Genomic DNA, 72089 nt, shown 5'->3' with positions numbered 1-72089 from the left:
AAGAGTTCGGGTATCCCTTTAATGGATTTAATTTGGTTAGAGTTAACCTCGATCCCTCGTTGTGATACGAGGAACCCTAGAAATGTTCCTGAGGCTACACCAAACGCACACTTCTCCAGGTTTATTTTCATTCCATACCATCTGAGTATGTCGAAAGTTTCTTTCAAGTGATCGATGTGATCTTCTCCTCTTTTAGACTTGACCAACATGTAGTCTATATATACTTTCATTGTCTTGCCGAATTGATCCTTGAACATTCTCGTCACCAACCTTTGATAGGTCGCCCCCCACGTTATTTAGTCCAAAAGGCATGACCCTATAGCAGTACGTTCCTTGGTGGGTGATAAACGTAGTATTTTCCTAATCTTTCTCTTCCATGGGGATCTGATTATAGCCCGAGTAAGCGTCAAGAGATAGCTCATGTTCGGTTGTTGCATCAATGAGTTGGTCGATGTGAGGCAGCGGGAATGAATCCTTTAGGCGTGCTTTGTTCAAGTCTGTGAAGTCTACACACACCCATCATTTCCAATTCTTCGTTTTAACCATTACCACGTTGGCGACCAATTTGGGGTACTTTGATTCCCTCATGGAACCATTTTCTAACAGTTTTCCACTTTCTCATGCACTGCATCATTGATTGCAGAGTTGAATTTATGCCTGACCTGCCTCACTGGGGAGTGGTAGGGGTCAACGTTTAATTTGTGCGTGGCGATATCCTTTGGGATGCCCAACATATCTGCATGATTGAAAGCAAACAAATCCGCATTAACTTTTAAGAATTGATTGAATTTACCTGGGTCCATCAATATAAACCTTTTTGATGTGGTCGTTTGAGTCTAATTGAACATGGTCGAGTTCTTCTACAGTTGACCCTGCGGCTTAGACTATGTCGGGATCTTTGATGCCTTCCCCAACCTCGTCATGCCCCGACCTCGACCCTACTGATTGCTATGCCACTTTTTCTTTGTCCTTACTTTGTTGGGTAGCCGTTCTATCTAAATAAATGCGGTAGCATTCTCGGGATGTATGCTGATATCCTCGTATGCTGAATATCCCCCATGGAGTTGGGAATTTGATGACTTCATATAAGATGGAGGGGACGACCTTCATGGGATGTATCCATTGTCATCCCATTATGGCATTGTACGCGGTGTATTGGTCCATGATGTGGAATGTTGTTTCCAGAGTTATGCCGCCGGCCAAAATGGGGACAGTAATTCCCCCGGATGTGTCGTTCAACTACATTGTTAAAACCAGTTAGCGTGATGAAGTGCAACACTATCTTATCCTCGAGTTTCATTTGGGTAAGTACTCGGGGATGAATAATGCACGTGCCACTTTCGTCATCAATCATAATTCGTTTAACATCAATATCAAAATTGGTAGAGTAATAACGAGAGCGTCATGAGAGGAAAGACCAAACCATCTGCATCCGACTTGTCAAATATGATACTATATTCAATTTTGTCATACCGTTCGCGGGTGATGGATCACTTGAGTTTGTATATAGCAGTGAACTTCACGTTGTTGATAAAGGCATCGTCTTCGATGATCATGTTAATGGTACGAGCTGGTGAGCGTGGTTTGGGTGGCCCTTGATATTCGCTCCCTATGGCGAAATGTTTTCTTTCCTTATCGTTTAGCATCCCTTTAAGATGTCCTTGTCATAGCATATTCACGACCTCCTGCCTTAGGGCGATGCAATCTTCCATTTTTGTGCCCTCGTTCCTGGTGGAACTCACAGAGGGCGTCATACTTTTTGGTATTAGGGTTTGATCTCATCTTTGGCGACCATTCACTTTTGGTCCGAGCTTCTCCAGGACGTAGACTATCTCTGTATGTGACACGCAAAAATTATGAGCAAATAATAGGGGGCATACCTATATCGTTTCGATGAGTTACCATCCTTGGTCTGGATGGACCTTCTTCGTAGCAAGGAGAGGGGGCGACGACCGTTCTGATATATGGTTGGTGTTGTTCCCTATTGTCACGCCATGACCTGAGAGCGAGACTGACACCCGGTGCCTCAACTAACCTGGTGTACCAAATTGCGATTAGGGGACTCTGAACATATAATGTCATAATTTGGTCATGGGGCCACCTTGCAAGATAATTTGCGAAGAAAAATATAAAACTGAATGGAAACTAGCACTGACTAAACATCAATATAAAGTTGGGCCGACAAGGCCGTCATAACTACTACAACTGACAAATCACCAAAATATACATACCAGGCCTACAAGCCCAACATAGTGCACTAACTGACAGGATATCTCTACAAGCCTCTACTGATAGATATATTGTGATCGGAACAGGGCCCCGACCTACCAATAACATATATACATACATACAGAAGATGTACACAAAAACCTAGACCCGATAACTCCGAAGGACGTGGAGCCTACCGATCAGGCTGAACTCTGGAAATACCTACTGAGGAGGTCTACCCGTCTGTCTATCTGAACCTGCACGCATGAAATGCAGCGTCCCCAGAAAAGGGACGTCAGTACAAAATAATGTACCGAGTATATAAGGCAATAGCATAACTGAAAGTTAAAACTGAACTGATAATATAAGAATTGAAAGTAATTGGGAGTCAAAGATGATCTAGAGATATACTTACTTGTTGATACTGACTCAAATCCTTCAATATAGTAAGTAAAATAATTATCCGGCCTTATAAGGCTCGGTATATATAACTGCTCTGCCATAGTAGGCTCGCTCATAGGCTCTTGGCCATACTAGGCTATGTATCTCGGCCATGCTGGGCTCGCTCATAGGCGCTCGGCCACAGTAGGCTCGGTATATAACTTTCCATATGATCAGAGATTTCCCAATGGGGGCCTGCCCATCGATTATAGCTCAACGGTAATGAAAATACTGTAATACTGTATATATAGACTTGCGGCTCTCTTGACTGGAAGAAGACAATACTAAATTGAATATAGAGTATCGATAAGGAATAATATTGTAACTTATGAGACTAGAATAATGTGAAGAAATTCATGAATACGAACTTTTCTTTATGTCTCATTACTAACACATGTAGCTACGAGATCATACCAAAATGAAGGAAGGCTTAGCCTTAACATACCTTATCACACTCTTTCCAATCACCAAGTTTAACTCGCCCCTTCTCACCTTAATCTACAACAACAACAATAACACTATCATTAAGTTATGAAACATATAACTATCGCATAATGAACGACATGCTTATTTTGTATTAAAACGGACAATATCTACCCTATAATCCTTACTTCCTCCAAATTCAAGATAACACCAACAACACCAAAAACAACAATAACAACATATATACATTATTTTCCAACCTTATGTACACCACACAATACTACAAAATAGCCCAACACACCCCAATCTCTTCATACACAAAATGACCACCGTAGTAGTGTCAACAACCCCGAAAATATTATGACGAACGACCAGCCCAACATCCTACATTTATGTGGTGTTTCTCCACACCCTTTCTCCTCCAAAACTCCACAAAATAGTAGTAAATCACGCAGCCCAACAGCATCACCAAACAATCCACAAAACAATCCATAAAACAGTCTGCGACAAGTGAATAACTCGAACTCACGTCTTTCGATCACCGTCCCGTGAGTTCTTACAAATATAGAACAACTTACCATGCATCTACAACTGTAAAGAATGGATGAAAGAGATCATTAAACTTACCTTATTTGTGGGATAACTCATCTCCTATCTTGGTTTTTCAAACTCTAGACTTTACCTCCAATTAGAACTTGAAAGGGAGAGAAAATCAATTGGGGTTTGTAGAAAATTTTTGGGAAGATTTTTGCAGAGATTAAGTCTGGTTATTTTGCCCTATTATCATCCTAATATATGAAGGGTATAGGCCTTTAAAAAGGCCTCTTTGAGCGACCCGAACTGGCCCAGTTTTGGATTCTCGTTTAAGCAAGTAGATGACAGTCTGTGCAGTCTTGCAAAACTGCCCATATCTCTCTACTCCGATATCGTATTGACAAATAGTTTAATGCGTTGGAACATAGACTCATAGATATTTAATTTTATGGGTGGAACACCCTATAACTCTAAGTATATTAGGAGAAAATCGTAGTTACATTTGACCCAAAGTTTCAGTAAAACTTATGAACATAACTTGTGATGACTTTCATCGACTTTTGTTCCACCACTCGCTTGACTTCAAAACATAACACACGACTATCATACAAATAACATAACTCGCAATATAACCTCCTTATCATGTAAAACACCCTGGTCTCATCCCAAAAGTACATGCTATAATATTCCCAATTTGTCGGCTTTCGACGAAGCATTATTTTCTTCAATTCCTTTAGCTTCTAAACCTTCCAACCCTCTTTGTACTTATTGTTCATGATATTCAATATTTGTATCTTCCGAGGTAACATGATTAACTTTCTTTATATATTTTCAAAGATGATATCATTTTTTGGTCCTACATTAGTTTGCTCACGACGCAGTTTTATGTACAAAAAAATATAGGGTGTAACACCTATTAGGTCGTGGGATCGGGCGATCTCTTCTGGCGTTGTCTTTTTGATCCTTTCTTGACTCTGTTTGTACTGAGGTTAGCCGGTGGGTTGGCCCGTTGAGGTCTTCCTCATCTGCACGGATTTCGACACAATAAGCATTGTGGATTTCATCCCAAGTGGTTGGGGGATACTTCATCAACCGACTTAACATTTTTCTCGTTGCTCTTGAACCATCCCTGCTCAAAACGTTTTGAAAGCCTACGATTGACATCCATTCATACACGTTTGGTAAAGTCATCCTTACTCGGTTGAACCGGGCGAGGAAGTCCCTCAATCCCTCTCTTAGAGATTGTTTGACGATAAATATGTCGTTCACTCTTGCCTCGACCTTTTTGGCTCAGACGTGGGTTGTTACAAACTTGTCGGCCATTTCTTCAAAGGTTTCAATAGAGTGTGCTGGTAGTTGCGAATACCAGGTTAATGCTCCTCCAGTGAGGGTTTCGCCAAACTTTTTCAGCAAAATAGAAGACATGTGTTCCTTGGCGAGGTCGTTGCCTTTTACGATAGTGACGTAATGAGTCACATGATCTTCGGGGTTGGTTGTGCCGTCATATATCCTGAGGTATGGCGACATTTTAAAGGTTTTTGATATAACATGTGGGTTTGCGCCATCACTATACGGTCGTTCGACGAACCGATCAACATCCCTCTTCGGCAACAGCTTGGGGGCGCCCGATATTTTATCGACTATTTTCTGGTGTTCTTTCATTCGATATCGGAGTGCCTTGTTCTCATTCTCCATTTCCTCCATCCTTTTCAAAATGGCTGTGAGGGCGTTGTCACCTGCACCATTAATGACATTGTGAGTAATACATGTCGTTGGAAGAGGAGGGAGTTAGTTGCACTGCTCGTCTGCTAGTTGTATAGTGCAAGTCCTTGCGTTCTCTATAGTCGTGTCCCGAGCGAGCTTGTTGAGGACGCTGGTTAACGTGTCAATTAGCCACGCTTCGAGGAGCTTTTTTTATAATTGGGGGCGTCTCCTCCCCCACTGATGTAAAAGCTCACTTACCAAGAGATTTTGTGATGCTGTAGTGAGGGGGCGGGGACCCATCTTGCCTAGGGGAGGCACTGGGCTTTGCGTATTCGTCTACCATTTCACAACTTTTGTTGATGACATTCATGAGGTTTGTTGGGAGGTCACTTATTATTCTCGTCTTTTCTTCTCGGTTACGTGCCATGTTGGGATTTGTGCACACAAAGAAAGGAGATCTTGTTTTTTTTACGTTAGTGATCCGTGTTAGTTGTAGATCTAGAAGAAACTAAAAGCTTGACTAAATCCCCATAGACGGCGCCAAATTGTTTGACAAAAAAATATGACTCATAGTTCAAATAATTATATTTATGTGATAATGGGTTAAACCTAGTTAATAATAATATTTCTAGATGTGACTTTCGAAAGCGTGATTAGCATCGAATAGATCTGGTAGGAAAGCGATAACAACATGCAATAACTGTTCCAAAAAATATGAGCAATAATGTAGCATCTAATATCAATGAATAACAATAAATGGCATTCGAGTAAATCAGATGAGTGATTCACCTAATAAATGATGAACTAGACGGTTGTTCCACCTGATAATGATGAGTGACGGACAAATCCTTAAATGTTAGAATTATTCTCGAATCTGATGGAAAAGTATGGAATAATATAGACAAGAATCTTGATGAAAAGGTCGTGTTTATATCTTAGTAAGAGAGAGAGAGAGAATCTTTTGTCAAAGGTTGTTCTTACAAAATGAATATCACATGCCTCATATCGTTGCCCTTTCCCCTATTTATATGAGACATTTTTCTAGTAAACTCTAATAGTACAAGTGCAAAGAATATTCACTAGAATATTCTCTTACATATCGTATTTTGAAAACCAACCGTTACAACTTCACCATCGATGCTCGACTTCGACCATTATCAACACCTCTATCATGGCTCTCGTTGACTCTTCGGCTATATCTCTTGGCTGCTTCCTGCTCCACCTCGACTAACGACGACTCGAGGACTCTTTCTTTAGTGTTATCTTATCTTAAATATTCTATTGCATATTTTGACCCATACCACTCCAAGACTCTTTACTCCAAGGGTAACTTTGGAAAAAAATTTAATTCTTTCTTGATATCTAAAAGAATTAAATATTGTGGACTATAAAAAAAAGGTCAAAAAATAATTAAAATGGACATGTCGAAGTAATAACTTGTTCCATTTCTGGTTTCCTAAAGTGTCTTCTTTTCACATTTTCCCTTTTAGTTTGGGATTAGAACTAATATTAAAAACTTCATATGGAGAAAAGCCAAACTTCAAACAAAGTTCAAGGGCAAAAAAGTTAACCATGGCAAACAGTTCCTAGTAAATTTCCTCAAAATCACCTCCTTTATAGTATAACTTTTTTCCAATTCAAGGTGCATGCGATAAATTTTATTCTTTATCAAAGTATCATTTATTTCCAACTATTATGTTGATATTATTTCTAATAATAATAATAATAATATGTGTTGAGGTAGTTAGTACCCTTTCATCCTGAATCAAAGGTCTCGTTGGAGTCGCTTTTGTATGGAACGTTTTAATATCAAAGTGAGATTTTCCAACACGAATGTAAATTAGTCGGAATCCAAAACTGTATCAAACAACCGAAAGAATCTAAAAGAAAAGAAGGTATCTATTTATTTAGTGCCTTAAAAGTGAGATTTCCCAGTACAAATGTGGCTTACTCGGGCTCCAAATTAGCCTGATAATTAACAGAAGAGAAACCAAAAGGAAAAAAAAAATTGTCTATTTGTATAGTGCCCTTAAAGTAAGACTTCCTTAGACCTTTAGTTTTTCACTAGAAGCTCAACCTAGAGTTGATCGACAAGTTAGCCTCGAGATCTTACAGATGCTGTTGAGAATCGTCATTAATCAATCATGTATCAGGCACACCATCCCTTGAAGTAAGTAAATGGCGCAAAGAATCTGAATTAATCGAGGTCCAAAGCATATTGTATAATAGGGGTGTTCGTCAGTAAGTACAATATGGTATTTAGACATTTCAGTTCGGTATTATTCGGATTTTTAAAATGTTATACCCATACCGTACCTAATTATATCCAATATGGTTTGGTTTTTCTGCTTTCGGTTTCGGTTTGTTCGGTACGGTAACTTCGGTTTGTTCGTTTTCAATATTAACTAGTGCATACCCATAAAATAGTAATATTTTAATTAAAATACTCACAAATATAAAAATAAAAACGTTCTAAGCCCGCATGACTATTGACAAGATTTTATCCAAAACCAGCAAATATCAACTCATAGAGAGAAAAAAAGTACATAAAGGAATAAATTTTATCATTAAAAATATCTTGTTACTTGTTTAGAGCTAATTACTGAAGTTAGAGAATGCAACACAGATTAATCCAAGATATGCAATTCAATACACGAGAAGGAAGAACCACCCAAAAATCGTAAAAGTATTACGTTAAAGTGCTTGGCATCCTAGAGAATAGACAAAATCTGCAACCTACCTTGTTCCTTCATTTTTCTAAAGAAGTATATGTGCTCTACTGCGAGCCTCAACATGCATACCAAAGAAAATTATTATGTTATAATCAATAATATGTGTATTTTGTAACTTATTCTATATTTCGATACGGTATCGTTATTATTTTTCTAAATACCAAATATCATACCTAATATCCATTTTAAAAAAAATGTATACCAAATACCATATCAAATACCAAAATTTTTAATTTCGGTACGATAATTCGATATTTACCCAATTATGCACGTGAGTATTGTATAATGCAATTATTGTAAATATCTCACTTACTATATGTATGACAAATAAAACGGTCTAATAAAAATCATAATACCCAAAGTACCCACCGATCAAATCTTGTAATACCAAACATATCCCAAAAGGGTTTTTTCTTCTTCTCCCTTTTCACAAACGCCTCTCTTTCCCTTCCCCACTCCTCTTCCTCAGTAGAGAGAGGAACAAAACCACTCTCTCTCTCTCTAAAAAATTCACTTTCTCTCTCCCCAAATCTAATCTTTATATCTCTCTATCTTCATTAAGATAGATAGATACACATACATCTGTATCTATCACTATTTGTCGATTCTTTTTCTTTCAGATTTGCTAGTTTTTGTTTTTGTGTGTTCGAATTAATCGGACGGTGGAGAATTGAGGTATGCAGGCTGATCAGACGGTGATAAGTTTGAGACCAGGTGGTGGTGGTGGTAACAGAAGCAGAGTGCTTGTGGGCTCTCGCTTTGAAACCTCATCTACTACTAATTCTGATCTTCCTCGACCACATGTTGGTTATTTCAAGGTTGAATCTTTTTTCTATTTTTCAGATCTATGGATCTTTTTGCTTTGTGGGTTTGCTTTTTCTTGGTTTTATTTAGCTGTTTTTATTTGTTTTTTGATGCGTTGATTTGCCTTTTATTGTTATTTTGTTAGGAAAATATTGTCTTTTTCAATGAAGCTTGTGATTTTGCTTTGTGGGTCTGTTTTTCTATGGTTTCTTTAGCTTTTTGATTTGCTTATTGAATGTGATTTACCTTTTATTGTTGTTTGGCTATTTCCCATGTAAAATATCAAATCTTTTCCTATTTAGCTTGTGATTTTAAGAGAAATTATTGAGTGTTGGAATGAAATGAGCTTGAATATTGTGGAATAAATACTGTAGATTCATATATCCGAGCCCAACTAGTTCAGGATTGAAGCATAGTTGATTGATTGAAAATAGTTTTTTTTTCACTATGGATGTGCTTTTTCTTAGTATTTTATATTAACTTTTTTGTTTGTTTGTTCAATGTGGTTACTTACCTTTTTTTGCTATTTTGTTATTTCCCTAGTGAAACAACAACAACCCACTATAATCCCACTAGTATGTTAGTGTGTACGTAGACCTTACCCCTACCCTGGTTAGAGATGCTGTTTCCGATTGATCCCCGACTTACTCTCTCCAAGAACTCTTCACCTTGCTCTTGGGTGACTCGAACTCACAACCTCTTGGTTGGAAATGGAGGATGCTCACAACTAGAGCAGCTCTTGGGTGATTCGAACTCACAACCTCTTGGTTGGATGTGGAGGGTGCTCACCACTAGATCAACCCACTCTTGTCTATTTTCCTGGTAAAAAATGTAATCTTTTCCTATGTAGCTTGTGATTTTGCTTCAACCTCTAATTATTGAGCGTTGGAATGAAATGGGCCTAAACAGCCTCTCAAAACCCTCATTAGGTAGAGGTAAGGTATGCGTACACTTTACCCTCCCAGACCTTGCTTGTGGGATTTCACTGGCCTTGTTGTTGTTGGTATGAAATGGGCCTGAATAGGGTGGACAAAGTATGGAGGATTCATATAGCCATCCCCAATTAGTTCAGGATTGAAGCATAGTTGAGCAATTTGTTGATTGATATTAGGATGTCTTTTTTACTTTTGGGTATGTTTTTTCTTGATATTTTCTTCCTTTTTTATTTTCTTACTGAATGTGTTTTATTGCTGTTATGTTATTTCCCATGCGAATTTTTTTTTATCTTTTCCTACGTAGCCTGTGATTCTGCATTAGATAGAGAACCCTTAATTTGTTTGAGTAGACAAATTATTGAGTGTTGGAATGAAATGTGCCTGAACATTGTGGAATAGAAACTTGGGGGATGTGTGTGTGTCATATAGTTGACCCCAGCTAGCTCAGGATTGAGGCATATTTGATTGATTGATTGGGAATGAGAATTATGTATGCATAGCTTTGTTTGCACAATACAGTCTTTCTTGACAATATTGGTGATATCTGTTGTTTGCTTCCTGTTGAATGCTTTCCCTTAGGTTTGAACTTGAATACATGATGTGACGTATTTCTATATCTCTGATGCATTATCCAATTATATCTGTAAAACTAGTTTCTTTTTTTAATGAAAAAACTGAATCATTCTATGTCTTTACGTTATATAAAATTTGTGTGGCATTTTATGCAAGAATCTATGTGTTTGTCGAGTCTATAAGTAAATTTGCGCATGTTAGTATTGGTACACATGTTGGTGAATTGGATGGTTTTTTAATGAAGTCTGCGTTTTGTGTCGATTAAAGTCTATAAGCAAAAATGAGAATACTTTGAGTGAGAAAGATGACCTTATAGTTATAGCTACAATAGAAGTGTGTGTGTGCGTAATCTTCAATTTTACATTCTTTTTAACGTCCTGATTCTTGGCAGCTCACTTTAGTTGTGTATCTGCTGTAAATGTGGACGGAAAGTCATTAGTAGGCTTTAGGTGGGCACTTAAGAGTTATCAGGCTGCTCATAAAGAACCCTACTAACACTGGAAATTTTATTAGCTATTAGCTTTTGCATTGTTAGATGGGAGTATATTGTGATGGTAGAAAGTTAGAAACATTAAGAGAACTGAGTGTTGGAATGAAATGGGCCTGAATAGAGTGGAGTAAATAAAAGGGATTCATATATCTGATTCCAACTAGTTTAGGATTGAAGCATAGTTGATTTATTGATTGAATGAAATTAGGAATTATGTTTGCTTTGTATTGGTACACTAGTTGGTGAATTGGGTGGTTTTCTGATAAAAACAGTGGTTTGTGCTGATCAAAGTCTAAGCAAAACACAGATGCTTTTAATGGTAGACATGCTGGTTGTCTGGGTTGTCTTCTGATAAAGATATCTGGACTGAATTGAAGACTTAGATTTCCTGGACTCGTGTTAGCCTAGTGCTTGATGCAGACTATCTTGTCACTGGTGCGCAGTGGGTCCCCCCCCCATTTTGTTTTCCTTCTTTTGGTACAGGAATACATGTAGTATGAACGTGAAAGGTAAGTACATAGTTATAGGTGCGATGGCAGAGTTTTGCGTGCATAATATTTCAATTATACATTCTTGTTAACGTCCGAATTCTTAGCAGCTAACTTTAGTTGTGTATCTGCTGTAAATATGGACGGAGTATCATTAGTAGGCTTTAGGTGGGCACTTAAGAATTATCAGGCCGCCCATAAAGAACCTTACTAACATTGAAAGTCTTATTAGCTATTGGCCATGTAAAAGCTAGTCATACTGTTCATAGGTGCTATTTCACCATTGAGGTTCATCACTTTATAGCATGCTCTTCTTTGGAATGTGAATTCATACAGTGGTAGAAAGTTTGAAACATTAAGTGAACTGAAGACTAAGCAAAGTGGGCCCTTTTGTCTGTTGAATAGTGTTGGTAGTTCAAAATGCTTTATTTTTTTTTTTGCTTGAAATTCATTTTAAGACATTCCTATTCTCAGGGTTCTGTTTGTCCTAACTCATCTTTATCATTGTAGACTGGAGATCGTTTTGAGAGCCATGAACGCGTTCGGTATACTCGAGATCAGCTCCTGCAACTGAGGGAGGTAATATCTATATTTGAAAAATGTTTAATGATGGTGTTTATTGGTCATTAGTTTTCTGTAAATAGATATGAAAAAAACAAACTGGCTTTTTCTACTAATATATGTATCGATTTTGATGCAATGACTGTTATCAAGAATTGAGTCTTTTTCCATCTTTTAGATCCTCTCCCGTTTCCAGCTTCCCAAAAAGAAAAGAAATAAAGGAAGATATCATGGTGGATATATCATGATTTATATGCTTGTCCTTGATTGTGGTAATAATTGTCTTCTAGGTGGTTACCCAACAGTTACCTGAGGTTATTCAACAAATCAAACAAGAAGTTGAAGCCGAACTGTTTGGTGAAGATGCCTCTCGAGGTCGTGTGGATAGCAATGTGAGTTTCTGCTGGACTTGATATTAGACTCAATATAAAAAAAGTTCTATTTTCCCTCTTTTGATTATTATGCAGGAATTTCTTCCTTCCTCACCGCAAAAAAAGGGGGAAAAGGAATATTTGGTGCTTTTAGTGATTTTGCAAGCTAAAGAACAGCTCCGATTCATTATATTTCTCTAGCACTTGTGTATTTTCTATTTCACTTTCTTGCGGTGTTCACTTTCTGTTGCCTGATTGTCCAATGTAATTTATCACTCCGTAGGTGCAGGTTCAGTCTCAGGGTCGTTATTCCGAACCAGACAATCGTGACTGGCGTAATAGGTCAACACAATCTGCCCCCATAGAAGAAAGGTCATGGGAAGCACTTCGAGAAAACAGGGAATTTGGTGGCCGATTTGACTCTAGACAGCAAGAAGCAAGCCAGTATAATCGGCAAGAGCAGCTCAGCTCACAGTTTGGAAGAGCTCAAATATCTGCCAATCAAGGGGTAATTCATTTCCTCACGATAGGTTTTCTGAAATTGCGCATATTGGAGAATGCTATTACTGGTTTAAAGAACTTCTGTTTATGTATTCCTGCTTTCGCTGCCAAAGGCAAGTTCAGTTTTCCGTGCTTCCTAAAAGCCTTCGGCAGTGAAAGAAAAGACATCCTAATGAAGAATAATATATTCCCTCCGTCCCAATTTATGTGTCACTCTTTCCTTTGTAGTCAATCGCAAAAAGAATGTCATATTTCCTTATTTTGAAACAATTTATCTTTAGAATTCCTACTTTACCCATAATGAATCGACACAAATATCTATGGTTCATTTTAGACCGCAAGTTTCAAAAGACTTCCTTTTTTATTAAACTCCGTACCGAGTCAAACACCGCCACTTAAATTGGGACAGAGAGAGTACTTGATTATCACATCCCTTGCTCATGTTTGGCTGGGAACTTCCTTATTGAACATGGACTGCTTTGCACTTTGTTACATGTAATAAATAGGTGTACTAGTACATAGTTGTATTTTCTCATTGACATAATTGGAACATCAATTAGAATTAACTAAGAGATACTGTATCTCTTTTTCCCTTACATAATGTCTTTCTCTCTGCTCTTTTGGTTGTTAAGCTTATTCCTTGCAATGGTTTCTTCTATGGTCTTTTCAAACTTCAAAACAACACGACTTCGCCTGATGGTGAACTATCTATTTACATCTGATCTCTGAAATCCTTCATTTGGTTTTGCACCAGGGAGGTCCTGCTCCTACACTGATCAAAGCGGATGTGCCATGGTCAGTCCGAAGGGGCACACTTTCTGACAAAGATCGTGTATTGAAAACAGTCAAGGGGTAATCTTTCTTGAAGCTCTTACTAATGCTCCATGTTGTAATTTGTCTCTATTTTTCTGCCTCATCTTTTTGAGAATGGTAACAATTTTCATATAACAGGGCACTAAGGTTGTGCCAAAGCCAAATTTACAGGAGAGGAAGTGGAAAGAAAGGAAGAAAAAAACATATATCCTATACAACTTACAAGGATTCTAAAATCTCTAGGATAGATTCAGTATTGACTGTAAATTCCTCTTTACACCAAAAATAAAATAACAAAAGGGCATTCATCTTGATCTTCTGAATTGGGCTGCCTGTACCCTCAAAACATCTTAGATTTCTTTCTGTCCAGATAGTCCACCAAATGCATGGTTGTATCATCTTCCATCTGCTTTTCTGTCTGGGAAGACCACCTCCTGTGTTCCAGCATTTAAGCAAATCCAAGGAGCTTTTTGGCATTGCCCAGGAGAGACCCCTCATACACAAAAAAATATTCCAGATTTGTGAGGTAACCTCACAATGCAAAAATAGATGGCAGTTGGTCTCAGCCTTCCTGCCACATAGATGGCATCTAGAACACAAAGGAAAGCCTCTCTTCATCAGATTTTCTTCAGTTAAACAAGCCTCTTTTATCAATAACCACGTGAAACATGCCACTTTGTATGGGATTTTGACTTTCCATGTGTTTCCATGGCCACAGTTCTAGCTGAATGGGAGCTTTGTTGAGAGTCCCATAGGTAGCTTTGACTGTGAAGATTCCATGACTGTTGCCCTGCCTCCATAATCTGACTTCCCTTTGTTCTGTGCCCTTGAACTGTCCAAGCACCTCATAGAAATTAATAATTCTCATAATTTCCCAATCATTAAAAAATCTTCTAAAAGTTCGGTTCCATCCTTGATGAGTCCAAACTTCTCCAATTTTACATCCATGTTGTTGACTTAGGATATAAATATCTGGGAGGAGAAGGAGAAGAAGAAGCAGAGGGAGAGAAAGAAGAAGAAAAAGAAAAAGAAAGAAAGATAGGGTAGAAACGGGGGGCGGGCAATAACTGAAACAAACCAAACAACATGATGTAAAATAAATCTGAGAGATAGGAAAGTACATGCGTGCTACTAGTACTACTGGTAAGAAAGGGGAAAATTCTCAACTATCTGCTAACTTTCTACCCTAATTCTCAACCTCTAGACCCTCCTATCTAGGGTCATGTCCTCAGTGATCTGAGGCCGAGGCCGCACCATGTCCTGCCTAATCACTTCTCCCCAGTATTTCTTAAGTCTGCCTCGACCTCTTCTCAGTATTGCGAATTCTGTTAAAGGCAAATTTTAGAATATGATTTTTGTGTTCACGATTTGGTGTAACTATTATATTAATCTTGCAGAATACTAAACAAGTTGACCCCGGAGAAATTTGATCTTCTCAAAGGTCAATTAATAGCGTCAGGGATAACAAGTGCCGACATTCTAAAGGTCGTCCTAGCTCTCAGATACATATGCTTCTCTCTATTGTCTCATTTTCTCTCGAATGTCTAGGATAACTGATGTGTATTCTCTTCTCTATATTCCAGGATGTGATCTCCTTGATATTTGACAAGGCTGTATTGGAACCCACATTTTGCCCTATGTATGCTCAGCTTTGTTCTGATCTCAATGAGAAACTTCCTCCATTTCCTTCTGATGAACCTGGTGGAAAACAAATCACATTTAAGCGAGTTCTTCTGAATAATTGCCAAGAGGCATTTGAAGGTGCTGACCAACTGAGGGAAGAAGTGAGACAAATGAATGCTCCGGAGCAGGAGTCAGAACGCAAAGACAAGGAAAGGTTGGTCAAATTGCGCACTCTTGGAAATATTCGTCTTATTGGGGAGCTTTTGAAGCAAAAGATGGTTCCTGAAAAGATTGTTCATCACATTGTTCAGGTTGTTGATTGCTTTCTATCATAGCTTATTCTTCTTGCTCCTTTCTCTCTTGAATGTCTTCAACGTATCAGTTATGTGGGAAATTGTCTTCCTGATCTCTTGTTAACAGGAACTATTAGGACAAGATCCCAAAAGCTGCCCAGAAGAGGAGAACGTTGAAGCGATATGTCAGTTCTTCAACACCATCGGTAAGCAGCTTGATGAGAAGCAAATATCAAGGCACATCAATGATAGTTATTTTAACCGTTTGAAGGAACTATCAACAAACTCTCAGCTGGCATCACGACTGAGGTTTATGGTGCGTGATGTGCTGGATTTACGTGCCAATAACTGGGTCCCTAGGCGAGAAGAGGTGAAAGCCAAAACCATCAATGAGATTCACTCGGAAGCAGAAAAGTCGATGGGGTTGCGTCCTGGTGCTACAGCAAGCATTAGAAATGCTCGTGGCATTCCTCCAGGTGCTCAAGGGAATTTGGGCGCTGGTGGCTTTCGACCCGGCACTGGTGGTATGATGCCAGGAATGCCAGGTGTAAGGAAGATGCCCGGGATGCCAGGAATGGATAACGACAACTGGGAGGTTCAAAGGTCACGGTCGATGCCAAGAGGTGTTCAGCCACCATTGATCGGTAAATCGCCCTCCTTGAACACAAGACAGCTGCCTCAGGGTAGTGGTGGTGTCATTAGTGGCCGGAGTAGCGCCCTCTTGCAAGGCAGTGGTGGACCTCCCCTTCGGCCATCGGGCTATGTCTCCGCGATGGAGCCTGTATCGCAAGTTCCTGGACCAATTAGGCCATCTCCTACTGTTACTGTTTCCCCTGTTGCCGAGAAACCTCAGGCTGCAGTTGCAAGGTCACATCCTGAAGATCTGAAGAGAAAGACAGTTTCTCTTTTAGAGGAATATTTTAATGTTAGGCTTTTGGATGAAGCATTGCAGTGCATTGAGGAACTCAAATCCCCTGGCTACTATCCCGAGGTTGTCAAAGAAACCATATCGCTTGGACTGGACAAAAGCCCGCCACGTGTCGAACCAGTTACACAACTTCTTGAATACTTGTTTGCTAAGAAGGTTTTTACTGCTATGGACTTGGCCACTGGATGCGTGAACTTTGCTTCTCTGTTGGATGATCTTGCAATGGATTTACCAAAAGCACCAGCAAATTTCGGGGAGATAGTTGCAAAGCTAGTTTTGACAGGGGCGATAGACTTCAAGTTGGTGCATGAGATCCTGAAGAAGGTAACAGATTATCTATACCAGAAGGACTTGTTTGTAGCCATCACCAGAGTTATTACCTCTAGCCCTAAGGGTCAAGGAGTATTAGATTCACAGGCACCTGATATTGAAGCCTGCAAAAATCTGCTCCAGTAAAGCTCAACTCTTTGCTTGGAGGAGTGATGTAACCGCGCAGATGGAATATGCTCAAACTCACTTTTCCTCGCAATGGCCTTTCCGTTTATGCCAGTGAAGTAGAGCAACTATATCGCAGTTTTCATCACTGTAACGATGAAGAACATGTGATTTTTAAGTGAGTTGTATACTTTTCCAAGGTGTGTTCATTAGTCGACAAAAGACAATTTTGCAACATGGTAAATTATATGCCATATTTGCGTGAGGCGATGGGGCTACTACATTAACGGGCCCAGCTGTTTTGTATTCCATTAGTTTCTTATTTATTTCCCCCCCTGGACTTGTTAAATTAAGTTTTGTCAAAAACTTGTGAGTTCATAAATGCAACTGTTCCAATATTTACACCATTCTGAGGTAGAAGTTGAAAACAGAAGTTTGTCTCATTTGATAGGTTTATTTGCAATTTGGTGGTATTTGGATCTGCAGATTTCTTCTCTGTTATATTGCTTTTGTACTTTTTCTCTGATGGTAGCTTGTTAATAATGTATTGTACATCAAATCAGTGTTTTAAAGTGATTCCTAGTTAACAAATTTTCTAACATGTTTTGCTTTGCTTTGTTGCCATATTGATAGTATCATCTTTCTAGTTGTCTTTGGAATGAGACTTTGCATAATTGTCTGCTTACAAGTTTTGAGTTTCAGCTGTTGCAAAATGGATGTAATTAAGGAATTAGTACTTGATGTTAAAGTGTTCCAATATGCTAATCGAGCTCATGGTAAGAGCGCAACGTGTGATGAGTTTGACGCATGTCACGATTTTGAACTCTTTAAAGGACCAAAACATGTTATTTAAGAGGAAAAGAGTAGGGGATTGGCTCATTATTCATCAGGTTTTTGTGCTATGCGTTAATTAGCCCTTCGAGATTTCTTGGTTATCAAAAAAAAGAAAGAAAAAAAACACAAGATGCGCATTTTATTATTGACGAATAGTTTGTGTAATACGTTGAAGAACTTGTCTTAAGCATTTGGTTAAGGCTGCGAAATTAATTAGAAGTTAGAGCTCTAGAATTTCTAACCTTTTTTAACAACGAATATCTTGAACTTAGATTTTTGCCAAGGAGGTTTCGAGTTCATGCAGATTGCATGGATTATGGTACACAAAAATTCAAATATTGTCCTGAATTTCTGTTTTATGGTCCTTAAATGTCAAAAAATGTGGAACAAGGATGGTGAAGCGATGAGTATTGTTCATTAGGCCGTTTATGATGGCCCGTAAAATTTTAGGCGATTCAGAGTCGGTCACTCGAGTTCATGCAGATGGCGTGGACTATAATAGCACACGAAAAATCGGAAATCGTCCTTAATTCATATTTTATGGCCTTAAAATGCCATAAAACGAGGAACAGTCATGGCAAAGCAATGACGATTCTTCATTAGGCCGTTTCTGATGGGCCAACAAAATTTTAGGGGATTCAGAGCCGGTCGCTCGAGTTCATGTAGATGACGTGGACTATAGCATACGAAAAATTGGAAATCATGTTGCATTCCTGTTTCATGGCCCTAGAACGCCAGAAAATGAGGAACATTCATGGCGAAGCCATGACTATTGTTCATTAGGTCATTTCTGATGGCCCCACAAAATTTTAGGCGATTCGGAGCCGGTCACTCAAGTTCATGCAGATGCCGTGGACTATAGCATACGAAAAATTGGAAATCGTCCTTAATTCCTGTTTTGTGACCCTAAAATGCTATAAAATAAGGAACAGTCATGGCGAAGCAATGACTATTGTTCATTAGGTCGTTTCTAATGGGCCGGTAAAATTTTAAGCGATTTAGAGCCCGTTGCCCGAGTTCAAGCAAATGGTGTGGACTATAGCACACGAAAGTCTAGAAAACGGGTAACCGTTCGTCGTTTTTGGCATTTTAGGCCATAAAACTGGAATTCTGCTCGATTTTCATATTTTGTGTGTGCTATAGCCCTCGCCATCTACATGCATCCGGGCGACCGGACCCGAATCGCCTAAAATTTTGCCGGCCCATAAAAAACGACCTAAGGAACAATAGACATTACTTCGCCATGACCATTTCTCGTTTTTTGGCGTTTTAGAGCCATGAAACTGTAATTCCGCATGGTTCCTAGATTTTCCAGTGCTATAGTTACGCCATTTGCATGCACCCGGGCGACCAGACCCGAATCACCTAAAGTTTCGTAGGCCCACCAAAAACTAATTAAGAAACAATAAGCATCGCTTCGCCATGACCATTCCTCATTTTTTGGGTATTTTTGCGCCATAAAACTATAATTCTGCCCAATTCCATAATTTTCGTGTGCTATAACTCACGTCATCTGCGTGCACCGGGGCGACAGGATGCGAATCGCCTACAATTTTGTCGGCCCATAAAAAACGACCTAAGGAACAACACACATCGCTTCGCCATGGCCGTTCCTCGTTTTTTGGCGTTTTAGGGCCATAAAATAGGGGTTTCGCCAGATTCTTAGATTTTCGTATGCTATACACCACGCCATCGACATGCATCTAAGCGACCGGACCCGAATCGCCTAAAATTTTGCCTGCCCATAAAAAATAACCTAAGGAACAATAGCCATCGCTTTATCAGGATCGTTCCTCATTCTTTTTGGTGTTTTAGGGCCATAAAACTAGAATTTCGTTCAATTTCTAAATTTTCGTGTGCTATACACGCCATCTGCATGCATCCGGGTGATCGGACCCGAATCGCCTACAATTTTAGATGTCCATAAAAAGCGACCTAAGGAACAATATCCATCGCTTCACGATGACTGTTCTTTATTTTTTGTCGTATTAGGGCCATAAAACTAGAATTCCACCCAATTCTTACATTTTTATGTGTTATTTCCCGCACCATCTGCATGCATCCGGACGACCATACCTGAATCACCTAAAATTTTACCGGTCCATAAAAAAGACCTGAGGAACAATAGCCCTCGCTTCGCCATGACCAATCTTTAATTTTTGGCATTTTAGGGCCATAAAACTAGAGTTCCGCCAGATTATTAAATTTTTATATGCTATAGCTCACACCATCTACATGCATCCGGCGACCGAACCCGAATCACCCAAAAATTTGTCAGCCGTAAAAAACGACCTAAGAAATAATAGCCATCGTTTCGCGATGACCGTTCCTCATTTTTTGGCATTTTAGGGCCATAAAATTGAAATTCCGCCCGATTTCCAAATTTTCGTATGCTATAGCCCACTCCATCGCATGCATCCGGGCGACTGGATTTGAAGTGCTTAGAATTTTGCCGGCCTATAAAAAATGACCAAAGGAACAATCGCCATCGCTTCGCCATGACCGTTCCTCATTTTTTGGCATTTTAGGACCATAAAATAGGAATTACGCCCGATTCTCACGTTTTCGTGTGTTATATAGCCCATGCCATCTGCATGCATCTGGGCGACCGGAACCGAATCGCCTAAAGTTTTATCGGCCCATTAAAAATGACCTATGGGATAATAGCCACCGCTTCTCCATGACCGTTCCTCGTTTTTTGGCGTTTAGGGCCCTAAAACTGGAATTCCGCCTAATTCCTAGATTTTCGTATGCTATAACCCTCGCCATCTCATGCATCCGGGCGACCGGATCCGAATCGCCTAAGATTTTGTCGGTCTATCAAAATGACCTACGGAACAATAACCATTTTTTTCGTCGTGGACGTTACTCGATTTTTGGCATTTTAGGGACATAAAACTGGAATTCCGCCTGATTCCCAGAGTTTCGTGTACTATAGTCTAGGCCATCTGCACGCATTCGAGCGACCGGACTTGAATCGCCTAAAATTTTCGTGTGCTATAGTCCACATCATCTGCATGCATCTAGTCGACCGGACCCATATTGCCTAAAATTTTATCGACCCATAAAAAATGACCTAAGGAACAGTTTCACCATGACCGTTCCTCATTTTTTGGCGTTTTAGGGCCATAAACTAGAATTCCACCTAATTTCTAGATTTTCGTGTTCTATTGCCCACGCCATCTGCATGCATCCAGGTGACCTCACCTGAATCGCCTAAAATTTTGCCACCCCATAAAAAATGACCTAACGGAAAATAGCCACTGCTTCGCCATGACTGTTCCTCATTTTATTTTTGGTGTTTTAGGGCCATAAAATTGGAATTCCATCCGATTTTTAGATTTTCGTGTGCTATACCCAGAAGTACACTAAGAAAGAATGGAACCACTGGAGAGTCGTCTGCAATTCACACTTGGGCAAAGACGATTGACTTTGGAAGCGGAACACGAACCTATTGCCTAGCCCACGTCATATGCATGCATTCAGGCGACCGGATCCGAATCGCCTAAAATTTTGTCGGCCATAAAAAATGACCTAAGGGACAATAACCACTACTTCACCATGATCGTTCCTCAATTTTTGCCGTTATAGGGCCATAAAATTAGAATTTTGCCTGATTCCCAGATTTTCGTGTGCTATCTACATGCATCTGGACGACTGAAGCCGAATCGCCAAAATTTTTATCGGCCCATAAAAATCGACCTAAGGAAAATAGCCATGGCTTTGCCATGACCATTCCTCGTTATTTGATGTTTTAGGGCCATAAAACTGAAATTATGTCTGATTCCCAAATTTTTGTGTGCTATAGCCCATGCTATCTGCATGCATCTATGCGACCAGACCCGGATCGCCTAAAATTTTGCCCGACCATAAAAAATGACCTAAGAAATAATAGCCTTCGGTTCGCTATGACCATAAAACTAGGATTATGCCAGATTCCCAAATTTTCCTATGCTATAGCTCACGCCATCTGCATGCATCCGGGCGAACGGACCTAAGGAACAATAGCCATCGCTTCGACATCACCGTTCCTCGTTCTTTGGCGTTTAGGGCCATAAAATAGGAATTTCGTCATATTTCTAGATTTTCGTGTGCTATAGCCCACGCCATCTTCATGCCTCCGGGCAACCGGACTCGAATCCCCTAAAATTTTATCGACCCATAAATAATGACCTAAGAAACAATTGTCATCATTTCGCCATGACCGTTCCTCTATTTTTGGCATTTAGGGCCATAAAACTGGCCCGATGCCCAGATTTTCGTATGCTACAGTCCAAGCCATTTGCATGCATACATGCGACTTGACCCAAATTGCCTAAATTTTGTCGGCACATCAAAAACGACCTAAGGAACAATAGTCACCGCTTCGCCATGACCATTCCTCATTTTTGGCATCTTAGGGCCATAAAAATATAATTCTGCCATATTCCCAGATTTTCGGGTGCTATAGCCCAAGCCATCTACATGCATCTAGGCGACTTGACCCAAATTACTTAAAATTTTGTCGGCCCATAAAAAATGACCTTAGAAACAATAGCCACCGCTTGGCCATGGCTGTTCCTCGTTCTTTGGCATCTTAGGGCCATAAAAATAGAATTACGCCAAATTCCTAGATTTTCGGGTGTTATAGCCCATGCCATCTACATGCATCTGGACGACCGGATCTGAAATGCTAAAAAATGACCTAAGGAACAATAGACAACACGTCGCCATGACAGTTCCTGATTTTTTGGCGTTTTAGGGTCATAATACTAGAATTTCGGTCGATTTGCAGATTTTCGTGTGCTATAGCCAATGCCATCTGCATGCATCCAGGCGATCGGACCCGAATCGTCTAAAATTTTATCGGCCCATAAAAAATGACCTAAGGAATAATAGTGATCACTTCACCATGACCGTTCCTTGTTTTGTGGCATTTTAGGGCCATAAAACTGAAATCAACCCGATTCCTAGATTTCGAGTGCTATAGCCCACACCATATTCATGCATACGGGCGACCGGACCCGAATCGCCAATAATTTTGCCGTCCCATAAAATATGACCTAAGAAAAAATAGCCATCGCTTCGCCATGACCTTTCCTCGGTTTATTAATGTTTTAGGGCTGTAAAACTGGAATTCCGACCGATTCCTAGATTTTTGTGTGCTATAACCCACGCGATCTGCATGCATCCGGGCAATCGGATCTGAACCGCCTAAAATTTTGTCATACCATCAAAAATGACCTAAGAAATAATAGCCATTGTCTCGCCATACGTTCCTCATTTTTTGGTATTTTAGATTCATAAATCTGGAATTCCGCCAATCAGATTTTCATGTGTTATAATCCATGCCATCTATATGCATTCGGGCGACCGGACCTGAATCACCTAAAATTTTATCGAACCATAAAAAATGACCTAAGGAATAATAGCCATCGCTTCGCCCTAACTATTCCTCATTTTTTGGCGTTTTAGAGCCATAAAACTGAAATTTCGCCTAATTCTCAAATTTTCATGTCCTATGCCATCTGCTATAGCCCACGCCTATTTTTTTGGCATTTTAGGGCCATAAAACTAAAATTTCGCCCGATTCCCATATTTTCATATGCTATAGCCCAAACCATCTACATGCATCCGGGCGACCAAACCCGAATCACTTAAAAATAATTTGGCCCATAAAAAATGACCTATGGAACAATAACCATCAGTTCGCCATGATCGTTCTTCGATTTTGACGTTTTAGGGCCATAAAACTAGAATTCCTCTCGAATCCCAGATTTTCGTGTGCTATAGCCCACGCCATCTGCATGCATCCGAGTGACCGGACGAGAATCACCTAAAAAAAATTCGGCCCATAAAAAATGACATAATGAACAATAGCCATCGCTTTGCTATGACCATTCCTCATTTTTTTTGGTATTTTAGGGCCATAAAACAAGAATTCTACCTGATTCCCAAATTTTCATGTGCTATAGCCAACGCCATCACCATGCATCCGGGTGACCGGACTCGAATTGCCTAAAATTTTGCCGGCTCTTAAAAAATGAACTAAAGAACAATAGCCATCGCTACTCCATGACCGTTCCTCGTTCTTTTGGTGTTTTAGGGCAAAAAAACTTGAATTTCGCATGATTCCGAGATTTTCGTGTGCTATAGCCTACGCTATTTGCATGCATTCGGGCGACAGGACCTGAATCGCCTAAAATTTTGTTGACCCGTCAAAAACGACCTAAGGAACAATAGTCATCGCTTCCCCATGATCGTTTCTCATTTTTGGCGTTTTAGGGCCATAAAACTAGAATTCTACCTGATTCCCAGATTTTCGTGTGATATAGCTCACACCATCTGCATGCATCTGGGCGACCAGACCCAAATTGTAGCAACCCCTTTGGGAGGGTGCTACTACAAAAAAAAGTTAATTTACTACTTACAATGTTCAAAAAATATTAATCTAAAAATACATTCATATTAATTTAGTAGCGAAAATAGGCTCATGTGATAAAGGGGCTAAGTGCAATATTTTTGTTTTATAAAATACACTTCATAAAATTTCTTAAATGAAATACAATATCAAAGTATCAAGATAATGTGATTCAATAGCCATCGCTTCACCGTGACCGTTTCTTATTTTTTGTCGTTTTAGGGCCATGCACATTGTGTGGATTATAGCACACAAAAATTCGGAAATCGTCATGAATTTCTGTTTTATGGCCATGAAACGCCAAAAAATGAGGAACAGTTATGGCGAAGCGATGACTGTTTTTCATTAGGTCATTTTTTATGGGCCGACAAAATTTTAGGCGATTCGAAGTCGGTTGCCTGAGTTCATGCAGATGGCGTGGACTGTAGCACACGAAAATTCAAAAATCATGTTGAATTCTTGTTTTATGACCCTAAAATATCAAAATCAAGTAACGGTTATCTCAAAACAATGACTATTGTTCTTTAGGTTGTTTCTGATGGGCCTGCAAAATTTTGGGTGATTCGGAACCGGTCGCCCGAGTTTATGCACACGAAAATTCGGAATTCGTCCTGAATTCTCGTTTCATGGTCCTAAAATGCCAAAAAGCGAGGAATGGATGGCGAAGCGATGAGTATTGTTTATTAGGTCATTTTTAATGGGCCCATTAAAGTTTAGGCAATTCAAAGCCGGTAACACGAGTTCGTGCAGATGACGTGGACAATATAGCACACGAAAAATCAAAATCGCACTGAATTCATGTTTTATGGACCTAAAATGCCAAAAAATGAGGAACGGTCATGGCGATGCAATGACTATTGTTCATTTTGTCGTTTCTGATGAGCCCGCAAAATTTTAGAGGATTCGAAGTCGGGCTGAATTCCTGTTTTATGGTCCTAAAACGCCAAAAAACGAGGAACAATCATGGCGAAGTGATGACTATTGTTTATTAAATCTATTCTGATGGGCCCGCAAAATTTTAGGCGATTCAGAGTCGGTCGCCCGAGTTCATGCAGAGGAGGGTGTGGACTATAAGCTAGGGGTGGGCATAATACCGACCAAACCGAAAACACCGGTCGAACCGTGAATTTCGGTTTTTCGGTTTCGGTTTAATCGGTTATTCGGTCGGTACACGGTTTTTAAATTATTAAATTTGATTTTTCAGTGCGGTTTACGATTTTGGTATTTCGGTTTTCGGTTAAACCGAAAAACCGAAATTTTGGGTTAGTTGAGAAAAATACGTTTGAACATATGGGTTCTTTTGAGAGTCCAAAACTTAATATCCATCTTAAGGCTGAAGCCCAATAGTCCAATACCCATTTTAATTTTGAAGCCCACCCAATTTACCCAAACCTAATTACTTAAGACTTAGTCTTACTGATACATTCTCATTTCCCAAACCTAAATCAAAAATTAGATTTAGGGTTCCTGTGGACTGCTGCCTTCTTCCTCAGCTCGACTGTGACGCGTTCTTCCTCAGCTCGTCGCTCATCCTTCTTCCTCAAATTATTGCGACTTCTTCTGAGTTTTGAGTTCCTTTTCTATGTTCCTCAGCTCATTCGATTTTGGTGAAAATTTCTTGTGTTGATTATTCCGCTAAGTGAAAGTCAACATGTAATTTTCTTCTATTGATCCCTTTCTATGCTACGTTATTTTATTAAATAGGAACATGGACTAGACTTTCTGTAATTTTTTGCTAAGTTATTTTGATATTTCATTGATCTCTCAACAATTTTTGGTAGCTATTGTATTCTGTTTGGATGTGAAATCCTGCTAGTGGATTAATTATTATTTTATTAATTGTTATGTTGTTCATATTGATACTAGAAACAGTCGTAGTGGGCTGCTCTAAAAGGAATTGAATCCAATAATTAACAATAGAACTTTGTTCTAGTACAACTAGATTTGTATTTGTTTATTCCAAGATTCTCTAGATTAGAGTAGCTGAAAGCACTCAATCGACATTAATGCTTGATTTAGAACAAAGTTTCTTGCATTTTATGACCACTGGAAGTTTATGACCACTGGAAGTTTATGACCATCGGAAGTAAATTCAAGATATAAAAATCTTGAACCGTTAATAACCGAAAAAATAAACCGGAAATAACCGAATCGAACTTTGAAAAAACCGCACCGAACCGTAAATACTTTGGTTTGATTTGATTATTAATATTACAAAACCGAAAACTGATAAACCGAACTTTACTCTCATAATAACCGACCGAACCGACCGACGCCCACCCCTACTATAAGCACACAAAAAATTGGAAATCGTGTTGATTTACTATTTTATGGTCCTAGAACGTCAAAAAATGAGAAATGGTCATGGCGTGGCAATGCTTATTGTTCATTAGGCCGTTTCTAATGGACCTGCAAAATCAATCTTTGCCATAAAATAGGAGAAATTACTTAATATGAATAGGTTAAAGTTGCTAGCTTAAAAACTTTTGTTGTGGCAAAAAGGCATATATATGCAAAGTTCATACAATGCAGTTCTAGAGTTTAAGCTGGAAATTAACTTGAAAAACAAAAGGGTAAGAAAAAAAATAACACGTAAACCATATCATAATCTAGAGAAGTATTACAAACAACGTAACACAGGAACGTAACCTCGAATAATTTGCATGAGTTTAATTACCAAATATTTGGATGCAGCACTACTCTCAACAAATTAAAACATCACACAATACATTGAATCTATATCTTTTATTTAAATTTTTTCCACAAGTCTTAACTATTTCAAATATCGGACAAGATGTTATATATTGAATACTATATTTGTATCTTTGAGTTATCAACCTAATATTTGAGCATATATAATACGATATGAACAAATCGACAATACGAGAAACATATATATTATGATATATATTGATAAGGAAAAATAAAAGAGAAGAGGTTGGTGAGAATCGAAGAGATATAGGTAGTTGGGTTTTTGATAAGTAGGTGATAGTGGTAGTTTTAATTGAGCAAAATACAAAATCCAAGACTTTAGTAGTTGTGCATTTTATTTTGTAGTATCCCACCTAAAGCAAAAATGAAAGTGATGGGCTATTCTTATCTTCATTTTTAGCTTACAATTATTCCTTTTCAAAGTTGGCAAATGGCAAGTCATGAATGCCAATGGATTAATTATACATATTCGATCAAGTTTAGAAAACCGACCAACGTGGAATATGGTAGAGAGGTTTCGGATTTGAACCTTGAATATAAAGTTACATTTGTTACAGGCAACACTTTATCTCCCCGATGTAAGATTTTTCTGTGCGAATTCGTATTTAGTCAGACTTGTCCAAATATATAGGACATAAACCTAATGTATAATTTTTATACTCATATCTACGGTAATTTTCACTTTGACACCTTAAGGTCTGGATAATTGACACTTAGCCCCTTAATGAATATCCATAACTTAGTAAAAAGGAGGAATTAACTTTTCTATAATTTAGGGGTTCATTCATTAGGGTTAAAAAGGGTGGGTTCATGATTGTTGTCATCCACATATTTTTCTTTTGTTTTTTTTAAAATTATTTTGTCATCCACAGAATTTTTCCTTTTTTTCTTACTTAACCAACTTTTTATTACTTCTTTCGTTTCATTTTATTGTCTTACATTAAATTGACACAAATTTAAGAATATAAAAAAAAGACTTTAAATTTTTGTAGGTTTAAATTAAATATGTGTGCATAATATATCAAAATTATTGTGATCTTAAATATGTCAGTTTATCAATGGCACTGAGACTAACAATTTATACAAGAGCATTCAAAAGTAGAAATTTTTGAACCTCCTTTACTACCTTACTAGAATTTTCTCATGTCAAGCAGATTCAACTGTTTATATATAACCAAAATAATTATTTTTGCTCTATTTGTATCGAATATTTTTGCCTATGTAGGTCTATTATTCTTGTAAGTGACTATTATTAAGGGCAAAATGAGAATATTAAAATTAAAAATATAAAGCGGACATTCTTTTTAAATCAAATATAATTAAAAGATAAAATAAGAGACATAAATTGAAAGGGAAAGAATATATGATCTCATAATAGTTAGGCCATCGCTCATGTGGTTCTAACTTCTCCAACGTTATCCTCCTAAGGAACGCACCTTTTATTCTACGCTTTTGACATAAGTTTTATAAAATTATAAAACAATAGAAAAGACAAGAATATTGCAATTAAAAGTATATGACTAATTGACTATTTCTCTATCCTTTCTTTTTAATTTCTTTCTATTTTTGTACTAAAGTACTGTTGATATTTTAACGAACCTTAGACTTTGACTTTCCGAATAGCTTTTATTATATAGTAGCAATAATAGAAAAGCAACAACGCATACCATCTTTTAGGACTCCTTTGCTTTAATTTCCCGGGTAAGAAAAAATAATTTTACAGTAATTACAAAAAAAATTATAATAAATTTTGTATAACTAAAGTAATAGTAATATATTTAGTTTTACACATAGAACTCAGCAACATTATATACTTGCCTCCGTCCTAGATTTGTTTTAATTTGATTTGACACGAGTTTAAAGATGTAATAGAAGATTTTTGAATCGTCTGGTCCTAAACCAAAGATGTATATAATATATCAAAAATATTTTGTGATCTCAAACATGTCATGTCATTCTTGTAAAGAATGTCATTAAGCATAAAACAAAAATGTTGGAAATTAAAATTTATTGAATATATATAAATGTGATAATCTTTTTGAAGATTAAAAAATAAAATAAGACATAAAGGGAAAAATCTATATATGTAGTAAAAAAATTTATTTCTATTCTATTTGTGTTGTATATATTTTCAACGAAGATTCTTCATTGCATGTAACTTCGTCTTCTTCCACTCATTCCAAGTAAGTTACAATCGATTATATGAATTTTCACTAACTATATAGCTCCATTTAAACGCAAAAATAGGACCACTAGTAGGTCATCAAAATTACTAGAAGACAACAAGGCATCCATAAGAAAAATAATACATTATAATAGTGACCAATCATAATATAATGAAATATTTCGGGCTATAAATATTCCTCCTCATTGAGCCAAAGATTCATCTTCATCTCTCTTTTGTAAGGAGTCCTAGAGTCTAATATTTTTTCTCTTTGCCTTTGAAAAAATTCATACGTGGCCACCCGCTTTTCCAGAATAAGAGAAAATCTGCTGCTTACTGCTCATAGAAACATCCGATCTGTACTGTAGTCAAGTCGTTCGCTTATCTTTCTGATCTCCTTTTCTTCTTTCTATCAGATTTTTGGCTTTGTTCCAGTAAGAATTAAGATGAGGATCAATATTAAGGAATCAATAATGGTAAAACCATCAAAGCCAACTCCTTCAAAAAGACTATGGAACTCAAATTTGGATGTAATAGTGGGAAGAATTCATCTTTTGACAGTGTATTTCTACAAACCAAATGGAACTTCTCCAAATTTCTTTGATTTTAGAATTATGAAGGAGGCTTTAAGCAATGTTTTAGTTTCATTTTATCCAATGGCTGGGAGATTGGCTAAGGATAATGAAAAAGAAAGAATTGAGATAAATTGTAATGGAGAAGGGGTTCTTTTTATTGAAGCTGAAATTGATGCTATTATTGATGATTTTGGTGATTTTATTCCAAGTTTGGAGATCAAGAAGATGTTAATTCCTAATGTTGATACTTCTGGTGACATCTCTTCTTTTCCACTTGTCATATTTCAGGTACTCTATATTCTATATTACATGCCTTTTTTGAGTTATAATAATTAAATATTTTTGTTCTTTTCTCTATTTTATTTTGTCTTAGATATATAAGATTATTGGTTTCAAGATCTGCATGCTACAATTGCACAAAAAAAAAGGTGATTTTTTTTTGTTTTATTATATGTGATGGTGTTTAATTGATTGCTAAATTTAAGAAATAAAGTAGTAGTGTATATACTTTTGGCGCGTACCATATTTCGGCACATATCAAAAGTTAAAGGCGGATGTGTATTATTAATAATTGATTCAATTAAATTCAGTAATTTTAATATAAAACATCAAATTTTAAATCCATGATTTCAAAAGTACAACATATTCGAATGCTTTTGAATTGAACTCGTCAAGTTAAAATAATGGATTCGACTTTACCAAAAGCACCATTAAAATGTACGATCTTGACATATCATGACAGTTATGTCAATATATGAGCATGTTATTGAACATAAAATACAAATATTAAAGTTAAAAAGTTCTCAAACAAAAATATTTTTTTTGAACAAATTAAAAAGAAAAAAATATCATATATAATGGAATAAAGAATAACTAAATTCTCAAAATTTTCTTACCTTCTTAAGTTCTTAACTTAATGCCTTAAGGGACGTGTTTTCACTTTTCATGTTTTCTGGTTGTTTTTCAATTTATTTTGTGATCTTTTGCATAAACACAGTGAGTTAATTTAACTTGTGTCTCTTAGTTTAAAAGAAATTTATACTACCAGATTACTTTTATATGTACGTTACAATAAATAACATGTCTGGTTTTCAATATTACCTATACGTTATAATAAATAACATATTTTGTTTTCGTGATTACAAATCTCAATTTTTATGAAAGGTTGCTTATAATTATTTTTTAGGTGTAAAATTTATTTACGGCCTCTTTTTTGTTGACAGATATCACCTGTTAAATTTAATGGATTAGATTTTTCTCATTTATTTCACTTTACGTAACAGGAAATTCAACCTTTCTTTCTTCAATGTCTCATTTTTCCATTATGGGAAAAACTACCTCCAAGCTTTTCCTCTTAATTTTATGTACTATTATGTCTATTAGCCTACGTGTCTTTTTACGTTCCCTAGTTCTAGAATGGTTGTTATTTGTACTCGTCATTTTGTCAGTATTGTTCATTTCATTTTCAATGAAAAAATAATTAAACAAACCTCAAGAAAAAAAAAATCACTAATTTGGCATTAACTGCTTTAAATTAAGTTTTTATCCGGAAGTAAAAAAGGTAAAGCGTTCTCTATCAAAATATTTTTCATTTCTAAAGGTCGAACACAATACATCTGATTAAAATATATTACAACCATATCATCATATCCTCACGTGGTGAATGAATTCGAACCCGTAATGTACGTAAGTTGTGATTTTAATTTCGGGTTATCACTATGTTGTTCCCTTAGGACCATTGTTAATTAACTCTAGCTATTAATTTGATTTTTATTTAGGTAACTCGTTTCAAGTGTGGTGGAGTCTCCTTAGGGTGTGGCGTTTTCCATACATTATCTGACGGCATTTCATCCCTTCATTTCATCAACACATGGTCGGAAGTTGTCCGAGGCGTCTCCGTCGCCGTCTCGCCGTTCATCGACCGGTCCCTCCTTCATGCACGGGACCCACCAACCCCCGCTTATAAACACGTCGAGTATCATTCTCCTCCGGCCCTAAAATCATCGTCAAAAAACGTTCATGATCAAGTTAACGGTCCAAAATCTAGTACCACAACCATGTTTAAGATCACAAGTGACCAACTCACCCTACTCAAGACGAAGTCAAAACACGAGGGTAGTACATATGAAATACTCGCGGCCCATATATGGCGATGCACGTGCAAAGCACGTATCCTAGACGATGACCAATTGACAAAGTTACATGTTGCTACAGATGGTAGGTCAAGACTTTTTCCTCCTTTACCACCAGGCTACTTAGGAAATGTTGTTTTCACAGCCACACCAATTGCCAAATCTGGTGAAATTTTATCAGAGCCATTGATGAACACAGCACAAAGAATTCATAGCGCGTTAGCAAGAATGGACGACGAATACTTAAGATCAGCGATAGATTATCTCGAATTACAGACAGATTTATCTAAATTAATCCGAGGACCGACGTATTTTGCTAGTCCTAATCTTAATATTAACAGTTGGACTAGGTTGCCTGTTCATGATTCAGATTTTGGATGGGGAAAACCAATTCATATGGGACCTGCTTGTATTTTGTATGAAGGGACAGTTTACATATTGCCAAGTCCAAGTAATGACAAGAACTTGAGGTTGGCTGTGTGTTTAGATGCTGACCATATGCCACTTTTTGAGAAGTACTTGTATGAATTTTGAAAAATTCAGCCTTTGAAAAAATTTCTAGAAGAGTGGTGTGGTGCATGAATTGATGATCTTGACGATCTATGTATCGTTCCAAATTTTATCGAATGTCCTGATGGAACGGGGCATGATTATTTCTCGATGTTGGTGATTTGAAGGTTCTAATAGATTCGTACGATGATTTTGGACTTATTCGTATGTTTGGTTCAGCCTTTGAAAAAGTTCTCGAAGAATGGTACATGAATTAATGATTTATGTATCGTTCCAATTTTATCGAATAATGTCCCTGATGGAACGACGCATGATTATCTCTAAGTGTGTTGTGTGGTTGGATTAGATATGTAACTTTTATTGGGTTTTTTTGTTGTTGTTTGAGGGTTGTGGGTGAATTAAGTTGTTAGTTTTTTCAAATTCTTTCTGATGAATTGATCATGTAGTTGCTAATGTCTAAGGTTACTCCTTATGTCTTGTAATAATGCATGTTTTTCAATTGCCTCTTTGGTGTAAAAATGGAAAAAAAATGCACCATTAAACTTTGAGATGTTGATAAAGCAAACATAAAATAAGATATGCAAAAGAAAAGGAAAAAGAACATGTATATAGTTGTGTTGTAGTCTTGTAGAATTCTTCAATCAAATACTTACTACAACCCAAAGGAGTTTGAGTATGAATAGTGTTAGCAAATATTTACTCAAATATAGTCAAACATCTCTATAATAACCTCGTTTGCTCCAATATTTTTTGGTTGCTATAGTGAAGTATTATTATATAGGATATATATTATAACATAATAATCAGCTCCGAAAAAAACATAGCTTTTAGGGTGTGTTTGGTATGAAGGAAAATATTTTTTGAATTTTGTTTTTCAATTTTCTTATGTTTGGTTGGCTTAAATGATTTGGAAAACATTTTTCCAAAACTAGTTTTACCTTCTCGCTCTATTCCCCATCCCCATCCCCACCAACCCAACCAACACCCCACCTACCCACTCTACCTCACCCTAAATAAAAATATTATTAATATTAATTTACTTTCATGTTATAGATATATATTTTTTTTTTTTATTTCAACAAATGAGTATTTTCTTTTCATGATATAAAAAAGTATTTTTTTTTTATTTTAACAAAAAAAAAATACTTTCTTTTCATGATATAAAAAAAATATTTTCTTTCATTTCAACAAAATAAGAAAAAAAAATTCATGATGTAGAAAAAATATTTTCTTTTATTTCACTAAAATGATTACTTTATTTTCATATTTTAGAAAGAATGCTTTCTTTTTCAACGTTGTTTTGCATAAAAAAAAGAAGTAAAGCAGCACCTGAAATATGAACATGAAACTTCATGGTCTTCCTCCTACTTCATTGACCATAGGGCTACAACACCCTTGGGTGCCACTTAGTTATCCGATATACAAGGTAAGAGCCAGGTTCTAAAAAATTTCAAACTTACATCTTGCTCATAAGAAGCTGAAAATACATCATTGGACTCCAATCACAGCATAATGTATATCACAAGAATCATTCTCATAAGTACTTGTCCTTTCAAACACCATCTAAAACCCAGGTAAATAAGTGAAGTATATGCACTTCTTGTCTATAGGAGCAACTGAAAAACAGCCTTGACAATTGGCCAATATCATTTCAATAAAAAGAGCTCTTCATTTTCTTTTCAGCTTCCAAAAAACAAGCTCTTCCATTAGAGTAGGATTGCTTCTGGATAATTGAAAAATATTCATCAGATAATACCATCTTAGGCCCTACAAGGGGAGCCTTGGTGTAACTGGTAAAGTTGCCGCCATGTAATCAGGAGGTCACGGATTCGAACAGTGGAAACAGACTCTTGCAAAAATGTAGGATAAGGCTGCGTATAATAGACTCCTTGTAGTCCAACCTTTCCCCAGACCCCGCGCTTAGCAGTGTTTTGGATAGCGTGCGGCGACAAATAGCGACGAGGGCCCGCTTCACTGAGGCGAGAGGCGCGCAGCGAAGCACTCGCCTTTTTTATGTGAAGCGACAATTTATACAAAAACATAAAATATTAGATACATATAACTAAAAACTCAATAACAATAATATATTAATAAATATATCATTCAAAAATTGACTCATAGTAGATTCATAAACTAAAGTCTAATAGTCTAAAACAAGCAACGTCTATTCTTCTTCAAGATTTTCAAATTCTACAACTTCATGAATGTTAGCATTATATTGGCTATCATCTTCTTCATCCTCGGAGTTTTCATCAATTAGGGACCGGCTTGAACTTGCTACTCCCTTTCCCTTGTAACTTGAAGAACTCCCTCTAAGACCATAGATATTCTCCTCAACTCCAACCGCCATAGAAACAGTACCCCAATCAAGATCATCTCCTTCATACACTTGTTCATCTTCATGATTTTCCGGGGCTCCAGTTAACCATTCATTTGCCTCGTCAATGTTGTCCAACAAAATTGGATCAATGGTATCACGAGCTTCATATCGTCGCCTCAATGTTCTATTGTATTTAATATACACTAGATCATTGAGACGCGATAGCTCAAGCCTATTCCTTTTCTTGGAGTGAATCTGCGCATAAGTTGTTTAGATTAATTAATCGATACTAATAATAATACAATATAAAATATATTAATATAATAAATCTACTTCTTACATGCTCAAATACGCTCCAATTTCTCTCGCATCCAGACGCACTACAAGTTAGGCTTAGTACTTTGATGGCAAACTTTTGCAAGTTTGGAGTTTGATGTCCAAATTGCTTCCACCATTCAACTATAGAAAAATATTTTAAAAGTTAATAAGTATAAATCAAATAAATTAATTTAAAGTTATAAGGATATCTATATTAAAGTTAGTTACCTGACGACCTTATGTCTCTGGCTCTAATGGCCGCTTGTAAACCAAATAGGCCCTCTGCTTGTGAGTACCTACCAAACTCCTCCCCTATTTGATCTATCGTCGCTGAATTAGGGATCAACTTCTCAAGACATGCATGGTATCCAATCCACACCTCTGAAGCCAAAGTTTCATCTCTAGTGTTCTTGTAAAATAATCCCGGGTTCAGAAGATGGTCTGCTGCATGCAAAGGTCGATGGAGTTGATTCTCCCACCTGATATCAATTATCTCAAAAACTTTCTCATATTTTCTAACATCTCCCTCAAATGACGCTGCAATAGTCTCTTTGGCTCTATCCATAGCCTCATAAAGATAGCCCATTGGTGGTTTTCTCTCCCCATCCACCATACGAAGTACCTTAATCAAAGGACCACCAACTTTAAGAGCCTGAACGACGTCATTCCAGAATGATGGAGAAATAAGAACTTTGGCAGCTTCTTTTCCCGCAACTTCCTTTGCATATCTATTATCTTTCCATTCATTTGAAAGAACTAGCTTTCTCAATTTTTTCTTTTGCAAGTAAAAACTATGCAAAGTTAAGAAAGCCGTTGCAAATCTAGTCTTGGCCGGTCTCACCAAATTTCTTTCATTTGTGAATTTCCTCATCAAATTCAACAACAACGGCCTCTGACTGATGTAAGAATATACCCTGACGGCCTTAGTGAAAACTGTAAAAGTAACAATAACAATTTTATAGTTAATACTTAATAGGATAGGACATAAGTATAAATAACTATATTAAAGTTACCTGAAGCATATGGGTTTTCCTTGAATATGTCACCAAACATCAAGTTGATACAATGGGCAGCACATGGAGTCCAATAAATGTGTGGATACATAGCTTCCATCATCCTACCCGCACTAACATTCTCACTAGCATTATCTGTAACAATTTGTACAACATTTTTCTTTCCAATTTTATCAATAGTCTTTCTAAACAAGCTGTACATTTTGCTTCCATCCGTAGAAGAGTTGCTAGCATCGTGAGATTCAAGAAAAACACTCCCTCTTGGAGAGTTCACCAACACATTTATGATCATTTTTCCATTCCGTGCTGTCCATTTATCCATCATAATGGAACATCCAAACTTGTTCCATTCCACTTTATGCTCCTCAATAATTTGGTCTATCTTCTTCACCTCTTTTTTAAGATGAGTTACTCTAACTTCATGATAGCTAGGAGGCTTCATTCCTGGGCCATATTGTCCTACAGCTTCAATGAATTTATCAAAAGTTTTGTAGTTAACACAGTTGAAAGGAAGCCCTGCATCATACATCCATGCTGCAAAGGCACTTGCGGCGCGGTCTCTCAAAATCTTCTTGGCTTCTAAACCTAAACCTTCTTCACCTTTTCCCTTTTCTTGTTGTTTTGCCAAGAAATAAAGATTGAGAGGACCTTTTGTCACTGTACGTGCCGTCGTGGATGACCCACTAGAACTATTTGAAGATATCTTATGAGTTTTTAGGGGAGGTCTCATTTCACCATCTTCATCCATTTCATCATCTTCATCAATTAGATTCACCGATGCTTCAAAATTCATTTGAGTTCTTGTCACATTTTTCTTATCAACAAACGCTTTTACTTCCTCCCTAACCTCGAGCGGACAAAGGGGACATTGTACTACATTTTTAAATCCACCTATCAAATGTTGCTTGTGACGAGTTATCCCACCATTATATATTTTTTCACAAAACACACATTTAATTGCGGATCTTGATGAGCCTTGTATAGCATAATTCTAAGCTATATCATTTCGTTTATTACTATCGGATGACATTTCAACGATGTTTTATTGAAAAAAAAATTATCATGTCAATATGCAATTAATTCTACTCTATAAGAGACTATTAAGTCAATAATTGAAAAAAAAAAAAAAAAGGGCCTGAAAGAAACAGAAAGTTTGTTAAGAGAAGAAGCAACCTCTATTATTTTGCAAAAACAGGGCTTCGAAACAACCTCTGTAATTTTGCAAAAACAGAGCTTCAAAACCTCTGTTATTTTGCCAAAACAGAACCAAAAAAAAATAGAGCACAAAAACAGACCTCTCTTTCTGTTAAGAGAAGAAGAAACCTCTATATTTTGCTCGAAAAATAGAGCAGAAAACAGACCTCTGTTTCTGTTCTTTTCGACAAAAAACTGAGGAAAAAAAATAGAAAGAAAGAAGAAGAAGAAGGAGAAAGGAGAAAGAAGAAAGAAGAAAGGAGAAGAAGAAACCTCTGTATTTTGCTCGAAAAATAGAGCAGAAAACAGACCTCTGTTTCTGTTCTTTTCGACAAAAAACAGAGGAAAAAAAATAGAAAGAAGAAGAAGAAAGGAGAAAGGAGAAAGAAGAAAGAAGAAAGGAGAAGAAGAAACCTCTGTATTTTGCTCGAAAAATAGAGCAGAAAACAGACCTCTGTTTCTGTTCTTTTCGACAAAAAACAGAGGAAAAAAATAGAAAGAAGAAGAAGAAGAAAGAAGAAAGAAGAAAGGAGAAGAAGCATACCTGGACTTTCAATGGCTGGAACCTCAAGCTTCTGAAAGAAGAAGACTTGATGGCTCGCGAGTTCAGAACGTCAAAGTCTCAAAGAAGCTCTGTTGTTTTGTTCAAGTTGAAGAAGATATGTTGTCAAGCCCTAATCACGACCCTTTTTGTTGAGTCTTTGCTTTTTTTCTTCTTTTTTAAAAAAAAAAAACAAAAGGCGACGCTATGGTCGCTTCTCGCGACACTGTCGCCTCTCGCCATGCAGGCAGAGGCGAGCGCTATTTCGAAACACAACGCAACAGAGGCTCTGTGGCGACACTGTCTCGCCTCGCCTCACGCTATTAGCGCTGAGGCGAGCGCTATTTATAACACTGGCGCTTAGCGGGAGCTTAGTACACCAGGCTGCCCTTTACTACCATCTTAGGCGCTCAAATTCATCTACCTCACATCCCATTCTCCTTTTCCTGCACCAGGTGGTATCAGAACTAATCTCAAGGAACCTGTTTGAAGAGCTCGTCTCGACGATGATGAGAATCCAAAAAGAACTTAGTAAACTATTCCAGGTAGCAGAAGTGGAGAAAGAATAACAAAGTACACCTAAGTTTGAGTTCCCATGTCATCAATATGGAATCCAACAAACAGAGAAAACCAAATCCCTTGCTTGTACAGAAAACTGCTGAAGAACATATGATATTTTATGTAGAGAACGAATTATACTGATTATATCTCGTTGCTCGCAATCAACATATAGTGTGTGCACGTATTACATGTATAAGAACTTCCTTTACACAAAAAAAGGAAAAGCATAAGCCTACATGTCAACAGAACAATTGACCTAGTAATGCTAGTTCAAGTTCAACAATGCTCAGTGCTCGATCAAACTTTTCTTACCACGTTTAACTGAATAGTTAAAGACAGGTCAAACCCTCAAAGCAACAGGGTCTTGCCATGATAATTTTCGCTTTCCCACCTGAGAAGTGCCTTCTCCAACATTTCTGCAAATCAATAACTTCAAATCATTGTGCTGATCATCATTGGGGTTTCGAATAATTCTCCTTGACTCCTCAAACTGCACCTGCTCAAAATTTTCTTGTGTTTCCTCTTCCCCCATCTGTAAAATTAGAAAGTCTAGAGGTAAATGATGTAAGACGTATAACTCACAAAATAAATGAGAAGTGTACTAGATGTTTATTTTGATACTTACCGAGATTTCATTCAAATCGAAGACTGGAGCACGAGTAGGCAATGCAGCTTCTTTGCCACTATGATCAGTTTCCTGATTTAAATCAAAAGCAGGTGTGCTGCTCCTCCATAAGACAGCACTGTTCGCTATGTATAATCTCTCGTTCTGCTTCAAATCAACAGCTAAAGCTCCTTTTCGGGGTGGAACATCCTTTCCACTATATACTCTTGCTTTAGGGTTCAAACCTAAAACTGCATTATGCCAAACATCATCTTTTCCATCGCCTAATTTGTGCTTTTGCCTCACGTGAATATCAGGTGTCTTCTTGGAAGCGACCTGTATCCTTCCGTTCTGTTTCGGGCCAGGAAGTGGGGTCAGTTTGTTTAGCTTGGCCTCCTTTTTGCTGTAGACTTTATCCTTCAACCTGTTTTTGCCGTAAATTTCTGGATTTGGCATTGGTACTAGCCGATGCCCTTGTGGACGACTTAAGGACTTCAACTGCAATAGATACACGCGCCTCTGGCGTAAGAAACTGCACAATTATGCGGAGAAAAACTGCACTTAGATTCAAATACAAGAAAAGAAACTCAAGCGTTTTGAAAAACACTGGAATCAGCATATACATTATCAATTGAATGAATACTAAGATGCTGAAGATAATAGCTCTTAACATAATTACCAGCAGAATTCTTTTTCCTTAATTATATTATCCAAGATTATATAGTTTCGAAGACTAAGGCCGAAATACTGAATTCAAGAAAATCTTTACTTAAATTAAATGAAACTATATCAAGTAAATATGAAAACGTTTTTTATAAAGTTAAACAAACTTACCGAATTTCAGCTAGTAATCTTAGTTTCCTCAGTTTTGAATCCTCCAATTTGTGCCTCATGCCATCAGTTTCCTGTATATTGTAGGTTACATGTAAAGCAAACTGATTAATCACAAATACACATTACTTTTATTTTACTCAATTCCAAAATCTAAAACAGCTTTCTATCATCTTGCAGTTCAAAGTATAGCATGACTATAATGGAAACAAGCTAAGAATTGTTGTCCCAAGGCATTTACTCTAGTGGTAACACTGCAGAGCATGATGTGTGGGTTAGACGCATGTTACTAATTCGAATCCCACCATACACAAAAGCTTGTATTTAAGTGGGTGTGAGAGTTAGGCGCATGTCTCGGGTCCGAATCCTACCATAGAAAATTGTTGCCCCGAGCACTTTGGTCTAGTAGTGTGATGTGTGAGTTAGATGCACGTCACGGGTTTGAATCCTACCATAGACAAAAACTCGTATTTAAGTGTGTGCGTGTGAGTTGGGCACACGTGGGTTTGAATCCTACCACAGACAAAAGCTCGTATTTAAGCGGTGAAGGGCCGAGGGACGCCCTAATCTATCCAGATTCACCAGACCTCTTGGACATCGGAATTTCTGATTACAAAAAGAAGCTAAAACTTGTTCTAGAGAGAACTCCTAATAACTTCTGAGGACAAAAGCACAAATAGATTTAACCAATGGAGACACTAAATCATGGCAAAAGCCTCAATAAGGGAGAGCTAAAAGGGTAACTTTTATCCAAAAATTGAACAAAGAGACAGCAAATAACAACTCTATGGATCATTAACATGATACAGATCAAACACCAAACATGTTCCTACAACAAAAGTCATCAAATTTCTAACAAGCACGGGAAAAAACACACACCAAAAATCACTAATAAAAGAAAAGGCACAGATCTTCAAAACAAAAGTATCAAACAACCCCAAGAAAATATTATTTTTTTACCTTGTGGAGCTCTTGATAGTCCTGAAATAGTGTCTGATGCTTCAACCTAGCCTTTGTGTCTTCAAAAACACCATAAGATGATGATTCTAAAGACACCCTTTTCATTTTCTTAGACATCAGATCACAAAAAGATCAGATCTTGGAAAATATGAAGAAGAGGCAAGGCGGGCGGCGGCAGAAGAGAGAGAAAAGAGAGGAAACAATAATAATACAACAAATAAAAGGAGTAGTAATAAGGAAAGAAAGGAAAAGAGAGAGGTGGTAAGAAGGTTCTTGACAAAGAAAGACAAACCCCAAAAAGCCCACATAAATGGAGAAGAAAAATATAGTAGTAATACATTGCTGTTTTTGTTTTTAGAGTGTGTGAAGTGATGAAAGATTGGATCTTTTTAGGGGTGTTGCAGAAGGGTATTTATGGAAAGATTGTGTCTTTATGGTTAAATGGTGTGTATATGAGGTGGGTTTTTAGTTAACAGGACATATGAATACTTCTCCTCTTTGGTTATATAAATTTTGGTCCAGCTGGGCCATTACAGAGAAGAAAAAAGAGTTGATTTTTGAGTTGATTTTTGGTGGGCGGGTGTGTTTTCTTCTTACATCTTCCTTTGTGACCTCTGCTGAAGATAGGAACAAGGAAAAGGATAAATATACATTTAATACAGACATAGTACTAATATATAGTTATTATAAAACTTATTGCAGACATACACAGAAAAAAGAAGAAAAGGGCAAGTGTGATGACTCAATGATATGGTTTTTTGGAGAGAGAAAGAGGGTATTTTTCTAAAGAGAGAGAGAAAAGGACTGTGTGTGTAGCCATGAATTTTTCTGAAAAAAGGAAAGAGAAAAAAGAGAAATTTTGCAGTTGTTGGTAGTGCATTGTTTTTAGGCTTTGGGGTTGCTGTTTTGATGGTGATGGGGTTTTTCATATTATTATATTGAGACCTCCTTATGTGAAAGTACTATTTTGACCTTACCTTTTAGAGTCCTCTTCATAATTTTTTTGAACTCTTTCAGGTTTCAAGATTTATCAATTATTATCACTAGCCGTTGGAAACCATGCTTGTGAAGATTTCTTAATTTAGTCAGCCATTAAAATTGTAAGTATTATTGCAGCCTAAGCTAGTGATTGTCCTACATTATTGAGGCTGTTTCAACATATGCTGATAGGAATTAAGGACAGTATTGTTCTCTTAATCAAAAAATTTAAGGTTCTAGTCTTAATACGAAGCACTTTGTTTACAAGAATTTTATATAATATGAATCTGAATTTGTTAGGATAGTAAATTTTTGATGTGGAGTGATTAAGAAAATATATGCAGATTGGGGAAGAATCTATTCTATACCTAACTTCTGTTATACATATTGTGTGACACCATTCATAGCCCCTACCTGTCTTAGATCTCAGAATCACTGCTCTGCCAAGAGATGTCAATTCTTTTACCAGATGATCCGATCTATATTTTGAAGCGGAATAGATTATTAGTTACATTCCTAAATTATTCGTGGTCTTAATTACCCCCGAACTTAGCTTTTTGAGAGTCATGAACCCCTGGACGCTGACGTGGCAAAGAGTGTGAGCACACTCTTTTAAGCGCGTAAGAGTGAAGAAAAATTAAAAAATCAGCTTCTAAATAAGTTATTTTTTAACTTTTAATTGTCATATATCATATATAATGATTTATTTGTTACAAATATGTATATCTTCTTGCTTCATCTTAACATACAATGTGGACTTTACTTTAATTTTTATTCTTTTTAATTTCTTCTAATATATAATGTCTATTTGTTCCAAGTGCATTTTTTTTTGGCCGAATTTGTGTGGGAACTCCATCATTTTAGCCAAATAAAAAACTTCTAGCAAAAATAATGGAGTACCATTTGTGTATATTTCCTGTTTTTCTTCTTTATATATAATTTCTATTTATTTTAATTGTGTATTTTTATTTTTGAGTCAGATCAATAAAAAACAATTGGCTACAGCTCCATTATTTTTTACCAAATAAAAAAAGTATAACCAAAATAATGAACTTGCAATTGGACAATCTTTTTATTTATTCTTTTGATGCATTGACTATTTATTTTAACTATGTATTTTTACTTTTTCCCGTAAAATCTATATATATATATATATATATATATATATATATATATATATATATATAGCGCACCATAATTTAGAGCTATATAAAAAATTATAGCCAAAATAATAAAGTTCAAACTACGTATTTTTTTATAACTTTTTAGATGTCTTGACTATTTATTTCAATTGTATAAATATTTATTTTCAGGTCAAATTCAAAAAAGAATAACTAAAACTGTAGTTCTAGCCAAGTTTTATTATAAATTTTATTCGAAAAAAATTATCTAAAAAAGTAACATACTTAAAAAGGTAAAATATATATTTTATTTTTCAAAAACAAATGCCACATTGACAAAAAAAATTCACGTGGAAGACGAGTGCATGCCACTTTCCTAGGATGAGATCGTCCAAGGGGGTAACAACTATCAAAAAACCAAGTATAGGGGGGTAATTAAAATCATAGACAGTTCAAGAATGTAACCAATAATGCGTGTCAAGTTTAGGGGGGGTGAAGGTAACGTATTTTGAATGCACAAAAGGTAAAATTTTGATTTCACCTTTATTCAAAAGTGGGGTATATGTTATAAGAAAAATCAAATTATGGTGGATGCCTATCTTCCTCCATGATTTTCCTCTCAAATGCTTAATGACATATTCAATGACCTATTTCTTCATTTTTCATGCTTATATAAAAGCATTGTAATAGATGGAAAGAACACACAATTGAAGAAGAAATAAAATCTTTTCCTTCTCTCTATCTCCATTTCTTGTTCATGATTTACTAAATTGCTTTTATTTCATAACACGTTATCAGCACGAGACTCTACCGTCTCAAGAAGCTCTTAGAGAAGACTAATGTATATTTTAATTATGACTGATATTATGAAAAGAAAGTGTGTTGCCCTTAAAATTTCGGGCAAGAACTATATGACATAGGTGTTGGATGCTTAAATCCATTTAGATGCAATGGGTCTTGGAGATGCCATTAAAGATAGAAATAAAGCATCTACCCAAGACTGTGCCCTTGATTTTCTTGCGCCATCACCTTGATGAAGGGTTGAAAATAGAATATCTCACAGTCAAGGATTCACTTATTTTATGGAATGGCTTAAAGGAAAGATATGACAACTTAAAGTTGTTCACTCTTCCACAAGCACGATATGATTAGGCCCATCTGAGGCTCCAAAACTTTAAGTCTGTTTCTGAATATAATTTTGCGATGTTCAGAATTACTTCTAAATTGAAACTCTGTGGAGATAGTATACGTGACTATGATATGCTTGAAAAACAATATTCACAATGTTTCATGCCTCCAATATGGTTTTGCAATAGTAGTACCAAGAGAAAGGTTTCAAAAAGTACTCTGAGTTGATTCCTCTTCTCCTTGTGGCTGAACGAAACAATGACTTGCTCATGAGAAATCACGATAATCGACCCATTGGGTCTACACCATTGCCCGACATGAATGAGATGTGTTCCCATTATGATAAGCGTGGAAAAGGTCGTGGCCCCTGTTCGTGGTCATAGCCGTGGCCAAGCAATATTCTTCTTTTCTTATGTGCTAATATTATATTATTCCACTTAACATAGAAAATTAGTACCAAACAAATTGTAATGACCCAACCGGTCATTTTAACTTTTAGAAACCCATTTCCTAAAATAAAACTCTCCGAACATGCTTTTATTAATTTATGACTCGCGGGAATGGTTGGTTCGGGATTTGGAAGTGTGTGAGTTGAAATCGGAACACTTGGTTCCTTAAGTTAGCTTTAAATGGACAAGTTTGAGTTCAGTCAATATTTTGAGAAAACGACCCCGAAATCGGGATTTGGCGGTTCCAATAGGTTCGTATGATGATTTTGGACTTGGGCGTATGTCCGAATCGGATTTTGGATAACCCGAGAGCGTGCTTAATAGTAAAAATTAACTATTTGAAGGTTTAAAATTCTTTAAATTTGGTTTGGAGTAGATTTTTGAGTAATGTCCGTTTGGAATTCCAAGTTTGGGAATAGTTCTGTATAGTGATTTAAGACTTGCACTCAAAATTTTGTGTCATTCCGAGTAGTTTAAGTATATTTCGGCGCATTGGAAGTAAATTGAAGAACTTGAAATTCTTAAGTTTGAATCAATTTTGTTTGAGGTGTGATTCATAGATTTGATGTTGTTTTACATGTTTCGTGAGTTCAAGCGAGTCCGTTTTATGATTTCAAACTTGTTGGTATGTTCGGGCGAGGTCCTGGAAGCCTCGAGTGTCAACCGGACGAGGCTCGGACCAAGTTGGAAGTTGGGAACCAAAACTGAAGCTCCCAGCTACTATCAGAATTGCACATGCGCTTGGCCAGCCGCAGGTGCGACACTCGCAGGTGCGGCAGTAGCTCGCAGGAGCAAACCTCACAGATGCGAGTTTTTGTGCGCAGAAGCGAAAAAGGGAAGGGGGTAATCGACCGCATATGCGGATGATTTGTGCACCTGCGAACGCGTAGGTGCGAAGCTATGTGTGCAAATGCGACCTTGGCCCAGACGAGTGGATGTCGCACCTGCGAGGAATTTCTGCAGGTGCGAAAATGACTGTTGGGCAGAATGTGTTAAAAATCGGGGCTCGGTCATTTTTAGCCCATTTTTTTCCATTCTTGAGCGATTTTGGAGCTTTTGAGATGAGATTTCAACTAACAACTTGGAGGTAAGTTAATTCTACACCCCTTGAGTTAAACACATAGATTATAAGTAGATTATAACTAGTAAATCTTAGAAATCAAAAATTTAGATGAAAAACCTAGATTTTTATAAAAGTGAGATTTTAACCACGAAAATAGTTATGGAATTGGGTAGAAATTATATATTTAAGTTCTTGAGATTATGGGTAACGTTTCCATCCAAATATTTCCAGAATCCGAGCACGTGGGCCCGGGGTGAATTTTAGAAATTTTACCATTTTGGATAGGGTAATTTATTTAATAGATGAATTTCGAATTATTGAACATATATTAATTATTTTATATAACTTTTGGATAGTTTCGGATTTTTCGGCATCGAATCGAGAATTTTACGCGACGTGGCAATCGGAAAGTGGACTTTGAAACGAGGTAAGTCACTTGTCTAATCTTTTGAGGGGGAAATTACCCCATAGGGATTAAATTGAATAATTGTTGCTAATTGCGGGGGCTACGTACGCACGAGGTAATGAGAGTCCGTGTGTAGCTACTATTAATGCTAAAGTTCGGGTAGTTTAGGACTCAAAGCATGAATTACTTGTGTAAATTGTATTCTTTGTTTAATTAATATTAATTGATATATATATATATATATATATATATATATATATATATATGAATATATTGTGAATTGTTAGATAAAGATATTAAAGGATGGAAATCTCATATGCTCGGTTTTTTGTTTAAATTAATTAATTGTTAAAAGAAATTGTTCTCCCTCCCAAATTTATCTTATAAATAATATACTCTTCTTCCGGAGGTACATAAGAAAATGTCCTCCTTTCTTGTGGAGCGGGTCGAACGCCTCGGTAGGATAGATTCATCTATGGATCGCACTGCACGTCCCTCGGCAGTGTACACGACATTCTGGATCGGACTGTACGTCTTCGGCAGAAATCGTGCTTAATAATAATAATTACACGATACTTTAATAGTTATTTCAAGCTTGCAAAGCTAATTGATAAATTGGAGAATCCTTGAAATCTAATGAATTATTATTCCTGCTTGTTAAGGAATTAATTATTATTCATGTAAATGATATTTAATTGATAAATTGAAAATTATTTGAATTGAAGGAGTTTAATTAATATATTGAGAATTGTTACATTTGAAGGAATTTGATTATTCCTGCTGGTTAAATAAATTATTGTAAATTATGTGAATCATGTTAATTTAGATATTCTAATTGTATTTCAGTTATTATTATTGACCCATAATGAGTGTCAAAGTCGGTCATCTCGTCTATACCACTTCGAGATTAGGCTTGATACTTACTGGGTACACGTTGTTTACATACTCATACTACACTTGCTGCAATTTTTGTGCAGGACCTGAGGCAAGTACTAGTGGGGGACCTATCGTCTTACACCCACGTTATCCAGGGGCATAGTGGTGAACTGCCTTTCCGAGCCGTTCTACAACTACTAGTATCTCTCCTTGTATTTTCCATTCTGTCTATTTTTATTTCAGACAGTATTTGAGGCTTTGTATAATCTACTAGATGCTCATAGACTTGTGACACCAGGTCTTGACACACACATTGGTAGCATTTGGTGTTTTATTATTTTCTTGGTTTTAAATTTTATCAATATATGCTTAATTTATTAAATTGGCTTGCCTAGTCGTAGTGTTGGGCGCCATCACGACCTATCGGTGAAATTGGGTCGTGACACAAATGTTGGATTTTTTATGTCAATATGACTTAATTATTTATAGTACCAACAGTATCAATGTCGCACTTTATTAAACAATCAGTCTGTAAGCCTAGTAATCTGAGTTCTAATAAAGCGTCATTAACCTTTTCTTGAATAAGGATGTCAATTAAGAGGTTACATGTATAACTTTGACCATTTTTATTTAGCATATTTTCGGTAATCTTTTTGTTACTTAACCATTGTATAATATATTATTTATGGTAACTCGTTAATATGGCTACAATATTTCGTCATTTTGTTTATTATATATCTTATGAACGTTGGTCCTGTTTTAAATGTTTATACAGTTTATTATCTACTTTTGTGTTTAGTTACCTTTATTTGCACACTCGTTGTTTCATGTCTATTAATTTGACTTAAGTTTTTCGTGTTTTTAAATCATATGACAACCAAAAAATAATTGCATTATTTTTAACTATGGAATTGTTTGTGTCATAATCAGAGTTTGCTAGAAATTGCATTAAAAGTCACTATTAAATCATTGGTTTAACTTTATTTTATTTTTTCTTTTCTCTGAAAATACTAATATTTATTCATATACTTCTTTTTGTATGTCAAACCATGGGAAGCGAATATGGATATCTCTCAAAGCAAACTTGGATCAAAGTTCAAAATTGTAAAAATATTTGCTTAATTGATTCATGTACGACACATACAATATTCAAAGAGAAGAAATATTTCTCTCATTTAAGTATGTATATGTCACGACCCAATTTTCCCTTTGTTTGGGTATCGTGATGGCACCTAGTCTTAAGGACTGGGTAAGCCTAACAATAATTAAAACAACAATATTATTTAAATAGAATCTCTTACAATTTCCAAAATCGGTAGTACAAGTCATAAGCTCTACAGAGTGTTTGCTTGAAAACTTCTAAATACAACTGTTCAGAAATAAGAATAAACAGTGCAAAACGAAAAGTTGAAGGTGTCTAGTTTCGTAACTTTCAAAATGAATAGAAACAAACGATAGACACGGGCTACCACTCATAGAGTCTCCCAACATGGTTAAACACCTAAACATAATACTAAGTCATGAACTCACCCATAGGTGGGACAACAAGTAGGGGAACTCGCCCCGATAAGTAGGACCGAATCAAAATATGAATGGTGCCCCTCTATAACAAATTAAAAGAATACATGTATGACCTCATCTAGCGCAGTGGCCTCAAGCATACTATATGAAACACATCAACGGGTCAGGCCTTCCCCTCTTGAGCGCCCTCTACTTGCTTGAATACCTTGTTGTGACACACCTATCCGGAGTCTAGGACAATCTTTCACCATGTGGCTGGTATATCCATACTCGAAGCAACCTCTCTGCTGATGTGGTTGTGGGAACTGTGCGGTACGGGTACTTTGAGACCCATGAGCACCTGAAAAACTGTGCGAAGCCTGAAGTGCAAACTGAACTGGCTGACCCACAAAACCTCTACCATGTCGTACCCTGCCACCAAAATAAGGACCAGTAGATCTCTCCGGTCTACGAGGCCTCCTCACCTTCCTGTCCTCTCTCTCCTGATCTCGCTTGTACTCTCTCTCATATCCTCGCATGTCTTCTCTCTCCTGGCCCCACATGCCCTCTACATGGCGGGTGATCCCTACTACCTGCTAAAACAAAACATCTAACTCTAACGCCCAAGCCATGTTGAACCGAATATCATGCTTGAGTCCCTCAATGAATCTGCGGACACGCTCTCTAACTGTGGCGACCAAAGCAGGTGCATGCCTTGCCAAATCATTGAATCTCACGGCATACTCTGACACTGACATAATGCCTTAGCGCAGCTGCTCAAACTCCGCGCCCCATGCATCTTGAAGGGTCTGAGGTACAAACTCTCTCAGGAACATATTTGAAAACTGAACCCACGTAAGTAAAGTTAAATCAACAGGGCTAACCAACTCATATGCCCGCCACCACTAGTAAGCCGCTCCCCTGAGCTGGAACATAGTAAAAACAACCCCCCTCGTTTCCACAATACCCATAGTATGGAGAATACGGTGACACTCTTCCAGAAAACCTTGTGCACTCTATGAAGCCAAACCACTGAATGTAGGAGGGTCATATTTCTTGAACCTTGCAAGTCTAAGTTGCTCATCCTCAGATGTTGCTGCCCTGACCACGAGCTGAACTGGAACCGCAGGCTGTGTCACCATGACATATAGAACCTGACCAACATGAACTCGCTACTCTAGGGCGTGGGTGGCGGGAGTCTGGGTTCCTCCCCCGGTCTGTGAAGTAGCTGGTGCAACCAGAATCAACCCCGCCTGAGCCAATGTACCAAACATGCTCAGGAACTGTGCTAAGGTCTCCTGAAGTCTGGGGGTAATAACAGGCACCTCCGGTACCTGCTCCCTAACTGGAAATACTGACGGCTCCTCAATTGCTGCTCTGGTAGGTGCTTTTGCTGCGACACTTACTCTTCGTCGGCCTCTGCCTCTGCCTCTAGCGATACTTGCTCCAGGAGCAGCGTCGTCTATAACTATAGATCGTGTCCTCACCATCTGTGAGAGAATGGAATGATAAAAGTTCAAACTCCGAGATCAATAAGCTCACGCGATAGGAATGAAAGAATTGAGATTGTCCTAATAGTTCTGTAGCCTCTCGAAGATAAGTACAAACGTCTCTATACCGATCCGCAAGACTCTACTAAACTCGCTTATGACTCGTAGCACTTATGAACCTAGAGCTCTGATAACAACTTGTCACGACACAATTTCCCCTCCGTTGGGTATCGTGATGGCACCTAGTCTTAAGGACTACGTAAGCCTAACAATAATTAAAACAACAACATTATTTAAATAGAATCTCTTACAATTCCCAAAATCGGTAGTACAAGTCATAAGCTCTACAAAGTGTTTGCGAGAAAACTTTTAAATACAACTGTTCAGAAATAAGAATAAACAGTGCGAAATGAAAAGTTGAAGGTGACTCTGAAGCCTGCGAACGCAGCAGTAGGTTTACCTTGAGCCTCCACAGCAGCAGTCCACACAGCTAGCTAACGAACAAGTACCTGGATCTGCACAAAAATGCAGAGAAGAGTAGCATGAGCACACCACAACGGTACCCAGTAAGTATCAAGACTAACCTCGGTGGAGTAGTGACGAGGAATAGTCAAGACACCCACTAGTCTAATAAACTGACAGATACAAGCACATGAACAACAGAAGTATGATGTCACATAAAGACTGCAATATGGCTCACAGTACAGTGATGGCAATAAGGAAGGAAACAACAAGCATTAGTGGAATATCATGAAAATGACACAGAAAGGTGAATGGAACACAATCTAAATACAAAATCACAAATACAACAAGGACAAGTAATAACTCAACAACTACAACCGTTTTTACATCAGGTTTTAGTCAATAACTCCACGAGGTACCGAACCTCAGACAAATCATAACTCACGGGTCTCAATACCCTCATAACATCTCATAACTGCACTGACGACTCACGTGCCAATAGAGCCATTCTCACATAGAAGGCAAGTAAACAAGGGTGAGCATAAATGCTCAACAATATCAAGAACACCTCTTATCCGATAAGAGTGCTTAACTACGTGTATGTTTGTGCAAGTGTCCTACCATAGTCCATATCAGCAAATTAGCATAAGGAAAAAGAACGTACAACACGTAGAATATTTTCTCACATTTTTCACAAGATAAAGCTCACACAGGTATGTATACCACTTCACAAATATCAACAACAAGAATGCCCCCAGGCCACAAATCATCACAAATTAATCCCTGACATAGCCCATTTTGTCTCGCCGCGTGTGCAATAATAAAGTAAGTGCCCGCCTTGTCTCGCCACACGTGCATAACAATGTTCCCACCTTGTCTCGCCACATGCGCAACCCGCATATATATATCCCACCTTGTCACGCCGCATGTGCAAATATCAATATTAACAACAGCATGATAGAAACCTAGTGCAACCCCATAACAACAACCGCACGTCAGAAACCTCGTGCATCACAATGATATCAACCGCACGGTAGAAACCTCATGCATCATAATGATAACAACCGCACGACAGAAACCTCGTGCATCACCATAACAAATACAACAACAACAACAATGGAAATAATACAAAGTACGACAAGTAAATCAACTCAAGAACTTTTAAATTACAAGAAAATGTAGAACCAATTCACAAGGAATAACCACATTCTAGAATGCTAGGCGTAAAGAGAACAGCTCAACAAAGGGAGAAACTAATGTGTAGCAAAGATCCCACAATATACACTTCAACAACAGGGAATCTAACACGAATCAAATAATGCCAAAAAAACAAGTCGACTAAGATATATGATATCTAAACTTCTTCTAAGGTTGAGAAAATTACGAAGGATATTCAACAATTCAATTAAGGATAAGCAATAGAAAAATAATCATAACCTCAATTAAGACTGAACAATTATAGGATGAAATAATATAAATTCCAAATAAAGATAAACAGTTATGAAAAGATAGCATAGCTATAAAAGAGAAAACAGTTTCAGTTAAGGCACATATGAATCAAGTAACAATAATAGTGGATCATGAAGTAATTGATTCTAATTAAGCACGTAGATGTAAATCTAGTAATTAAGATATATAATCATAACAAGAACAACTGTATATTCAATGAATACAAGGACCTAAGAACCCTAATAGGCCAACTTCCCACAAATAAGTTAGTGCACGCACTCCTTACCTCGTGTACACGGACTACGATCAACATAGAAGACTCAAATCCTAAGGAGAAGTCCCCCACACAAGGTTAGGCAAGATACTTACCTCGAACCAAGCTCAAACAGTCTGTAAGAATGCCCTTTCCTCAATTATCTGACTCTGTCCAAATCTAACCAAACACAATTGCATATCATGAATACCATGATAATAGACTCATCTAATTAATAAATTCAATATTTTAACAAAAATCTCGAAATTCGCTCTACAAAGTCGACCCAGACCCACATCTCGGAATCGGGTAAAAATCATAAAATATGAACACCCATTCACTCATGAGTCCAACCATATAAGAATTACTGAAATCTGATACCATTTCGTCCCTCAAATCATGATTTTTTATTTTGGAAATTTTCTTCAAAAACCAACATTTTGCTCAACTCAAAACACAAATTAAATGATAAAAATAAAGGTAAAATCACGGAATATAATAAATTCTAGGTGAAGAACACTTACCCAATCGATTTTCTTGAAATCCCCATAAAGAATCGCTCAAAACCGAGCTCTAGAACTCCAAAAATGGTGAAAATGGCAAACCCTCGGAATAGAAGACTTTATATTCTGCCTAGGTGTTTTGTGCATCGCGAACGCGGAGAAAGGGACGCGTTCGCGAAGAAGAAAAACAAAAGCTGCCCAGTTCTTCTTCGCGAACGCGACAACACGTTCACGAATGCAGAAAGGAAAAATATGATGGCCCAACGACTGCTCTTCGCGAACGCAGGAAGTAGTACGCGAATACGAAGAGTGTAATGGAATAGCTACACGAACGCGTTAGTGGCACGCGAACGCGAAGATGAAAATGATCATCAGTGCCCAGGGCCTGGTTTGCACTTTGCGAATGCGAGATAGGGAATGCGAACGCGAAGAAAGGGGTGGCAAAACTTCGCGAACGCGAAAGGGTGACTGTGAACGTGTAGAGGAAATATTTCACCGTCCAAAATAACACTACGTGAACGCGAAGGCAAGGTCGTGAACGCAATGAAGGAAACCAGATGACAGATAACATCAGTACAAAATAGGGGAAAATGACCCGTAGCCCATCCGAAACTCACCCGAGACCCCCGACGCCCCGTCTAAATATACCAACAAGTCCCATAACCTAACACGAACTAACTCGAATTTCCAACTTTGAAAACTCGTGCCGAAACTAATCTAACCAACGCGGAATGACTTTAAATTTTGCAAGCAAGTCCCAAATAACATAGCGGGGTTGTTCCAACTCTCGGAATCGCATCCTGACCCCGATATCAAAAAGTCCACTTCTGGTCAAAATCTCCAAAAAATTAACGTTTGCCATTTCAAGCCTAAATCAGCTACATACCTCAAATTCATAGTACGGATACGCTCCTAAACCAAAAATCACCCAACGGAGCTAACAGAATCGACGGAACTCCATTCCGGATTCGTCTTTACACAGTTCCAACTACAATCAAAATCCTAACACTTAAGCTTTCGTTTTAGGGACTAAGTGTCGCAAATCACTCCGGATCATCCGGTAACTGGATTCAACCATGTACGCAAGTCAATACACATAATATGAAGCTATTCAAGACCTTATGCCATCGAATGGTGCTTAAATTATCAAAATGACTGGCCGGATTGTTACAGTGTAAGGCATATGTTACTACAATTTCTGGTAGTAGTAATCTAATTGAAGGCTCTGAAAGAGCTACTATAACCCTGCCTAAGGGAACAATAATTATTATAGATAATACAATGTTCTCCTCTAAGTCTAAGAGGAACTTGTTGAGTTTTAAAGATATTTGTCGAAATGGATTTCATATTGAGACAATAGATGAGAATAATCTCGAATATCTCATCATTACCAAGAATGTCTCTGGCCAAAAAAGGGTTATTGAGAAGTTATCATCTTTATCTTGTGGCTTGTATTGGACAAGAATTAGTGCAATTAAGACACATTCTATCGTAAACCAAAAGGTTACTGATTCCAATACTTTTGTACTTTGGCAAGATAGATTGGGACATTCTGGATCAATTATGATGAGACGAATTATAGAAAACTCAAATGGGCATCCATTAAAGAATTTAAATATTCTTTTAAATAATGAATTTTCTTGAACTTCTTGTTATCAAGAGAAGTTAATTATTAGACCATCACCAACAAAGGTTATGATTGAGTCCCATACGTTTTTGGAATCTATACAAGGGGATATTTATAGACTTATTCACCCACCTAATGGGTTGTTTAGATATTTTATGGTCTAAATAGATGCATCATCTAGATTGTCTCATGTATGCCTATTGTCATCTCGCAACCTTATGTTTGCAAAATTAATGGCACAAATAATTTGATTATGGGCACAGTTTCCCGATAATCCAATTAAGTCTATATTACTTGATAATGCTGCTGAGTTTTCATCCCAAATATTAAATGATTATTGCTTATCAATTGGGATAAAAGTGGAACATCATGTAGTTCATGTTCACTCAAAATGGCATTGTAGAGTGTAACGACCCGACCGGTCGTTTTGAGTATTACAACCATGTTTCCCCATTTACTACTCAAATTGGGCTTTACAGTTGTTGTGTGACTTGCCAAGGCAATTGGTTCTGGTCCGGTGAGGTTTTGGAATGAATTGGAACACTTAGTTCCAAGGTTTAAAGCATAAGTTAAAATAGTAACCGGATGTCGACTTATATGTAAATGACCTCGAAATTTAATTCTGATGATTTTAATAGCTCCGTATAGTGATTTTGGACTTAGGAGCGTGTCCGGAAAATTATTTGGAGGTCTGTAGTGGAATTAGGCTTGAAATGCCGAAAGTTAAATTTTTGGAAAGTTTGACCGGGGGGTTGACTTTTTGATATCGAGGTCGGAATCTGATTCTGGAAATTGGAATAGCTTCGTTGTGTCATTTATGACTTGTGTGCAAAATTTGAAGTCATTCCGGATTGATTTGATGTATTTCGGCACAAGATATAGAATTTGAAAGTTCAAAGTTCATTAGGCTTGAATTGAGGTACGATTCATAGTTTTAGCATTGTTTAATGTGATTTGAGGCTTCGACTAAGTTCGTATGATGTTTTAGGACTTGTTAGTATAATTGGTTGGGGTCCCGAGGGGGCTCGGGTGAGTTTCAGGGTGGTTTCGAACCATTTCTAGGCCATTTTTTAGTTGCTGGTTTCTGCCTACAAAGGTGTGCATCGTGATCGCGAACATTGGGGCGCGTTCGCGAAGAGCAAATAGCAGTTTGGAACCATGTGAATCGCGATCGTGGAAGTTCTTTCGCGATCGCCTAGAACAAAATCTCTGTTGCACTGACCCGACGATGGAAGCTTATATCTCGCAATCTATAAGAAATTTGGAGATAATCCAAAAATTAAAGTTGTAGCTCTTGATGTCTAGTTTCCAGAAATGTAAACCATTTATCATTTGGAGTTGTGTACAAAAGGTTATGATGGATACTATATAGGCTGTCTGGGAAGAATTTGGAAATCTTTGTTGCACAGGGCTAACTTTGGAAGCTTATATCTAACAATCTATAATGAATTGGGAGATGAACAACAAATGAAAGTTATAGCCCTTGGTGTCTAGTTTTAATAAAATTAAACCATTTGCAATTTGGAGTTTTGTACAAAAAGGTATGACCATTAAACTAGAGGTTGTCTAGAAGAGTTGAGGAGTTTGTTCTTCGCGATCGCGAAGCATAATTTTGGGGCTGAAAACTTTTGTGCTTCACGATCGCGAAGAGTAAATGCCTAGACAGAAGATATATTTCGAGGTTTCGTCCATTTTAACACATTTGGAGCTATGGAGCTCGGATTGAAGTGATTATTTAGGCGATTTTCATCATATGGATTGAGGTAAGAGATTCTAACTCGATTTGGTTAAATTACACTAATCTATTATTGTTTTTATCAACAAATTAGTGTTTTGGGTTGAAAATAGTAGGAAAATGCATAGACTTTAATTGAGAATTTTAAGGTCGAGTTGTGATCGTATTTGAGTAATTTTGGAATGGTTGGACTCGTGGTAGAATGGGGGTTCGGATTTTGTGAGTTTTATCAGATTTCGAGAATTGGGTCCCACGGTTAATTTTTGAGGCGTAATTTCGGATTTTTGGAAAAAATTAATATTTTGATATGGAATTAATTCCTATAATTTTTGTGAGCTGAAAGAAATTAATTGTGACTAGATTCGAGCTGTTTGAAAGTTGATACGCGCAGAATGGAATTTCTGGAGCATTGCTTAGCTTGCTCGATGTTGGATTTGGCTTGTTCGAGGTAAGTAACTCTTCTAATTTTGGTGTTGAGGGTATGAACCCTGAATATATGTATTATGTAAATTGTTGGGAGGTGACGCACGTGCTAGGTGACGGGCGTGTGGGCGTGCACTATAGAAATTGTGACATAATTGTTTCTGTGGAATTTTGTAGTTAAATAATCTTTGCATTTTCCATGTGGTTTTATGTGTTAAAAAAATTGAGGTGAAAAGCATATTAAAAATCATGTTGAGGCTATGTGCCAATATTATTATGACCCACAGAGGTCATATTGCTGTGAATTATTTATTTTAAATTGAAAATTATACGCAGTCATATTCATGTCATTACATATCATATCTCAGTCTCTATTATTATTTATTGATACGTCATATCATCATTTTTGGGCTATTTTCATGACATTGTGAGCCCATGAGAGAGAGACTGGAGAGATTGATGACTGAATGAGGCCGATGGCCTGATTGTGAGGATTATTATGTGGATCGGGGTTGCCCGCGTGCAGCAAGCCATGTTGGCTTTATATATATTATACTATTGCACGTGAGTTGGCCGTGCAACACGTGAGTTGGTCGTGCGGATACATATATTATACTATTGCACGTGAGTTGGCCGTGTTGATACATATATTATACTATTGCACGTGAGTTGGCCGTGCAACGTGTGCGTTGGCCGTACGGATCCAGATATTATTATAGCACATGAGTTGTTCGTGCAGCACGTGAGTTGTCCATGCGGATCCAGATATGATATTATAGCACATGAGTTGTCTATGCTTATAGCGCTTGGGCTATAGGTGCCCCTCATGAGTCTGTACACACCTCCAGTGAGCGCAGTCGACTATAAACAGGGATCGGGCTGCACGCCGCAACAGGTATTGTATAACGCTGAGTGATTGAGTGTGCTGAGCATAGTGAGAGAGAATGCGAGATAGTGAGATTGAGTACTCTGAGAGTGTGAGTACATGAGTACAATCTATGAGATACATTGCATTGACATGCACACATGACATATATGCAAAGAGATGTGTTTTCCTCATATTGTATGGTATCACATTATTCATGATTTCTCACACATATTGACAGATAGGCATAGTAATGCATTTGTTTTACATGGGTTATCTGGAAATAAAATGAAACATATCATTTATTATTGAAAGGATATGGGAAAAATGATTGCTTTCAAACTTATTCATATTTTTGGAAAATTCGGTAAACGATTTGGGTTTTTCCGTGATGTACTTGAAAGGAAGAACTATTATTTTTGAAATCATGATTTGGCTGAGCATTTTACCTCTGAGTTACTTCTGGTATTATTTGTTTTATGTTGTTATGGACTGTTATGGACTAGTGGTTTTGGACCTGACCTTGGTAGAAGCTCATCACTACTTTCAACCTAAGGTTAGGTTTGTTACTTACTTAGTACATGGGGTCGGTTGTACTGATACTACACTTCTGCACATTGCGTGCAGATGTTGGTTGTTGTTGTTGATGTGCTCGATGGTTGCGAGATTTGAAGATGTACTAGCGTTCATGTTGTAGCTGCCTCTTGTTTATGGTAGCCTTAGATTTATAAAAGCTCTGTTTATGTATTATTCAAATAGACTATGTAATTATTTTATTTCCGCTTTGTATACTCTATTATTAGAAGCTCATGATTTGTACTACCAGTTCTTAGGAAAATGTAATGGTTGCATATATTTTCTTTAATAATTGTCTTATTAAATTATATTGGAACTGGATAGTGAATAGTTGGCTTACCTAACGGGTTGGGTTAGGTGCCATCATGACTAGTTGAATTTTGGGTCGTGACACAGAGTCTTTGATTAAACATCTAAATTTGATAGCAAGGTCGTTACTCATGATTCATGAAAACGAGATTACCCCCTTCTGTTTGGGGTCATGCTATTTTTCATGTAACAATGCTAGTTCGTCTTAGACCGACAAATTATCATAAATATTCCCCGTTGAAATTAGTTTTGGGTCGTAAACCTAATATATCCCATTTAATAATTTTTGGGTGCGTAGTATAAGTGCCTATAGCACATCCATATCGCACCAAGATGGGTCCCCAAAGAAGGCTAAGAATATATGTTGGGTTTGAATCGCCATCCATTATTCGCTACCTCGAAACATTAACGGGAGATTTATTCACTGCTTGCAGATTGCCGATTCGATGAGGCATTTCCCCCAAAACCAGGGGAGAAATTCGTGAAATCAAACGAGAAATTTCGTAAAAAAATCCATCGTTGTCTCATCTTGATCAACGTGCTTCTATTTGTGAAAACGTGGTGCAAAAGATTATTCGTTTGCAAAAAATAGCAAATCAAATGCCATACGTATTTACGGATCTAAAAAGGATAACAAAATCACATAGCTCTGCAGAGAGTGTTCCAATCCGTAATGATGTCCATGTTGAATAATCTTGTAGTGTCATAGCTAATGAGTCAAAAGGACACCTAAAATGTGGTAGACCATTGGGTTCTAAGGATCGAAATCCTAGAAAAAGAAAAAGAAATGATCAAGAAGACACTACGAATTAGTCTCATAAAGAAACCCATGATTTAACCAATCATGAGATTCACGAGGAAATCAATGAGACTGAGACTCAAGAAAATAAAGAACTATCAATAAACTCAATCAATATTGAGACAGATTTGAATCGAATGAATATAGTGGTGGATTATGTCTTTGCATACAATGTTGCATCTAACATTATGCAAGATAATGAGGATCTTGAACCTCAATCCGTTGGAGAATGTCGACAAAGACGTGATTGGCAAAAATAGCAAGAAGCAATTAAATCTGAGTTGGATTCACTTGAGAAACGTGAAGTTTTTAGGTCTGTAGTCCAATCACCTAATTGTGTTAAGCTTGTTGGCTATAAATGGGTCTTTGTACGTAAAAGGAATGCGAAAAATGAGGTACAAAGATATAAGGTATGCTTTGTTGCACAAGGATTTTCACAATGGCATGGTGTCGATTATGAAGAGACTTATTCTCCTGTTATGGATGCTATAATGTTTCGTTATCTCATGAGTTTTGATGACCATGAAAAGCTTGACATGCATTTAATGGATGTGGTTACAATCTACCTTTACGACTCACTTGATAATGAGATATACATGAAATTTTTCGAGGAATTTAAACTGCCTGACGCACATAATTCAAAGTCCCAAGAAATATTTTCAATCAAATTGCAAAGATCTTTGTATGGTCTAAAGCAATCACGAAGAATGTGGTATAACCGCCTTAATGAGTATTTATTAAAGGAAGGTTATATAAATGATATCATTTGTCCATATATTTTTATAAAGAAAATAACATCGGAGTTTGTTGTACTTGTTGTATATGTTGATGACATGAACCTTATTGGAACTCCTACAGAACTCCAAAAGGCAATTGATTATTTAAAGAAGAAATTCGAGATGAAAGATCTTGGAAAGAAAAAATTATGTCTTGGTTTGCAAATTGAATATTTGGCAAACAGGACTTTTGCTCATCAATCTGGATACATAGAAAAGGTATTGAAACGATTTACATGGATGGAGCACATCCATTAAGTACTTCGATGATTGTTCGATCACTTGATGTGAATAAGGACTCGTTTTGACCTCAAGAAAAGAATGAAGAACTTTTTGGTCCTGAAGTACCATATCTTAGTGCAATTGGTGCACTAATGAATCTTGCTAACATTACAAAGCCTGGCATAGCTTTTTCAGTTAATGTCTTATCAAGATATAACTATGCTCATACAAGGAGACATTGTAATGGAATTAAACACATATTGCGGTATCTAAAAAGGACTACCGATATGGGCTTATTTTATGGCAATGATTGCAGTCCCGATCTTGTTGGTTATGCCGATGATGGGTATTTATCTGACCCATACAAGTCTCGATCTCAAACATGTTATTTGTTTACATGTGGATGCATTGCCATATCTTGGCAATCGACTAAGCAATCAATGGTGGCCAATTCATCTAATCATGCTGAGATAATCTCTATTCATGAAGCAAGTCGAGAATGTGTATGGTTGAGGTATATATTACACCTTATTCAAAACAAATGTGGTTTGAATTGTGACAAACTACCCACAATTTTGTATGAAGACAATGCAGCATGCATAGCCCAATTGAAGTGAGGATTCATAAAAGGAGATAGGACAAAGCATATTTCACCAAAGTTATTTTTCACACATGATCTTCAAAAGAATAGTGATATCAATGTGCAACAGATCTGTTCAAGTGATAATATAGCTGATTTGTTCGCCAAATCTCTACCGACGTCAACCTTCAAGAAACTAGTGTACAAGATTGGGATGTGAAGGCTCAAGGATGCAAATTGATGCTCTCATCACGGGGAATTAATACGCGGTGTACTCTTTTTCCCTTATAAAGTTTTGTCCCACTGGGTTTTCCTTGCAAGGTTTTTAATGAGGCAACCAAAAAGCATATTTCTAAACATATGTACGCTTTTTCCTTCACTAGGATTTTTTTTTCAATAAGGTTTTAACTAGGCACATTATCTATCGACATCCAAGGGGGAGTGTTATAAGAAAAATCAAATTATGGTGGATGTTTATCTTCCTCCATGATCTTCCTCTCAAATGCTTAATGACATATTTGTTCATTTTTCATACCTATATAAAGGCATTGTAATAGATGAAAAGAACACACAATCGAAGAAGAAATAAAATATCTTCCCTCTCTTTATCTCCATTTCGTGTTCATGTTTTACTAAATTGCTTTTATTTCATAACAATATACGTTTTCTTGAATTTTTGTTACCTTCTTCACGCTACTAAAAAGCTAAAATTAGCTATGTGTCGCTAAATGCTCGTAGTTAACAAAGGTTTTTGATAATTTAACGCTAATCTAGCGAGAAATTTATTAAGCTACAAAATATGTTTGTCACTAACCTCTATTTTTTAGTGTGTCAATAATTCAGTTTGTAACTAGCCTTTTGCTTCTTACTCTTTCTGATTAATATTATTTTATATTTATACATGTCTATATCCATGTAGTAGAAGTGCATGTAGTTGGGGCAAAGACAGTGCATAAATTGGATGTATATGTTAGCATGTGAGAGAAAGGAAGAAGGGAAAGAGGAAAGGTGAAAATCAAGTTGCCTTTAACTTATTTTTAAGTTATTAATTTTATTTTTTACAAATAATTATCTTTAATGTTACCTCATAATTAAAATATTCTCTTTACAAAAAAAAAAGGTTACCTTGTAAAAAAAAGTTTGTATACGGTTAAAATCGAGACCACCCAATTTTACTATTTGATCGAGACCGGGAGGCTGCATCGAAGGATGGTCTCATAACGGAACAGACTAAACCACGAGGATAAGGTACCGAGTTCATAATCGAGGTACCTATCGAGATCGAGGCTAGTAGCGATCGAAGCCAAATATGACACACATCGAACAAGATCGAAGATAGCATAATAATATAAAAGCAAAATATCCGTGACTGGTCGAGGATCATGGCGTAAATCTCAGAACGGATCAAATCAGAAACGATTAATTAGCTAATCATGGGATTTCCTTCTGTAATTAGAATTATACCATAAGTGAAATTCATCTACTATAAAAAGGGGGTTCTAATCATTTGTAAGGGACATTGTTTACAGATACAAAAAGTAATATAATTCTCTTTCTCGTTTATATTATTATTCATCAGCTTGTTATATTGTAATTGTTCTTGCATCAGCTAGTGTGAGTGTATCCAAACTTGAGGGCTAAGTTCCATTCTAACACTGGTGTTCTTTACTTTATAGTTCATTTCTGTTATTAATCTTCATATTTATGAATTGGTATTAAGTGAAATCACGTGTCCTTAGAATCACATTATAAGTTTAATCGTTATCTAATTTTTCTGGATAAACAGTTTGGCGCCCACCGTGGGGACGAGGATAATAGTGATTGCTTAATACTGATTCTGATAACACACACTGCTTTACACTTGTTCTCGTAAGAATCTTTATTTTCAGGATAAACATGTCAATCTCACAAGCAACGCCTACACATGGTGACAACGGCCTCAGATTTCACTGGGAAAATGACAATATAGCCGCCCCAGGGATCGAGGCGCCTCAGGCTGACCTCGAGGGAGCACCAATTGAAAATCTCATCGATGTCAGTTTACATGTCGCCCTAAATGCAAATTTGGGCGTTAATCCCGAAGGTAGCGTACGCAGGGAAGTTTGATCAGGTGGTCGAGGTACGCATGGCAGAGAAGATGGAAGAGTTAGCCTCCAATTGATATTTGAAATGTTATTGGCTCAACAAGCCGTTATAGCACAAGTCAGTTCACATGTCACCTTAAATGCAAATTTGGGCGTTGATCCCGAAGGTAGCGTACGCAGGGAAGTTCGATCAGGTGGTCGAGGTACGCAGGACGGAGAAAATGGCAGAGTTAGCCTCCAATTGATATTCGAAATGTTACGGGCTCAACAAGTCGCTATAGCACAACTATAAAATCAGCACCGAACATCGAGTAGGATCGAACCAGAAGCCGTCCACAGGACCGAGCCTGTGCCGGAAAGGTTGAACGCCAACGAATCGGGGACTGACACCACCATTATGAAAATGCTTGAGGAGCTCACTAAATGGATTGAATTGGGAAAAAAGAAAATCGAGGCAAATGACAAGAAAGTAGAGACATATAACTCCCGGGTTGACCAAATACTGGGTGCACCGGCGATTCTAAAGGGTATGGATTCAAAGAAATTCATACAGAAGCATTTCCCTCCACGCGTGCCAGAAATTCCTAAGTACAATGGGACCACCGAACCTAATGTGCATGTCACTTCTTATACATGTGCAATAAAAGGGAATGACTTGGAAGAGAGTGAGATTGTATCTGTTCTACTGAAGAAATTTGGAGAAACCTTGTCAAAATGAGCAATGATATGGTACCACAATTTGCCGCCTAATTCCATTGATTCCTTCGCCATACTTGCAAACTACTTCATGAAGGCACATGTCGGAGCAATAAAGGTTGCGACTAGGAAGTCGGACCTCTTCAAGGTAAAACAAAAAGACAACGAATGTTAAGGGAATTTGTATCTCGGTTTCATATGGAACGCATGGAACTACCAACGGTCACAGAAGATTGGGCTGTTCAAGCCTTTACTCAAGGTTTGAAAGAACGAAGTTCGACGACATCACGACAGCTAAAGCAGAATTTAATTGAATATCCAGCGGTAACCTGAGCCTATGTACATAATCGGTACCAATCAAAGATCAGGGTCAAGGATGATCAATTGGGAACCCCTTCCGGTTCCGTTTATCCAAACAGGCCCGTCGGCAGAACTCAAATGGATATCGACAAAGAACCCCGGTCGAACAGAGATCGGTATCAACCATACAACACAGAACGTAGAAACAACGGCCCAGGATGCAATCCCATCTGAAAAGATCGAAGGAACAATCGAGGATAGAGCTCTCGAGGGCTCATGAGCAAAAGTGGCTTCCATAAACATGTCGATCCCACAGAAGCACCACGATTATCAGAATACAAACTTCAGCATCGACGCATCAGGTATTATGTCAGCGATTGGGAGAATCAAAGATACTAGATGGCCCAGACCCCTACAAGCCGATCCATCCCAAAGAAACCCTAATCAAATATGCAAATACCATGGTACACATGGTCATAGAATCAAAAACTGCAGACAACTAAGGGAAGAGGTGGCCCGTTTATTCAACGAGGGTCACCTTCGAGAATTCTTGAGCGACCGAGCTAAAAACCATTTCAGAGAGAGGGATGCAAACAGGAAAAATGAGCAGGAAGAACCACAACACGTGATTCACATGATCGTTGGTGGGGTCAACATTCCACAATGGCGCGTGTTCAAATGCAATAAAGTATCAATCACCAGGGAAAAACGAAATCGAGACTATGTGCTAGAAGGAACTTTATCATTCAATGATGCGGAAGCAGAAAGGATCTCACAACCCCATAATGATACTTTGGTAATCTTTATCCTTATGAATAAAATTCAGGTTAAACTTGTTTTAATTGATCCAGGAAGCTCAGCCAATATTATTCGATTGAGGGTTGTGGAGCAGCTCGGCCTACAAGATCAGATTGTACCCGCAGTTTGGATTCTCAATGGCTTCAACATGGTGAGTGAAACAACTAAAGGTGAAATCATTCTACCAGTAAATGTAAACGGAACTATTCAAGAAACAAAGTTCCATGTGATCGAGGGCGATATGAGATACAACGCACTGCTCGAAAGACCCTGGATTCACAACATGAGGGTGGTCCCCTCAACCCTTCACCAAATGCTGAAGTTCCCAACACTAGATGGAGTAAAAACGGTGTATGGGTAACATCATTTTGTCAAAGAGATGTTCGCGGTCGATGAAGTAATACTTGTATCGGCGTTTTCGTCAACAAAGGGATCAGAGTCCAAAGGAAAACAGGAAGATAAATAGCAAACACAACCATCAGCCTCGACTCAGTCGGAGAAGTAGGGAACTGACGAGGACGATGACTACTGGACCCCTCGATCCTTCATAATCCCCGAGGATTCTGACGCCACCAAATCGACATTCGAAGAGCTGGAGCAAGTCATACTGATCGAGCATCTACCCGATTGAAAGGTATACCTGGGTACGGGGTTAACCCCCGAGCTTAGGGAAATATTCATTAAACTTCTTACCAATCATATGGATTATTTTTCTTGGTCCCACCTAGATATGACGTGGATCCCACCGGAGATCACTACACATTGACTGAGCTTGGAACCGAAGCTCCTCCCAGTAAAACAAAAAAGAAGGCCCCAATCCGAGGTAAAACGTGCATTCATCAAGGACGAGGTAGCCAAACTTCTCAAAATAGGATCCATTCGGGAAGTAAAATATCCCGAATGGTTAGCAAACATAGTCGTAGTCCCTAAAAAGGGAAATAAAATTAGAATGTACATAGACTATAAAGATTTAAACAAAGCATGTCCTAAAGACTCTTTTCCTCTGCCGAATATTGATCGCATGATCGATGCAACGGCCGATCACGAGATCCTTAGTTGAACAAATAGGTAAATCAATAGAGGTTTATATTGACGATATGCTAGTTAAGTCCCTACGAGCATAAGAACATTTGACACATTTGCAGGAGACCTTCTATATTCTACGGAAATACTACATGAAACTCAACCCGAAGAAATGTGCATTCGGGGTCGGCTCGGGCAGGTTCCTCGGCTTTATGGTATCAAATCGGGGGATCAAAATCAACCTTGATAAGATCAAGGCAATCGAAGACATCACAGTCATGAACAATGTTAAGGTTGTACAAAGATTAACAGGGCGCATAGCCGCCCTAGGTCGATTCATCTTGAAGTCTTCAGACAGAAGTCACATGTTCTTCTCACTGCTATAAAAGAAGATCAATTTTTCATGGACCCCGGAATGCCAATAAGCATTGGAAGAATTAAAGCGGTACCTCTAGAGCCCGCCACTACTTCATACTCCGAAAGTGAACAAGCAACTCTACTTATAATTAGCAGTCTCGAAAATCGCGGTAAGTTGGGTCATAGTTCAAGAAGAGAAAGGTACGCAATTTCCTGTTTACTATGTTAGTCGAACTTTAGGTGAGTCCGAGACCCGGTACCCACACTTAGAAAAATTGGCACTTGCCCTAATAAGCGCCTCTAGGAAATCAAAACCATATTTTCAGTGTCACCTAATCTATGTGGTGACTACTTATTCCCTTCGCAATATTTTGCATAAGCCTGAACTTTCAGTCCGATTGCCCAAATGGGCCGTCGAGATCAGTGGGTACGATATCAAGTATCGACCCTGAACTGCCATCAAGTCTCAAATCTTAGTGGACTTCATGGCCGACTTTACGCCAGCTCTCGTACCCGAGGTCGAAATGGAACTATTATTAAAGTCGGGTACATCATCGCGGGTGTGGACCCTCTTCACAGACGGCGCTTAGAACGTGAAGGGGGTCGGGCTAGGCATTTTTTTGAAGCTGCCCACGGGTAATACAATTAGACAAGCTATCAAAAGTTCCAAGTTAACTACCAATGAGGCCGAGTATGAGGCCATGATTGCAGGTCTCGAGCTAGCTAAAGGTTTGGGAGTAGAAGACATCGAGGCCAAATGTGACTCCCTGCTTGTGGTAAACCAAGTCAACAGAACCTTCGAGGTTCGAGAAGATCGAATACAGAGGTACTTGGACAAACTACAAGTGACTCTACATCGGTTTAAAGAATGGACCCTACATCATGTGCCTCGAGAACAAAACAGTGAGGCTGATGCCCTTGCAAATTTGAGGTCATTATTCGAAGACAATGAGATTAACTCGGGGAAGGTCGTACAATGTTCAAGATCAGTAATCGAAGAAGGCCACGCCGAAATCAACTCCACAAGTCTAACTTGGTATTGGAGGAATAAATATATCGAGTACCTAAAGAACGGGAAGCTTCCATCGGATCCTAAGGAATTGAGGACTCTACGCACGAAGGCCGCACAATTCACATTGGCCGAAGATGGAACACTATATAGAAGGATATTTGATGGACCATTGGCAATATGTTTGGGACCAAGATATACCAACTATGTCATACAAGAAATCTACGAGGGCACCTGCGAAAATCATTCCGGTGCCGAATCATTGGTTCACAAAGTCATCAGAGCAGGGTACTATTGGTCCGATATAGAAAAGGATACAAAAGAGTTTGTTCGAAAGTGCGAAAAATGTCAAAGGTATGCGCCGATGATTCACCAACCCGGAGAGCAACTCCACTCAGTCTTATCCCCATGGACATTAATGAAGTGGGAAATGGATATCGTCGGCCCTCTACCATCGGCCTTAGGTAAAGCTAAATTCATTTTGTTTATGACTAACTATTTCTCTAAGTGGGTTGAAGAACAAGCTTTCAAGAAAATTAGAGAGAAAGAAGTCATAGACTTCATTTGGGACCACATTATATGCCGATTCGGGATGCCTGTCGAGATCGTATGCAACAATGGCAAGCAATTCGCCGACATTAAAGTGACAAAGTTTCTCGAAGATCACAAAATAAAAAGGATCCTGTCGACGCCATATCATCCTAGTGGGAACGGACATGCATAATCGACAAACAAGACAATCATTCAAAATCTAAAGAAAAGATTGAACGACGCTAAGGGAAAATGGAGAGAACTACTGCCCGAAGTCCTTTGGGCATATCGAACAACGTCAAAATCCAGTACGGGGGCAACACCGTTCTCTTTAGTATATGGCGCCGAAGCTCTGATCCTAGTTGAAGTCGGGGAACCTAGCGTCAGGTTTCGATATACAACCGAAGAGTCAAATTAGGAGGCTATGAATACAAGCCTCAAATTGCTAGATGAAAAATGGGAAGCCGCCCTCGTTTGAATGGTCGCACAGAAATAACGGATTGAAAGGTACTACAATCGAAGAGTCAACCTTCGACACTTTAAAATCGGGGACTTGGTTCTGAGGAAGGTCACCCTCAATACTCGAGACCCAAATGAAGGAAAACTTGGCCCGAATTGGGAGGGACCATATCAGGTCCTCGATATCATCGAAAAAGGATCCTACAAACTTGGCACGATGAATGACGAACAATTACCAAATAATTGGAATATATCACTCCTCAAACGATATTACTTCTAAGGTACGACCTTCTCTATTTTTGTTTATATTTTATACTAACCATTTGCAGGTGTTTAATCGAAGACACTAAAGGATTCTTCAAACACAAAGTCCTTAGGTCTAAAAGCACGCGTTGCACTCTTTTTCACTTAGATCGATTTTTATCCCAAATGGGTTTTTCCGGCGAGGTTTTTAACGAGGCAATCATTGTTCGTGCTAACTTAGAGCAATTCAAAAGTATTTGAGGCTCCTTTACAATCAACCTCGAATACTAGGGGGCATCACCCTCGGGTAGTTACAAGGAAAATATTATGTGTCGACAGGGTCTCGATAGGTAAAGGACCAAACGGTCAAATGAACCGTGTCCATGTAGATTACTCGAACCCTATTGGCAAAACATGTACGCATGTATAATCTATTGAAAGAAGTATTTTTCCTTACCAAATATTCCATGCCTTAGAGAAATTTATACTTTACAATTTCATACTTATGATCTATTGTGGAAACTGGCTTACGGGCCGATCACAAATGAAGTTCAAACAATTTACCCTATACTCGGGGACTGCCGTCCAAACAATCGACATGATCGAATTACTAAACCTCGAAATCGTAAGACCTTAAAAAGTTATCCTAGAGTTTATAGGCCACAGCCACCCCACTCGGGGACTGGCACTTCGAACGAGTTCGAAGTATAGTAGGGAAACAAGCCTAAGGGGCAAATCCCAAATTAAAGGTTACGACCCAATTAACACGGTTCGTAGATGTCCGAATTCCGTTATAAAACAGGCCTTCAAATATTCTCATAAACCGGTTAAAAAGGCAATCCTCGGCTGAATTACTAAGGGTCTCAATAATATCAACCCTCGAAAAACCCTAAGGGGTATCGAATTGTTCGAACTCCCAGACAATTTTGTGCTAAGGCATAAAAAGGCATATGATTTCGATAATACCAATCCTCGAAAAACCTAATGGGTACAAATTTATCTCGTGTTAAGGCATGGCAAATTTTTATGATTAATTTTTCAAGCCAAAAGGGGGGGGGGAAGCCATTCTTTTGAGGCCATATCGGCCTAATTCAAGAGCCTAAAGGCCATTTTATTTTTTGAGTTCGAGAAATCATCCTTACTCAACTAAAACCTAAGGGTAACTCTACTTCAAGTTCGACCAAGTACTCACTCGATTTTAAAGACTACACTGGCCCGACTTTGGTCTAGTTGCCTAAAGTCCCAAACTTGTGAGCAAAATCTCCATAAGTCATGAAAGCATGAATTAAATAGAATTTTCACGAGGCAGGAAAAATAATAAAGACAAGTCAAAGAGAAAAAAAAATCTTTTATCTATATGATAATATTTATAAGGACCGGCCAGGGTCTCGCACAAAAAATCAAAAAAGTAAAAGCCTAAGATTCCTAATTTTTCTCGGGGGCAGCTTCTTCTCCATCGAGGTCCTCCCCATTCTCGGATCCGCTCTTGCTGCCATCATCATCATCATTATCGGAAGAGGCCAGCGCTCCAACATCAGCTTCATGCTCTTTAGCCTTTATTATCTCGTCAGTAAGATCGAAACCTCGAGCATGGATCTCCTCGAGGGTTTCCTTCTGAGATTGGCTTTTGGCGAGTTCAACAATCCAATGTGCTCGAGTTTGAGCGGTCTCAGATACCTCTCTCGCTTGGACTTGAGCGGCTTCAGCATTGGCCCGGTAGAACGACCACGATTACCTCTGCCCCAGCCTTTGCCTTTTCGGCTTCAGATTTGGCCTTTGCAAGTTCGGAAGCCAATCGAGCCTCGAGCTCCTTTATTTTCTTTGCCTGAGCTGAGATTTTCTCCTTCATGCATCGAAGTTGACTTTCGACCGATGACAATTGGGCTCGAGCAGCCTCTTTTTCAGCAGCAAAGTGGTCCATACATTCTTTCCTCCCAAGATATGTGCCTTCATTATGTCGACCTCCTAGCGGAATTGCTCAATCCTTTCGACCTTTTGCTGTAGCTGTGAGATTGAAATGTTAGCCACCATTCCCAAATCGAGCCCATGAGCTTTTAAGATTTTCATTACCTGCTCGATCAGGTCGGTCTGATCTTAGTGTGTCTTGGCCAACTCGACTAGGAGGTACTTGATCTCTTTTTTTTTGCCCACTAAGAAGTTTAAGGGCATTTATCTCATCCGTGAGCCCTCAGAGGTCGGCCTCACATCGGCTCAGCTCTGCTCGAGACTTTGAAAATGCCTCCTGATGGAGCGCCAAAGCCTATACGGAAAAAATAAAGAAGTTAGACCGGAAGAGAAGAAATAAACTAAGTATGATATCGACAAAGGGAGTTGAGACTCACCCGATTCAAGGCTTGTTGAGCTTCATCGAAGAGACTCGATGCCTCATTCAGGTCGGTAGCATCCTCAACCCTGATAAATTAACCATGGAAGAGGTCCTCCCCTCCATGGACCCCGTCTACTTCGGGAGTCCTCATAGCTTGGGCCTCCCGAATTGACTCCTCGAAAAATGTAGGGAGAATCGGCAAGTCTACAATATTTATTGCCCCAAGTGAGCCACTTGGGGCGTTCTCCTCGTTGCGAAGGGCCTCAGAGCCGGCCCCTTTAGACATACCCGCATTTTGCTCACCTTGGTGGGAGGCATCTTCGATCTTCGACGACTCGGGGACTTTGCTCGAGTCCTTTTCCAAGACCCCCTTGGCTCGAGGAGGAATCTTCTCAACCACCACCGACTCAGCATCCTTTGGGGCCTCGGTGGTTTTCTTCACTCGGGCCACCAATTCTGAGCCATCTTCTTCATATTCTTCTTATTCCTCCCTTAGCTGTTGTATCACATCTGTAGGCAGGGCAACAGTGTCTTCCTTCAACTTACGAACTGATTTCTTCTTAGGCTTTGGATCCTCGGAGGTTGGGGTCCTTTTCCTCTTCTTATCCTTTGCCGGCTTTGGAACCGAGGTCGAAGTCTCTTCCGCATCGGACAGGGGCCTCATGACCGCATCCTTGCCCAGGCCTGTACACGAGAAAATTGAATAAGTAGAAGAAGGGCATCTTAATCAAATCATCAAATACACAAAAATGGGCTTACCATGAGTCTTGGCCTCCCATCGGCCCTTTGCTAAATCCAAGCGACCGCTACATCATGGAAATCGCACGGGGCATCCAAGCGACCGCTACATCATGGAAAAACACATCAATGAGAAAATACAAAGGAACAAATAATCCATGAAAGCTAACAGTGAGACGGTACTTACAATTCATGTTCCATTTCTCAGGAAATGACATCTTCTCGGCTCGGATTAGATCGAAAGTCCTCACTCGAACGAACCGGACCATCCAACCTCGAACCTTTTTCTCGTCTATGCTCGAGAACAACACTTTGGTAGCCCGACGTTGGAGTTTTATTAACCCGCCTTGATAGAGGCGGGGGCTATACAATCTGATAAGGTGATCGAGGGTGAAAGTGAGCCCCTAGACTTTGCTCACGAAGAATCGGAACAGAATAGCAATTCGCCAAAATGAAGGATGGATTTGGACTAGGGTTATTTGATATTGACGGCAAAAATCAACGATGACGGGATCGAGGGGCCCTAGTGTAAAAAGGTAAGTGTAAACACTTAGAAACCCCTCCACATGGGTGGTGATGTCTTCTTCGGGGGTAGGGATCACCACCTCTTTGCTCTCCCAGTTACAGTCTTTCTTTACCTCCTAAGGTATCCCTCGGTTATCAAGCATATATACCTCGACATCGGCTCGCATTGACCAGGAATCAACGAGGCTTTATCGGTCTTAAAATCGGAGTTTAGCGCGTACCCCCCAGGAATGCATTCCTTAAGACGGGGTTTCACCGGCATTTTCCCGCCGACCGGTTGAGAAGATGAAGCAACTTCTTTTTATGGTACCATTTTCGACGTCTTTGCCATTTTTATGTAAGTTTGAAGAAAAGGAAGATAATATGACTTGACGTTTGAGAAGGAATTAACAGCAAAAGTTGAAGATTTATAAAAGGGAAGAACTTAGGAGATGTAAAACCTTTGGAAATTAGAAGGAAGTGAAAGTAAAGTTTGAATCAATGAGGAAGGGGTCTATTTATTGGATTCACGGCGACGACTCAAAGGCACTAATGACCGACCACCAACTGACACTCATTAATGACTTGGGAAACTGTACCGACGGGATGTTTCGGTCACTCATGTCGCTTACGTCACGAGGATGATGTCATGACATGCCGAGGTAGAAAATCGAAGGCTCCATTCGTTTCTTGTCATTTCACTCCAAAAAACGAGGGGACTATGTGTATATGGTTAAAACCGGGACCACCCGATTTTACTATTTGACTGAGACCGGGAGGTTGTATCGAATGATGGCCTCGTAACGGAACAGACTAAACCACGAGGATAAGGTACCGAGTTCAGAATCAAGGTACCTATCGAGATCGAGGCTAGTAGCGATCAAAGTCAAATGAGACAGACATCG

General features: G+C 38.1%; 5 protein-coding genes and 2 non-coding genes across 8 annotated transcripts; 5 read left to right on the top strand and 2 right to left on the bottom strand.

Annotated features, from left to right (window-relative positions):
- Positions 1–8476: 8476 nt before the first annotated feature.
- On the top strand, positions 8477–17264 carry LOC104107205 (eukaryotic translation initiation factor-like). Of its 2 annotated transcripts, none has more exons than XM_009615944.4 (8): positions 8477–8860; positions 11843–11911; positions 12184–12285; positions 12548–12772; positions 13520–13617; positions 14976–15063; positions 15162–15512; positions 15622–17264. In XM_009615944.4, exons 1-8 carry the CDS (start codon positions 8720–8722, stop codon positions 16876–16878), a joined length of 2331 nt encoding a protein of 776 aa, XP_009614239.1. In that variant the 5' UTR covers positions 8477–8719; the 3' UTR covers positions 16879–17264. The 2 variants fall into 2 exon arrangements, with proteins under 2 accessions (XP_009614239.1, XP_009614240.1); XM_009615945.4 differs by having other exon boundaries at positions 8481–8860; positions 12554–12772.
- LOC117279397 (small nucleolar RNA snoR103) lies at positions 10749–10854 on the top strand. Its single transcript, XR_004509821.1, has one exon. It is a non-coding gene; the product is annotated as a small nucleolar RNA snoR103 (small nucleolar RNA).
- LOC117279398 (small nucleolar RNA snoR103) lies at positions 11446–11551 on the top strand. Its single transcript, XR_004509822.1, has one exon. It is a non-coding gene; the product is annotated as a small nucleolar RNA snoR103 (small nucleolar RNA).
- Positions 17265–29103: 11839 nt separating the features above from the next.
- LOC104107206 (shikimate O-hydroxycinnamoyltransferase-like) lies at positions 29104–32335 on the top strand. The gene is made up of 2 exons (XM_009615946.4): positions 29104–29830; positions 31321–32335. The coding sequence occupies exons 1-2, from the start codon at positions 29414–29416 to the stop codon at positions 32206–32208; spliced, it is 1305 nt and encodes a 434-aa protein (XP_009614241.1). The 5' UTR covers positions 29104–29413; the 3' UTR covers positions 32209–32335.
- A 2013-nt stretch (positions 32336–34348) lies between these two features.
- LOC138893480 (uncharacterized) lies at positions 34349–36893 on the bottom strand. The gene is made up of 4 exons (XM_070178097.1): positions 35836–36893; positions 35051–35755; positions 34845–34963; positions 34349–34759 (listed from the first exon to the last, which is right to left on the bottom strand). The coding sequence occupies exons 1-4, from the start codon at positions 36626–36628 to the stop codon at positions 34349–34351; spliced, it is 2028 nt and encodes a 675-aa protein (XP_070034198.1). The 5' UTR covers positions 36629–36893.
- Positions 36894–38228: 1335 nt separating this feature from the next.
- On the bottom strand, positions 38229–41337 carry LOC104090516 (uncharacterized). The gene is made up of 4 exons (XM_009595624.4): positions 40527–41337; positions 39570–39640; positions 38757–39267; positions 38229–38663 (listed from the first exon to the last, which is right to left on the bottom strand). Exons 1-4 carry the CDS (start codon positions 40641–40643, stop codon positions 38472–38474), a joined length of 891 nt encoding a protein of 296 aa, XP_009593919.1. The 5' UTR covers positions 40644–41337; the 3' UTR covers positions 38229–38471.
- Positions 41338–63497: 22160 nt separating this feature from the next.
- On the top strand, positions 63498–64355 carry LOC138893479 (uncharacterized). Its single transcript, XM_070178096.1, has one exon. It carries the CDS (start codon positions 63498–63500, stop codon positions 64353–64355), a length of 858 nt encoding a protein of 285 aa, XP_070034197.1.
- Positions 64356–72089: the final 7734 nt, after the last annotated feature.

This window comes from Nicotiana tomentosiformis, chromosome 6, assembly GCF_000390325.3.
Source record: "Nicotiana tomentosiformis chromosome 6, ASM39032v3, whole genome shotgun sequence".
In the NCBI taxonomy this organism is placed as follows: Eukaryota; Viridiplantae; Streptophyta; class Magnoliopsida; order Solanales; family Solanaceae; genus Nicotiana; species Nicotiana tomentosiformis.
Note: the sequence above shows the minus strand (reverse complement) of the source record. Positions and strands in the feature narration are given on the sequence as shown.

What these genes read in the sequence shown, in the direction of transcription:
- LOC104107206 (XM_009615946.4), top strand. Translation starts at nt 29,414, where the DNA reads ATGAGGATCAATATTAAGGAATCAATAATGGTAAAACCATCAAAGCCA. An exon ending in TTCCACTTGTCATATTTCAG is followed by an intron (nt 29,831 to 31,320) that starts GTACTCTATATT and finishes ATTTTTATTTAG; the next exon opens with GTAACTCGTTTCAAGTGTGG.
- LOC138893479 (XM_070178096.1), top strand. Translation starts at nt 63,498, where the DNA reads ATGTCGATCCCACAGAAGCACCACGATTATCAGAATACAAACTTCAGC.
- LOC104107205 (XM_009615944.4), top strand. Translation starts at nt 8,720, where the DNA reads ATGCAGGCTGATCAGACGGTGATAAGTTTGAGACCAGGTGGTGGTGGT. An exon ending in GAGGTCGTGTGGATAGCAAT is followed by an intron (nt 12,286 to 12,547) that starts GTGAGTTTCTGC and finishes ATCACTCCGTAG; the next exon opens with GTGCAGGTTCAGTCTCAGGG. An exon ending in TTGTTCATCACATTGTTCAG is followed by an intron (nt 15,513 to 15,621) that starts GTTGTTGATTGC and finishes TCTTGTTAACAG; the next exon opens with GAACTATTAGGACAAGATCC.
- LOC138893480 (XM_070178097.1), bottom strand. Translation starts at nt 36,628, where the DNA reads ATGAATTTTGAAGCATCGGTGAATCTAATTGATGAAGATGATGAAATG. An exon ending in GGAAAACCCATATGCTTCAG is followed by an intron (nt 35,756 to 35,835) that starts GTAACTTTAATA and finishes TTACTTTTACAG; the next exon opens with TTTTCACTAAGGCCGTCAGG. An exon ending in ATTGGAGCGTATTTGAGCAT is followed by an intron (nt 34,760 to 34,844) that starts GTAAGAAGTAGA and finishes ACTTATGCGCAG; the next exon opens with ATTCACTCCAAGAAAAGGAA.
- LOC104090516 (XM_009595624.4), bottom strand. Translation starts at nt 40,643, where the DNA reads ATGTCTAAGAAAATGAAAAGGGTGTCTTTAGAATCATCATCTTATGGT. An exon ending in AGATTACTAGCTGAAATTCG is followed by an intron (nt 39,268 to 39,569) that starts GTAAGTTTGTTT and finishes ATAATTGTGCAG; the next exon opens with TTTCTTACGCCAGAGGCGCG. An exon ending in TCGATTTGAATGAAATCTCG is followed by an intron (nt 38,664 to 38,756) that starts GTAAGTATCAAA and finishes CTAATTTTACAG; the next exon opens with ATGGGGGAAGAGGAAACACA.